At 41.3% G+C, this 72,089-nt stretch overlaps 2 protein-coding genes and 1 pseudogene across 3 annotated transcripts; all 3 read left to right on the forward strand.

Moving 5' to 3' along the window:
• The first annotated feature begins 18,634 nt into the window (after positions 1-18,634).
• Positions 18,635-57,643, forward strand: LOC132875918 (UDP-glucuronosyltransferase 2C1-like). 2 transcript variants are annotated; one of them, XM_060913071.1, is made up of 6 exons: positions 18,635-19,387; positions 53,371-53,519; positions 54,897-55,028; positions 55,967-56,054; positions 56,129-56,348; positions 56,577-57,643. In XM_060913071.1, exons 1-6 carry the CDS (start codon positions 18,643-18,645, stop codon positions 56,857-56,859), a joined length of 1,617 nt encoding a protein of 538 aa, XP_060769054.1. In that variant the 5' UTR covers positions 18,635-18,642; the 3' UTR covers positions 56,860-57,643. The 2 variants fall into 2 exon arrangements, with proteins under 2 accessions (XP_060769054.1, XP_060769055.1); XM_060913072.1 differs by lacking the exon at positions 18,635-19,387 and adding an exon at positions 51,329-53,204.
• On the forward strand, positions 28,745-34,849 carry LOC132875390 (UDP-glucuronosyltransferase 2A2-like; annotated as a pseudogene).
• On the forward strand, positions 42,908-47,749 carry LOC132875919 (uncharacterized). Its single transcript, XM_060913073.1, has 2 exons — positions 42,908-45,580; positions 46,236-47,749. Exon 2 carries the CDS (start codon positions 46,250-46,252, stop codon positions 47,255-47,257), a length of 1,008 nt encoding a protein of 335 aa, XP_060769056.1. The 5' UTR covers positions 42,908-45,580; positions 46,236-46,249; the 3' UTR covers positions 47,258-47,749.
• Positions 57,644-72,089: the final 14,446 nt, after the last annotated feature.

The following is a 72,089-nucleotide window of genomic DNA, read 5'->3' on the forward strand; positions in this document are numbered from 1 at the left end:
GGCAAGGCAAGTTTATTTATATAGCGCTTTTCATACACAGTAGCAGTTCAATGTGCTTTACAGAGGTAAAAGCAAAACAGTAAATAATAGAAAATAAAATTACATAAAATAAAGGGGGAAGAAGAGAGGGAAAAAATAAGAATTAAACAATAGTAGAAATACAATAATAGAATGAAGTAAAAGTTCAGTAAAAAACAGCAAAATAAAATAGAATAAAAGTTAAGTAAAGTTTAAAACATGCAGAGACTGTAAAAGTTAAATAAAGTTTAAAACATGTAAAGATGATGATATTTATCAGTTAGCAGAAAGCATCTGAGAACAGCTTGGTCTTTAGTCTAGATTTGAAGCTGCCAACAGCAGGAGCATTTTTGATGTCCTCTGGGAGTTGGTTAAAAGCTGCTTCACCACACTTTGTTTTAACAACAGGTTTTACCAGTAAATTTTGCTGCTGCGATTTGGTAGATCTGATTGGGTTAGGCCGCTGCAACATATCAGATTGGGCCCTGTACCATTTAGAGATTTGTACACCAGCAGCAATGCTTTAAAGTCAATTCTGTAGCTTACTGGAAGCCAGTGAAGGGACCTTAGAATTGGAGTAATGTGCTCTGTTCTTTTTGTTCGTGTGAGAACCCTCGCCGCTGCATTTTGAACCAGCTGAAGTCGTTTGATGGTCTTTTTTGGCAGGCCTGTGAAAAGGCCATTGCAGTAATCAACCCTACTAGAGATGAAGGCATGTATAAGTTTTTCCAGATCATTTTTTGACATAATCTCTTGGTGTTCTGGTCACAGCATAGCAAGACTTTCAACACAATCGATTTAGAGAATATTACACTCAAATGCTAATAACTGCAATATTATACAAGGTACTTAGAGTAGGTTCTAATAGACAGTTGTTTATCTTGATCTAGACTAGCTTATACGGTAAGTAGAAATGAGCATAAACTATAGCTAATGTGTGTTGGGAAAATAATGTGCCAAGTTCACTGAATGCTGTGGGACTATCGAGGATAAAGTCCAAAGTACCGCTGTCCTTATTTATCCTTTATGGGAGATTGCGTAAAGGTGCATTTATGGATTTGTGATCTCTCACAAGCTATTTCGTCCCTGTCTCTACATCTGAAGAAGAGGGTGTGAGCTGAGAAGCCTGATCGTCCTTCCATCATGGGTGCATGTGAGAGAACTGCTCTTTGCTTTCTCCTCCTGCTCGGTCTGAACCAGACTCTGCTGCACGTAACAGCAGGGAAGATCCTCGTCTGGCCAGCAGAATTCAGCCACTGGCTTAATGTCAAAGTCATCATAGACGAGCTTATAGCAAGAGGACACAATGTGACAGTCGTTACCCACAGTGCTACACCATCTGTAAAGACAGATCAGTCTCCGGGCTACAACGTGGAGATCCTACAGGTGCCGTTCACAAAACAGGAGTTCAGTAATCACTTTGATAATTTTTTGAAGTTCTGGATCCATAATGTGGAACATGACATGATCCAGGCTTATCTGACGCTCAAGGAGGTCATTGAAGTGACCATAGAGAAGAATCATGCACTATGCAGGGCGCTTTTTGCACGTGAAGATTTGCTGGAGAAATGGAGAAAGGAACAGTTTGACGTTCTTCTGATGGATCCCGTATTTATGTGTGGTGACCTCCTGGCTCTGAAACTGAACCTGCCGTTTATCCTCAGTCTGAGGTTCAACTTTGGGAGTTCTATGGAGCGACTCTGTGGGCAGCTCCCAACGCCACCTTCTTATGTTCCATCAGTCGGCTTAGGCTACACAGATCAGATGGATTTCCCACAGAGGGTGAAAAATATGTTGTTTAATCTTTTTCAGGATTTTGTGGTGACACTTCTGGGTACACTAAAGTGGGATCATTTATATACAGAGATCATGGGTAAGTGTGGATCCCAGTATCTCTTATCAAGTTTAACATTTCATGATTTTGAAAAAATTGACTGACTGCGACAAAGCACTGACACTGGAGACTCCTTCCATTAATGTTAAAGAAACGTCTCCTTACAGATAACTTCTGCATATCAATGATTACATACATTATATAAATCAGTTTATGCAGCAGTGACTTAATAGAATGGACGTTGAGTGTAGCATTATTTATTAGCTCATCTGGCCAACAGGTGATGAATTTATGCCATCATGTGTTGTCTGTTGTCCGTCCGGCGTTGTCCACATTTCATGAAAATCGGTTCTTCTCTCTCAATTCTTCACTGATTTTTATTCTTTTCGGCAGGTTAGTAGGTCTCCCTGGGGTGCATATCGCTTCTACCCAAATTTGCATAATTCAGGGATGAGAATTTTCCGCCGATCGACGGATTTCCGACTTTTTCAGACCAAAATGATCGTTTTTGAGATCGATGTAAATCCGTTGAGAAATTTTTGGGGGGTATGATTAACGATCTGTGGTCACCTTATAACGCAGACATCCCAAGTCTCCCAGAACTTCCGGGAGTCTCCTGCATATTGATAGAAGCGAGCAAGAGCGTGCGCGCGCAACATTAAGGTCTGCATCACGCATCTTAAGGCCTCTGCATGCTTGTGCGACAAGGCTTTCGCAGATAGCTTTTCGCAGACAGTTGTAATTTATTGTTGAGCGGGGATAATAGGCGTGCGCAATGTTATTCACCGGCACAACGCAAGGGGGCGCGAAGTCGCTAGGAGTAGTTGGTGGGTGTGGTTAGTGGAGTGTTTATCCTCCGGTTACTTATAATGACTAGAACTTTTTTTTTATAAATGACTAGAACTGGAGTCGTATAGATGTACGTACTTCCTCACTTCCTCGATCAACCGCTCTTCATGCTGCTCCATCTTCGCTCGTGTTTTTAAAAATGCCGGTCGTGAAAACAAACCAAACCGGGAAAGTAGGGAAGCGGAAGTGCGTGTACAGCGGATGTAGAGTAGACCAATCAGAGCCCTCTTGTCTGCGGCGCTGTCTGCGAGGCTTCTGCGGTGGTCACAATTTTTGGGAGGTGCGCGCAGAGCGTCTGCGAAGGTGGGGGGGCTACGCAGACACTGTCTGCGACGCTATCTGCGAGGACTGGGTTGTCAGCATAAATTGGCCTTAGAATGTGCGCGCGTGAGGGACACTGTGTGCAGTGTTGCCAGATATTGCTGACGTTTTCCAGCCCAAAATATGTTCAAAACCCGCCAAAATGCACTTAAAACCACCCAATGTGGCAACACTGCCTGTGTGCCTGTTCATGTAGCGCATGCCAGACAAAGTGCATCCTGATTGGGTTACTCAGCAAAATAAGCCAATCAGCTTTCAGTGTGGGCGGGCTTTTATCCCTTTTCTCGAGGACCGACCGGCATAGCAGAGAGAGAGCGCGCGCCCCAAAAAACGAAAGTACAAAACCCACTTCAGCTCAGATTACACAAAAGAATCTCCCTGTCTAATAAGGGTAGAAAATAATGACAGTTTCGCGCGATGTACTGTTTGCAGCAGTGGTTTCAGCATTGCCCATGGTGGCTTAAATGATTGTAAAGGACATGTTGAGGTGAGGAGTGTCATTTCATGTGCATTATAGGTCTACAACAGGCTGTCATGAAAAGACCAAACTTACTGAAGATTTCCGTAAAGTAACAATGTATGAATATACATCATATATATCAAATACACGTCATATATAAGTGTGTATCTTTTTATAAATGAGGTTAGCTTGTCTAATGTAGCATGTTGGGGAGAATCATAGTATCATATCTATATTTCTGATAAAATTTTAGGTATGATACCGTGTATAACTCTCCTACTTATTGCTCATTTCATGGGGGGGAATTGCTAGGATGTGCCGCGCGGGAGCGTCTGCCCACATTTTTTTAGGCCGAGATGAACTTATAGTTTTTGATTTAAAAAAAATTTTCCAATTTGTAATGCCCATTGTACATGCCTGTTCTTTAACTCAAAATCACCATCTCAATCTTCAAATTGACCGTATGGTGTATGCATTACATTACACAGCATCCTGACCAGATAAAACCTAGTTAGTACACACAACAGTTGAAAGGGAAGTGATGAGTGATGTTGAATGTTGCCTGCTTAGGGGCCATTTGGCCTTTTTACCTAGAAAACCCACAAGAGGGCCAATTGGCCCCAAGTCCCCCCTGTGGACACTCATTTTGTTATGGAAATATTGTGGACACTCATTTTGTTATGGAAATGTGGCTGTTAGTGGCACACGGCCGGAGCCATTTGAACTTGTGTGGGGGAGGGGACACATCTTACAGCTTAGGAGGTTCTTTTGAGAGCAAGCTTTAGTTCTGAGATGGATAAATACCTCAGTGAACATAGCCATAAAGACTTAAACTGGACTGAGCTGTATGCAGTGGAAAGGATCAACAGGAAGGAAGGGAGGGATCAACACACTGACATTTATTGTTAAAAAAAACAAAACAAAACATATTTACAAAGAATGAAAAAGCAACTTTTTTCCCAGTTTTGGTGTGGAGGGTTGTTGCAGAAGTAATTGTTATTTTTGTGTGCTAAAAATAGTCAAAAAAAAAAAAAAAAGAAACCCAAGCATATTTACAAAGAATGAAAAACCATGCATTATGAGTGAAATACATTTGAGCAGTCACTCACAATCCTGGCACTGCCATTGCTGCCATTGCACTAACAGCCTCATTACCATAACAAAATGAGTGATTAGTGTATTAGAGAAAAGCGGTCGGGCCAAATGGCCCCTATGTGGGTCTTCTAGGTAGACAGAAAAATGGTGGAACTTCTAGTGTTAATATGCAAGACCTCCTGCTACCATGATAGCATCAGAAGAAAGCTTCAGAGAATTATATGACAGAACTTTTTTCTGGTTTGCACTTCACTGTAAAGGATTAGAGTATTCAAAGACATGAATAGCAAAAATGCAGAAATATAATACTGTAGAGCTCGTTTATATTAAAAGGTGCATTGATTTTTTGAAATCATCAAATGTGAATTGATTAAAAACAAGTCTCTTGTACCATATTAATCATTTTCACCTGGTAGTCCACCAAGAAGGGGAATTTATTTCCAAATACATTGCAACTTTTTGCTGATAAAATTAATGGTTTTGGGGTAAAATAAATAAATAAATAAATAATAGCCAAAAATCATTAGCCCCTGGAACCCCTTGGCCCCTCCCCCTTGGACTATGGGCCCCGCCCCCTTGGGCTACGGGTCCCGCCCCCTGGGCCATGGGCCCCGCCCCCCTGGGCCCCGCCCTGGTTTTTTCAGACTTGTTAAATATTTTTCATTCTCATCCCTGATAATTGCAATTAATAATGAAGATATGGAGTAATTAAGCCCTATCAAGCAGTTTCCACACAAATAGCTTCTTCACCGATTTTGATTCTTTCTGGCATGAAGGTAGGGGTACCTAGGGTGTATATGACTTCTACCCAGAGTTGCTTAATTACAATTATTAATGAAGTTATGGACTAAGTAATTCTTAATGAGCAGTTCAACAAAAATTACTTCTCGTTCAATTCCTCAACATTTTAGATTCTTTCTGGCAAAAAGGTCAGTATTCCTAGGGTAGATATTATATACACTATATTATATAGTATATATATATGAGTGATTCCACGCTTATGGGTACTGAAATGGGGACATGAACTTATTTTTAAAAATTCACCTAAAACCATTTCTTTTTTTACCATCAGGTCACAAAACATGTAATCTTTAATGAATGATATGTTAAAAGATAACTTTAATTTTCTGAGATGTAATAAAAACATATTTATATGCCAAAGTCAGAACGTAACAGAAGTGTTGTGGACATATATATTCTCAATTTTAACAATGTAGAATTACTTTTTGAAACATAGGAAGGTGATGTTTTAGCAAATATAATTAATAAACATGTGTAGTAGAATAAACATACACATTCTTTCAATAAGATTAACATGGTATATAGCTAGATTGTAATTAATTTGTAACAGACGCGAGATGGACAATCGTAACAGAAGTAATGTAACAAACATCATTTTGGAACTCATAGGCTTGACTTTGGCATATAAATATGTTTTTATTACATCTCAGAAAATTAACGTTATCTTTTAACATATCATTCATTAAAGATTACATGTTTTGTGACCTGATGGTAAAAAAAGAAATGGTTTTAGGTGAATTTTTAAAAATAAGTTCATGTCCCCATTTCAGTACCCATAAGCGTGGAATCACTCATATATATATATAAAAATTGTGTATATATAGTTTTATATACAGTGTATTTAGCTTGCAACATTTATTGCACAAGGTGGCCCACTTTAGATAATTTCTTGTGAGATACGCCATTTCTGGTGAGATACGCCATCAGTCTCGTTACTCTAAGAAGAAACCTTTATTTGTCACATGCACACTTCAAGCACAGTGAAATTCATCCTCTGCATTTAACCCATCTGAAGCAGTGAACACACGCGCACACACACCCAGAGCAGTGGGCAGCCACACCAGAGCACCCGGGGAGCAGTCAGGGGTTCGGTACCTTGCTCAAGGGCACCTCAGCCCAAGGCCGCCCCACATCAACCTAACTGCATGTCTTTGGATTGTCGGGGAAACCGGAACACCCGGAGGAAACCCACGCAGACACAGGGAGAGCATGCAAACTCCACACAGAAAGGCCCTCGCCGGCTGCTGGGTTCGAACGCAGAACCTTCTTGCTGTGAGGCGACCGTGCTAACCACTACACCACCGTGCCGCCCATACCATTCGGATTTTGCAAGTGCAAATACCAACGATGCCACAGCCATCTGTGGCTGGGGTCAGTGGAGTGAAATTGGCCATGCTGTCTGGGTGGGACTGATGGACAGTGTTGTAATCGAGTCGATAAACCTTGAGTCTGAGTCCAGTCTCAAGTCCGAGTCAAGTCCAAGTCATTTAAAAAAAATTGAGTTGAGTCCGAGAACAAGACTCCAACCGCACCATTTGACGGTGGTTGTTTCAGCGCCATTAACATTAGTTTGTTCCTGAACATGGCGTATGAACAGGTGAATGTGCGTCTCTTTGTCAGGGAGTGTGAAGTATTCTGTCAGAGATGGTTGGGAGATGGATGTAAGTGTAGAAGGTGTGTTTGTTAATACAAGTGAAGACAGGTAAACAATCCAGAACGGCAGGCAAAATCGTAAAACAGTGAAACAGGCAATAGGTCGAGTGAGGCACAAACAGGCTATCGTAGACTCGGCAGAATCGAAGACAAGAAACAGGAAATCAGGGATCAGGAAACCAAACAAGGAAATAAGGCTCGGTAATGTGTCAGCAACACAATTCAATATTTCGCAAAGTAAGTGCATTTTCACAGTTTTTATATCGATTGCGCCTTAATCCTGTGCAGGTGCGAGTCATTTACTGTGCATGCAAGAGTCCGCTCGGCGCGTGCGCTGTCCGGAGCGTGCCTGAGAGTCTATCTGATGTACACACCAAGGCGCGCAGGTGTGACAAACTTGCATGAAACTAGTACAAAAATGAATGTAGATATAAATATCTTATGCCAAATTATTATGGCATGTTACAAAATGTAAGGAAAAAAATCAGAGTCCTCATCTCCAATTTACAAGTGTGAATGCAGTTAATGCATGAGTCCGAGTCCAAGTCATCAGTGCTCAAGTCCAAGTTGAGTCACGAGTCCTTAAAATTAGGGCATGAGTCGGACTCGAGTACTACAAGCCTGCCGATGGCATACCCTGTGGAACGTCCACAAGACGAGTTAGTTCCTGTTATCACTTACATTATAGCAGCTATAAACACTAGTTCAATCACCACTGTCTCATTTTCAGTCTCTAATAAGATAAAAGACAAAAAATGCCAGAAGGTGGAAACCTGTATCCTGAAAACTTTGCTGTTGTCAAAAATTTATTGATGGTCACAAAGTATTGACACTGGAGACTCCTTCATAAATGTTACCTAAATAAGACATAAATGTTACATCCTGACAGAATACGTCACCATATTTTTGATTATATATTTTTCTTTGTTAAACAACACATTTTTAATCAGTTTATTATGAGGTATAGATTATGTGGAGCATCCATAAGTCCCTGTGAAGGAGTTGCTACTTTATCATACTGTAGAGACTAACATATTAGAATCTCATCTCATCTCATTATCTGTAGCCGCTTTATCCTGTTCTACAGGGTCGCAGGCAAGCTGGAGCCTATCCCAGCTGACTACGGGTGAAAGGCGGGGTACACCCTGGACAAGTCGCCAGGTCATCACAGGGCTGACACATAGACACAGACAACCATTCACACTCACATTCACACCTACGGTCAATTTAGAGTCACCAGTTAACCTAACCTGCATGTCTTTGGACTGTGGGGGAAACTGGAGCACCCGGAGGAAACCCACGTGGACACAGGGAGAACGTGCAAACTCCGCACAGAAAGGCCCTCGCCGGCCACGGGGCTCGAACCTGGACCTTCTTGCTGTGAGGTGACAGCACTAACCACTACACCACCATGCTGCCCTGCGTTATATAATATCATATAGTATTTTTTTCGTGGTCCAAATCCTGCGCTTTGATTGGCTGGCGAGCGGGTCCGTATCCTACGGTACGGACCCTGGTTACGGACCTCTGGCGACTCGCTCATTCGCAATAACAAACATAGTAGCATTTTTTTGTCAACATCTATCTTTTTTTTTTAAATAAGATTTATTTATAAGATTATCAAAAATCTTAATTTTTGCCAGCATTTCTCAGGAGAATAGCAGCATGGATAGCGATAATGACAGTCTTCACAGCGAAAGCAAGTTTTACTACCCTGAGGAAGAAGAAATAAAGAAAACATTTCAGGAGAAAGCTTAAAACCTCTAATTTGCTAACACTGAGCAAAAACATGGCTGAATCCTCAGTGACTCCTATTTGTATAAATAGGGGACTACATAGGATGCAAAATGTAGTTTTTCTCCTGCCATGGAAGTGCACTTGTATACCAAGGAGGAAGCCATTTGCATTACAGCCGTGAATGAGGATTCAAAATAGCATTAATTTTACAGCATGGATAGCGACAGTGTTCACAGCGAAAGCGAGTTTTACTACCCTGAGGAAGACAAAATAAAATAAAACATTTCAGGAGAAAGCTAAAAACCTCTAACTTGCTAACAGTTTGATCTCATTAGTTAATGCGGCCCATTTTGGACCATGTTATCCTAATACGTAATATTATGTTAGGTAAAAACTTTAAACCAGTACAATCTCTTCTTCAAAGTTTCACCAAATGACTTTATTTATGCAATATAAAGGTCATAATACTGTATAACTTTGGTAGAGCAAAAACATTGCTGAATTCTGAATGACTTGTATAAATAGGGGACTACATAGGCGGCAAAATGTAGTTTTTTTTCCTGCCATGGAAGTGCACTTGTATACCGAGGAGGAAGCCATTTACATTACAGCCGTGAATGAGGATTCAAAATGGTGGCTCGGCTCGGTTTTCCCTTTCGGGCGCTCTCGTTTTCTGTTAGAATTTGGTAAAGAAAAAATAAATATATTATTTACCAGCTTAAGGTCGGTCCGTATGGTGAAATACCGTGACCTCGGCCTTGAATAGTACTTTCAAGACCTCGGTCAGGGGCGTAGCCATCATTTTAGAAGTGAGGGGGACAAATTGTTCAGAGGTCTACTGAGTGATTTATCATCCTCTCGCATTCAATTGCACCTCTCCTTAGCAGCTAAAGAACCACATAACCACAAACAGCACAGCACCAGGGAACCTGATACCATTGTCTCTGAAATTTTAGAGTTTTGTCTGCCAACTTCTGAGACACAATGGTCTTAGGATCTGGCTGATGTGGTTTTAAAGTGGCCACAGAAGATCCATCCTCTGCTGTATTTCTGTCTGAAGCCTCTCCCTGCCTGTCAATGCTGCAGCCTGGTCTCTCCCCTGACACATGACCTCCTCCCTGTGCTGCCTATTGCAACACAGACAAAAAAACATTTAGTATAAATAAGACGAGTTCTGAAATAGCAGTGGAAATGCTAATCTTAGTGTCACTCTTATCCTATATACATTTCTTTAGCCAGTTACAATTTCTCCTGCAATAATATAGATAGTAAATGTGCAAAGTAAAATTTACAAATAGAATTAAGAATAGTAGTTGTGACATAGCTAGTTATATTCTCTTCTCACCTGTGACCCTGCATAATCATCCCTGTTGGCCTCTGGTCCACTGTCTCCTCTCTCACCCTGCTCTTTCTATTGTGGCAATAAAGATTAAAAAATATGTGGAAAGCAACATTTTGAAATAGAATTAGGAATACAGTAATAATAACAATAATAATAATAATCAGCAAATTCATGTACTTTAAACTTTAACTACCACAACAATAAATTAAATCTTTACAAAAATAAGTCAAAGGAACACACATACATTTATATTCTTATTTTCTACCCAGAAGTGAGTAATCTTAGAGTAGCCAAAATAGTAACGTTACTCAAGTAAGAGTATTGTTGCTTTAGAATAATATTACTCAAGTAAGAGTAAAACGTACACTAGCGTTCAAAAGTTTGGGGTCACTTTGAAATGTCCTTATTTTTGAAAGAAAAGCACTGTTCTTTTCAATGAAGATCACTTTAAACTAATCAGAAATCCACTCTATACATTGCTAATGTGCTAAATGACTATTCTAGCTGCAAATGTCTGGTTTTTGGTGCAATATCTCCATAGGTGTATAGAGGCCCATTTCCAGCAACTCTCACTCCAGTGTTCTAATGGTACAATGTGTTTGCTCATTGCCTCAGAAGGCTAATGGATGATTAGAAAACCCTTGTGCAATCATGTTAGCACAGCTGAAAACAGTTTAGCTCTTTAGAGAAGCTATAAAACTGACCTTCCTTTCAGCAGATTGAGTTTCTGGAGCATCACATTTGTGGGGTCGATTAAATGCTCAAAATGGCCAGAAAAATGTCTTGACTATATTTTCTATTCATTTTACAACTTATGGTGGTAAATAAAAGTGTGACTTTTCATGGAAAACACAAAATTGTCTGGGTGACCCCAAACTTTTGAACGGTAGTGTATTTTGCAACAAAACAACTCTTAAGAGTACAATTTATCTAAAAAGTTACTCAAGTAAATGTCTGATGTTGCGGGGGGTTTTCCAAAAAATTGCGATGAAAGTTGCGGTGTTTTTTAGGTTTTTGTTGCGATTACATTGCGGGAGGAAGTGAAAGTTGCGAGAAATTGTTGCGATTTTTCTCTTTTTGTGATTAAAATTGAGTGATATGTTAAATATTAAGTTATTACTGAAAAATTATTGATTAAAAAAAACAAAGACACTGAGAAATTGTCCTATAAACAACTTTACCAATATAAAAGATTACCAGGACTACAAAAATGCAGAAAAATAGGCTTTACTTATCCAAATGCACCTGTTGGTTCAAAAGTTAAAGTGCAGAGAACCTCACAGCACAACATGAAGTTACCTTAAAATATAATATAAATGCTTCAGCTTTCATGTAAGGAAAAAAAAAACTATTAATACTAGTACTGTGTGCAGGCAGTCTCTCCTGAAGACTAAATTAAACAACAATTATAAACTAATAAAATAAATGGCTCAGGCTTCATAGAAGAAAAAAAACAATTTGAACAGAATCTCAGTATGATGCTGAAGCTGCCTAAACAATGGAAAATAAAATACTGTAGCAAGTGTTCTAGGTGGGTGGAGCACAGAAGCACGGCAGGCCAGAACTGAGTTCTCAAAAACCCGTTTATTATAGCTTTTCAGCCTTGACTACACACATGCACAAGTCTCTAGGTTAGGGAGTAGCTCCCTTCCTCCTCCTCCTTCTTTTTAATGGCAGATTGTCACAATCTGTGTATACCGCCACCTACTGTACAGGAGTGTGTGAAGGGACTGGACAGATTCTATGTCAGATTACTAGGCTACAAAAAAAAATTATATTCTTTTCATTAGACCTGTATCATTAAGATAAATGATTAGTGCTTTAATTCTATTTCGCTGTATTGTGAATGTCTGAACCTGCTTCAAGCTCCAACCATTTCTGTCTTTGAGAACTGTATTTACTACAATGGAATAAAACATGCTCAACATCTTCCTTAACTCTACATCCTTGACAAAGACCATCACTTTTACCTAATATCTGTAATGTTGCGTTAAGACCTGTGTGTCCCAGTCTTAATCTTGTATATACTACCTCCTCATTTCTGTTAAATCCCATTGATGTTATTCTTTTCCCCCATACCTGACTCTGCATATTAAAGTATTGTCTACCTTTGGGTTCTGTTTCCCATTCTTTTTGCCATCTTTTCATAATCTCTGTTTTAATTAAGGCTTTAGCTTCTCCTTTTCCCAATGGAATATGAATGTCTATCTGTTCTTTATCAATGGATTCTTTGGCTATGTGGTCTGCTATTTCATTGCCTTTAATTCCTATATGGGCTGGTACCCAACAAAACTCAATAGTAAGTCCCATATTCCTTATGTGAGCTAAGAGATGTTTAACTTCAATTACTAAGTCTTCCCTTGTTGAGTTACCTGATAAAAAACTTTGTAAAACTGACATTGAATCTGTACATATAACTGACTTGAGTGGTTTGATTTCTTCAATCCATCTTAATGCAGAAAGAATTCCAGCCATTTCAATTGAGTAAACTGATAGGAAATTATTCAGTCTATAGCCATATGTTTTTTTGAATTCTGGAATATAAATTCCAATGCTACATTTACCACTTAATACATCTTTTGATCCATCAGTATAAATTTGGAGATATCCATAGAATGAAGAAGTCAAGTATTGTTTGCAAAATAATGCAAAACTCTTTTGATTTGGATAATCTTTCTTTACCTCTAGCAGTTCTATATTAACCTCAGGGGTAGGCAGAATCCATGGAGAGACACCACTTAAAGCTAATGCAGGGCTGTATGTTAATTCCTTCAAACCATACTGGTTTGCAGTATTGTCAAGGTTCTACCCAAACCCATTACGCTTCTTGTAATATTCCCAGCAATCTTTAAGTACTGATATGGCTGGATTGTTAATACTGCCCTGCAGTCTGACCCAATACATTAAAGAAAGCTTGTTAAACCTTAAATTAAGTGGGGTTTCCTCTGACTCCACCAGAAGAGCACATGCAGGAGTTGTTTTAATAGCACCCAAAGCTATTTTAATGGCCTTTAATTGTATTCTTTCCAGCTTCAGAAGGGATGTTTTACAAGCTGAGCTATATGTAATACAACCATAATCAATAGCTGATCTTATCAATGCTTTATTTTGTATTTCATACAAAATGTCCTGCCTTGATTTTGACTGGGACGTTCTAATGCTAATCAAAGCTGAGCTGAGCTGGAGTCTGAAGCAATTACTGCCTTCCTTGAGCTCCCTTCCTCTCTCTCCCTCTCTCTCTCCTTCTGATTTATATGGCGGTTGACAGCTGTTTCGGTGTATTACTGCCACCGCTGGACTAGAGTGTGGAACAGGAGTTGCTTCTTATCTAGAAATTAAATATGTTTTAATAATCCTGTGTTTTTCAAAAAAGTAAACAAATAACTTAAAATTTTCCCATTACTTCTTTGTAAGATATTTCTGACATTAAAGGGTGCATTATTGGCCTCGACTTGGGCAATAAAATTCTGTCTCTCTTGATAGTATTTTTGACAATGAATAAGAACATGCTCTACAGTCTCTGGGCTTTGTGATGCAGAATACTCGCAGTTACCATCAGCATGCCTACTCATAATAAAGAGAGAGTACTATTAAGATGGGAGTGCCCAATTCTCAGCCTGGCCAATACCACTTCCTCCTGTCTTGCATTAAGTGAACCAATCAGGCTGAATGTTAAAAAGATGTCTCCCAGAAAACCCATTCTCCCAAAGGTGCTGCCATCTCCCATGTACTCTGGCCTTAATGATGCTTTTGACTTCAACCTTACTATACTGTATATTAATATCCATATTGTCCCTACTTGCTGCTCTTTTGGCATATTTGTCAGCCAACTCGTTCCCCTCCACCCCTACATGGAGCGCCCTTCCTCCGCTCTCCCTCTCCTCTTATAGGGCGCGGTCACTGGGGAAGACATAGATTTACATAGAAGACTAGATGCCTCGTCCCCGTTGCCTGTCAACGAAGCCCAACGTCCGCACATGGCGGCCATCTTACCTCAGACAGCTGGCTTACCCATTACATTGTGTTGGTAGCGATATGTACTTTTCAGATGACCGTAACTTCCTCAAATTTCAATCGATATTCAAACGGTTTGGTTTGTTATATAAAAAAAACAAACGGAAGTATGTATTTATGATACTAATGATGAATAATCATTTTATGTTTTAAAAAAATACGCATAGCTTGGCGAAAATATTTCAGTATACTACAGACTGTAAGACAGGATGCATGCTGAAATTCCTATGCTGTGAGAAGCCTAACACTGCATACTTATGGATAACTGCGGCCTTAGGACAAATAACCATACAATTTATTTCCAATTTTTAGTGAAAATATTTTTACATGTGATAGGGCCGTAGGGGGGCGGCACGGTGGTGTAGTGGTTAGCGCTGTCGCCTCACAGCAAGAAGGTCCTGGGTTCGAGCCCCGGGGCCGGCGAGGGCCTTTCTGTGTGGAGTTTGCATGTTCTCCCCGTGTCCGCGTGGGTTTCCTCCGGGTGCTCCGGTTTCCCCCACAGTCCAAAGACATGCAGGTTAGGTTAACTGGTGACTCTAAATTGACCGTAGGTGTGAATGTGAGTGTGAATGGGTGTCTGTGTCTATGTGTCAGCCCTGTGATGACCTGGCGACTTGTCCAGGGTGTACCCCGCCTTTCGCCCGTAGTCAGCTGGGATAGGCTCCAGCTTGCCTGCGACCCTGTAGAAGGATAAAGCGGCTAGAGATAATGAGATGAATGAGATGAGGGCCGTAGGGGAAGCAAAAGTTAAATAAACAGCTTACTTACTTCTGAAACTTCAGAAATACTTCATCCACCTCAAAAACCTAATGCACTCACATCATAGCATAATAACAAATGTAAACTCACATCATAGCATAATAACAAATGTAAACTCACATCATAGCATAATAACAAATGCACTGCCCGAGTAAGTAATAGTATAAAACAGTGACAGCGACTCACGGTAGTTTGTGACAAAAAAAGCATTTAATTAATCACATGTGGTTATACTTCCAAGGATAAAAAGATATCTTTACATTTACAAAAAGAACATTCAAAGCTGATTATCATGTCAAAGTCAATATATGTGAGCACAGAAGATTGAAATTTCATTTGACTAGGCTCCAATGTGCAGTTAAAATAAAACTAAACATACTGATATAAACATCTACAATTAAAACAGACACACACATCATCTAGTCATCAAAGTCAGTACTTTGATTTCCTGTAAATCATAATGTGAGTGCTGTGCTTGCGTAAGTCTTCATACCCCTTGTCTGTGGTAAGATGGCCGCCCTGTGCCCAGTGAGGAATCTAGTCTCTATGTAAATCTATGGGGGAAGACACACAAACACAGGTTAATTCCTGTCAGGTGCAGTGATTCCGCCACTTACCTTCCCTGACTCCTGAGACAACTTTGGATTGAAGGTGTCGAATTTTGTAATAAAAAGTGCGATAACAAATTAAGACGTTCCTTACAAAATATTTGCTTTCCTAATTCTGTCAAAAGAGATTACATATTAGAAGATTTTGAAACAGTAGAAATTAAAAAGATTAGAACTAAATATCTCTCCTTTCTAATTCCCTTCAAAGCGAAAGAAATACAGTTCAAAATTTTGAATAGAATTTACCCAACCAAAGAATTTCTTAAGAAGAAATTTTAGTTTGAAACTAGTAAATGTGTGTTTTGTGAAACAGAGGAGGAGGATTTGGAACATCTTTTCTTTCTATGTGATTTAATACAAAGATTTTGGATTGATTTTCAGGCTTGGCTACAGTCTAGGGGGATTCAGTTTGCCCCTTTATCCATTAAAGAAATTCAATTTGGAGTGTTTTTAAATAATAACAAAATTGAATATGGTATTAATAATTTACTACTTTTAGGTAAACACTTTATTCACAAATGTCGTTTTTTTAAAAAACTAAACCTTATGTTACACACTGGAAGAATGACCTCAAGCTTTTTGACAAATCTTTAAAGTTAGTTGAAAATAAGGATGTTGGTTATTTTATATCCTTTTTGGATGACTTTGATTTACTCGATTAACATATGTAAAGATAGTTAACCCTTTGATGCAAAACATGGGTCAAAAGTGACCCGGCTGAGTTTTTATCTTCTATATCTTTGCAATAAATTAATTCCATCATTCAGTATTCAAGGTATTCCTCAATTAACTTGTTTTTGATCATCATACATCCTTATTTTATTTTTTCCTTTCTTACTTTTTGAATGAAAACCCTTTTTGTATCACTACCCTTCTAATGCACAACATGGGTCAAAAACGACCTGCATTCATTTTCCAGGTTATTTCATGTATGGCTGAGTGTTTCTATGATATACTTTTGAAATAAATTCATTTTGTCATTTACTTTTCCAAATATGCAGTAAATATCTTGTTTTTGTTTAGCACAAATCATCATTTTTATTTTCCCTTTCTTAAGTTATGAACAAGCACAGCTTTTGTAATTCTACATCAAGTTTACACACATGGGTCAGAACCGACCCGCATGCATTTACTCCAGCGTTTGGTGGGAACTGTGAATTGTGCTTGTGTCAGACATTTCACAGCTCAGCACAGCGCTCTTTGCCCATCTCATACATGGAAGTAATGTTTTTCAATTGTTCTAACATTACCTTAGAAAAAAATGGATTATGTTTCGGTTCCCTTGAGAGTGAGTAGATTACTTGTCAGAAAGTTACAAGTAATTACTATTAGCTACCGAGCTGTTGACATATTCTACTTTAGTTAGCTAATTTTATTGTAGTTGGCTTAGCTAACTACATAGTTAATAAATAAATAACTGGCCCCATTCACTGCTAAAGTAATTACTTTAAACAAATTATTATTATAGTATTAAGACATTTAATTTTAAATCACACTTGGATGACCCATGTGTAGGAATATAAAAAGTATTTTTGTTCATAAAGTAGGAAAGAAAAAAAATAAATTAATGATTTGTGGTAATTAAAAACAAGATATTTAAAGAATACTTGGAATATTCAATCATAAAATAAATTGATTTCAAAAGATAGAGCAAAGAAAAACTCAGTCAGCATGAAATAACCTGGAAAATGAATGCGGGTCATTTTTGACCCATGTTGTGCATTAGAAGGGGTGTGCATATGTTTTGCATCAAAGGGTTAAGTAGCCCCTTTCTTGTTCATATTTTTTACTTTATTGCTATGTGTGTGTTTTACTTCTTTGATGTTTTTTGGTTCTGTATATATATATATATATATATATATATATATATATATATATATATATATGGTGCTCTATTTGTTTGTATTTTGAATGTTTTTGGAAATAAAAAATACAATAAAAAAACCTTCCCTGACTCCGCCCTCCATTCACAGACCGCCGCTTGACCACGCCCCTGCTGCCACAAATACCATTTTGGCAAAAATGTTGGCATCCATTAATTTCTTGTATTAAGTAAAAAATAATGTAAAGTGCACACAGTGCTTCACTGTAGTGTAAACATAACACACTTTCAGTAACAGAATTTAACCCTTGTAACGTGTTCGGGTCTGTGGGACCCGTTTTCAGTTTTCATCTTTAAAAAAAATACATAAAGAATTGTTTTTTCACACTGAGATTCACTGGCTTTGGCTCATTTTGTGCAAGGAACATGAATCAGACAAAAAAATCATTGACCCCCCCCCTTGCTTCCACCCCCTTCACATTTGTATTACATAGAGGGTGTTCGGGTCTACTGGACCCGGGCTATTGAAAGTATGGAAATCATAGCTCTTGTGCCCCTCTCATTTCCCTATTCTCGTCTTTGGCCCTCTCTCTCTCTCTCTCTCTCTCTCTCTCTGTGAGTGTGCATATGTGTGTGTTTGTGAGTGACTGACTGTGAGAGAGAGAGAGACAAAGAGAGATGGGCCCTTGGTGGGAACCACCAGTGCAGTGCTGTTCCCACACAGGTTTGCAAGATTGTGACTGTCAACAAAAGGAAGCGCTGTGCAGTGTGTGGACCCCAGATGGATAGAAAAACCCAATATACATGCACCAAGTGTCAGAAGTATATCTGCAATACACATACAGTGAAAATCTGCCCCTCATGTGTGTCCTAATCTGTTCTGGATCTGTTTGCATTCAAGTGCTGTTCAGAGAGATGTTGTGTAAACTGACATGCATAGGTTAAATTTCTGTTGAATCTCAAATAAATAACTGTTGGAAGAACTTGTTTGATTTATACATTTTGGATCAATACCCAGTTATGGTTGTTATATGATGCATTTCCTTACGAACTCGTAACATGCAATGTTGCCAGATACTGCTGACGTTTTCCAGCCCAAAATATGTTCAAAACCCGGCCAAAATGCGCTTAAAACCGCCCAATCTGGCAACACTGAGGCACACGCTGCTTCGCTTGAACGTAAACACGGAAGTAAGGCGGAAGATAGTTTGTCGACGTCACCTCAAGACAACGCCTACGAAGCGTCTTGAAAGAAGCGTTTATTTGCTGAAGTGAGTTACACGGAGCAAAACCCGGATCAGGCAAGTAGCTACAGGTTGGTTGCCAAACATGTTAGTCATGATTTCATTCATTACAGTGATGAGGAACAGATATTGGATCTTGCAAATTTTGCTGCTGAGCTTCTCTGAACTAGCTCTCAGTGGCAATGTACTGGTGCTTCCTGGTGAATACAGTCACTGGCACAACATGCGCGCAATGGTTGAGGAGCTCATGGACCGGAACCACAGCGTGACAGTTCTCTCACACTCTGCCTCAGGTGCAGTCAGACAGCCCGGAAAGGAGCGGTTCAACTTCATGCCTTTTCAAGTTGATATGGATTACGAGGAGATGGACAGCATTTCACAAAACCTTCTTAATCTCTGGTTGGATCAGAACGCCAGCAGGTTTCAGAAGCTGGGCATGTTTTGGAACGTGATATCCAGGATGTCACATTATACACAGGTTGTGTGTGACGGAATGTTTAAGAAAGAACTTGTGACTTTGCTGAAAGAGTCACACTTCGATGTGCTTCTGTATGACCCCATGATGCCATGTGCAGACTTGCTGGCAGATGTTCTTGAGTTGCCCTTTGTGGTGTCTCTCCGATTGACTTTTGCGAATACTTTCGAGCGACTCTGTGGGCAGATGCCCACTCTACCATCTTATGTACCTGCAGCTGGTGCTCAGGGGCATCTCACGGATCACATGGACTTTACAGAGCGATTAGAGAACGTGCTACTATACATAGGACACACTGCATTGATCAGGCTTCAAACAATGTTAAACCATGATAAACACTACACCAAAATTGCTGGTAAGCTGTAATATAGCTGCTTTTTATTTCATCCAAATACTCAACAGGTACCTGTTCTAAATTTCATAGAATATTTCTGTTCTGAAATAGGGCGGCACGGTGGTGTAGTGGTTAGCGCTGTCGCCTCACAGCAAGAAGGCCCGGGTTCGAGCCCCGTGGCCGGTGAGGGCCTTTCTGTGCGGAGTTTGCATGTTCTCCCCGTGTCCGCGTGGGTTTCCTCCGGGTGCTCCGGTTTCCCCCACAGTCCAAAGACATGCAGGTTAGGTTAACTGGTGACTCTAAATTGAGCGTAGGTGTGAATGTGAGTGTGAATGGTTGTCTGTGTCTATGTGTCAGCCCTGTGATGACCTGGCGACTTGTCCAGGGTGTACCCCGCCTTTCGCCCGTAGTCAGCTGGGATAGGCTCCAGCTTGCCTGCGACCCTGTAGAACAGGATAAAGCAGCTAGAGATAATGAGATGAATCTCTCAAAGAAATGCTTACAAAACCATGACAATTCTCAACGAAGAGTGAAAAAACGAAACAAACATGAGGCTCAAAGAAATCTTGTGAATTTCTTGGGAGTTATTTCAGTTGTACATTGTAGGTGTTGCACAGCTACTACTTGTTAGCAGTCTTCCGGTAAGTCAGAAACACAATGGGCAAGACATGGCCTAATGGTTAGAGAAGGTGCTTTGGGACCAAAAGGTTGCTAGTTTGATTCCCTGGAATAGCTGAAGTGCCCTTGAGCAAGGCACCTAACCCCTTATTCAGGGATGAAAGTCTCCCGGATTAATCCGGATATTTGACAAAACTCTTGAAAATCTCCGGTTTTCCGAATGGAGAAATTTATTTTTTGGATTTTTCACGTTCCTAGACGCGGCGTAATACTTCGCATCGTCCTTGCATGGGTGCGGTCTTTAAATAGCCCAAACATAGTTCACTGATTAAAGACAAGTGTTCTTTGTTAACGGCGTGCGTGCCGGAGCTTGTTAGGCGCGCGTGCCCAAGGCGTGCCTTCAGATGCACGTGCTAAGGCACGCAGGACTGACACCGTTCTGCACAAGCGCAACACAATCGCACTAGAAAGCATGTTCAAGCTGCCAGTGTAGCTGCAGTCTTTTTAGTTGCAAATTACAAGTATTTCCTCTTGTGTTAATAATTCGCCATGTCAAAACAAGCAAAACGTTCCTCCTTCTTTCAACGTGAAGAGAAGTGAGCAATTTATTATATATTTTTTTTCCATCAAAGTTGCATTTTGTGGTTTCGAAGCTAAGTTTTAGTGTCGTTTCTAGAACACAACATCAAGAAAACGTGGAAGAAACAGTAATAATGGAAGAGCCAGTTTCTAAGCTACCGAAAACTAGCAATGGTAATTATTTTTTGTTACATAATGCACTCAGGCTGCCGGTCAGTGTGTGACACCATCCTAGCTACACCCCTGATTTACATGAGAAATTTGGTATTAATTGGTGTGTTTAAATTTACAGACAATACGAACTAATGTAAACAATTGGCTTCAACTTGCATAAATATGATTTTTAGTTCACTTTAGCTTCTGCAAACGCACAACTCTACTAAAAGACTGATAAACGAGGCTCAATGTCCCCAACATTGAAACCTGAAAGCTTTAGAAACTCTAACAGACCTTTACTTTTTAACGGTACTGTTTTGGGATTTTGCTGAGTTTACCTTCAACTGTCTGATATTTTTCAAAGTAATGAACTGTGTAGCGGGAAAATCACCGCATTTTCTAAATGCACTCCTGAAAATTACTCATTAACTAGGGGAATTAAATTTGATATTTTTGAAATATTAATCATTAATGTACAACCTCGATTCCAAAAAAGTTGGGACAAAGTACAAATTGTAAATAAAAACGGAATGCAATGATGTGGAAGTTTCAAAATTCCGTATTTTATTCAGAATAGAACATAGATGACATATCAAATGTTTAAACTGAGAAAATGTATCATTTAAAGAGCAAAATTAGGTGATTTTAAATTTCATGACAACAACACATCTCAAAAAAGTTGGGACAAGGCCATGTTTCCCACTGTGAGACATCCCCTTTTCTCTTTACAACAGTCTGTAAACGTCTGGGGACTGAGGAGACAAGTTGCTCAAGTTTAGGGATAGGAATGTTAACCCATTCTTGTCTAATGTAGGATTCTAGTTGCTCAACTGTCTTAGGTCTTTTTTGTCGTATCTTCCGTTTTATGATGCGCCAAATGTTTTCTATGGGTGAAAGATCTGGACTGCAGGCTGGCCAGTTCAGTACCCGGACCCTTCTTCTACGCAGCCATGATGCTGTAATTGATGCAGTATGTGGTTTGGCATTGTCATGTTGGAAAATGCAAGGTCTTCCCTGAAAGAGACGTTGTCTGGATGGGAGCATATGTTGCTCTAGAACCTGGATATACCTTTCAGCATTGATGGTGTCTTTCCAGATGTGTAAGCTGCCCATGCCACACGCACTAATGCAACCCCATACCATCAGAGATGCAGGCTTCTGAACTGAGCGCTGATAACAACTTGGGTCGTCCTTCTCCTCTTTAGTCCGAATGACACGGCGTCCCTGATTTCTATAAAGAACTTCAAATTTTGATTCGTCTGACCACAGAACAGTTTTCCACTTTGCCACAGTCCATTTTAAATGAGCCTTGGCCCTGAGAAATCGTCTGCGCTTCTTCTTTGAACTATAGAGTTTTAGCTGGCAACGGCGGATGGCACGGTGAATTGTGTTCACAGATAATGTTCTCTGGAAATGTTCCTGAGCCCATTTTGTGATTTCCAATACAGAAGCATGCCTGTATGTGATGCAGTGCCGTCTAAGGGCCCAAAGATCACGGGCACCCAGTATGGTTTTCCGGCCTTGACCCTTACGCACAGAGATTCTTCCAGATTCTCTGACTCTTTTGATGATATTATGCACTGTAGATGATGATATGTTCAAACTCTTTGCAATTTTACACTGTCGAACTCCTTTCTGATATTGCTCCACTATTTGTCGGCGCAGAATTAGGGGGATTGGTGATCCTCTTCCCATCTTTACTTCTGAGAGCCGCTGCCACTCCAAGATGCTCTTTTTATACCCAGTCATGTTAATGACCTATTGGTAGTTGACCTAATGAGTTGCAATTTGGTCCTCCAGCTGATCCTTTTTTGTACCTTTAACTTTTCCAGCCTCTTATTGCCCCTGTCCCAACTTTTTTGAGATGTGTTGCTGTCATGAAATTTCAAATGAGCCAATATTTGGCATGAAATTTCAAAATGTCTCACTTTCGACATTTGATATGTTGTCTATGTTCTATTGTGAATACAATATCAGTTTTTGAGATTTGTAAATTATTGCATTCCGTTTTTATTTACAATTTGTACAGTTTTATGATGTGGTTGCCAACAGTGTTAAGAGATGGCCATTACTTGGCGACTTATTGAGCCCAGAGAGCAGGGACATAACCTTGAAACGCCTCTGCCCAACCCGCTGGTCCTCCCGCTACAATGCGCTTGTTGCGTTAAAGTACAGATACGGAGACGTCATTAAAGCTCTCACTTACAAGCGAGAAAACGAATGAACGAGATGAGGCAGATGCACTTAAAAAGGCCATTACTAAATTTCAGTTCATATTTTTAATCAGCCTTCAGACAAAGATTTTGGAGTGCACTAATGCCATCTCAAAGGTACTGCAGGAGAAGACCATTGATCTCCTCAAAGCGTCTGCATTATTGCAGAATGCTGTACGAATTCTACAGGAGTACAGGGAGCAGTTTGATGAGACTGAGGCCAAGTTTACATTAGACCGTATCTGTCTCGTTTTCTTCGCGGATGCACTGTCCGTTTACATTGAAACGCCGGGAAACGGGAATCCGCCAGGGTCCACGTATTCAATCTAGATCGTGTCTGGTCCGGTGCTGTGTAAACATTGAGAATACGCGGATACGCTGTGCTGAGTTCTAGCTGGCGTTGTCATTGGACAACGTCACTGTGACGTCCACCTTCCTGATTCGCTGGCGTTGGTCATGTGACGCGACTGCTGAAAAACGGCGCGGACTTCCGCCTTGTATCGCCTTTCATTAAAGAGTATAAAAGTATGAAAATACTGCAAATACTGATGCAAATACTGCCCATTGTGTAGTTATGATTGTCTTTAGGCTTGCCATCCTTCCACTTGCAAGTGGTAAGTGATATGCGCTGGGATCACACACACAGCGGCTCAGTCCCGAATCACTGCTTGTGCACTTCACTCGCGCGCTCTGTGAGCTGCGCAGGGCCGGAGTGCGCACCCTCCAGAGGGCACTCGCCGTTCAGGGCGGAGTGATTTGGAGCGCAGGATGCCTGCGGAGCCGAGCGTATCCGTGTATTGGTGTTGCTGTGTGCACGCGAATCGTGTATTGGTGTTGCTGTGTGCACACTAATCGTTTTAAAAATGTTAATCTGATGATCCGCTGATACGGTCTAATGTAAACCCCACCAAAGGCTTCCACTCTGGCATTGGCTGTGAAATGGGGCAATTTGTCAAACGCAATTTGTAGCCACCAGGTTGAAAAAAGTGAAGCGCCACTTTGATCACCTTAGCGAAGATAGTCGGCTTTCCGATGCAGAACATTATTTTCAGGTGAATGTGTTCTATGCATGCCTTGATGTAATCATTCAGCAGCTGTCACAAAGGTCTGTCAGTTGAAATCGGACTGCTCATTTGTTTGAGGCTATTCATCCAAATACGCTCCAGCATGCCAAGGAGGAGGAGCTATACGAAGTGGCCCGTCAACTGTGATCACTATAATTGGGATATTGACTCCAGCTTTCCTGGTCAACTAGTGTCATTTAGGGCTTGTTTCAAGGAGCAGATAGCGAGACACACATCTGTGCTTAGCCTGGCCAGGTTGCTGGTAGTTGATCATCCAGCAGTAACTTCTACATTTAGGCTACGTTTACATTACATCGAATCAACGGATCATCAGATTAACGTTCTTAAAACGATTCGCATTTACACTAAAACCGTTAGCCGTGCACACAGCAACACCAATACACGGATACGCTCGGCTCCGCAGGTATCCTGGGCTCCAAATCACTCCGTCCTGAACAGCGAGTGCCCTCTGGAGGGTGCGCACTCCGGCCCTGCGCAGCTCACACAGCGCGCGAGTGAAGTGCACAAGCCACGATTCGGGACTGAGCCGCTGTGTGTGTGATCTCAGCGCATATCACTTACTACTTGCAAGTGGAAGGATGGCAAGCCTAAAGACAATCATAACTACACTATGGGCAGTATTTGCATCAGTATTTGCAGTATTTTCATACTTTTATACTCTTTAATGAAAGGTGATACAAGGCGGAAGTCCGCGCCGTTTTTCAGCAGTCGCGTCACATGACCACCGCCAGCGAATCAGGAAGGTGGATGTCACAGTGACGTTGTCCAATGAGACGCCAGCTAGAGCTCAGCACAGCGTATCCGCGTATTCTCAATGTTTACACAGCACCGGACCAGATACGATCTAGATTGAATACGTGGACGCTGGCGGATTCCCGTTTCCCGGGTTTTCCAGGCGGTTTAATGTAAACGGACAGTGCATCCGCGAAGAAAACGAGACAGATACGGTCTAATGTAAACGTAGCCTTAGTGAGGTGTGCACGGACTTCTTGCTTTTTCTCACTCTCCCCGTCTCAGTTGCGACAGCAGAGCGCTCTTTCTCCAAATTAAAATTGATAAATTATCTCAGGAGCGCAATGGGTCATGAGAGACTTGTGGGTTGGCCATTTTATCAATTGAGAATGAGCGAGCAAGAGCGCTTAACATCCCTCAAATAGTCAACGACTTATTCGACGCGCCTTGCGCTCCGCAGCCTTTTTAATGACGAACTCCGGTTTCTGTGTCGGCTTTGTAGTTGAAGACGTGCTTACACAATGAGGGTGTATCATTCATGATTGCTGGATTTTTTTGTTGTTGTTTAGTGTCTATTTGGAACATAATAAAAAAGGAATGGAAAATACAGGCTATGTAGGCCTATAATAAAAATAATAATAATAAAAAAACTTTGAGCACGTTCTGTTCTAATATAGACTGATTATATGCCACAAGCCTTCTGTTTGTTTGCAATTTTGCCATGGCTAGGTCCAAAGGCTACGTTCTTAAAAACTGCTTTTTGTTAGATATAGCCTGAGTAGGCCTATATGCCACAAGCCTTCTAATTTGTTTGTTTGCAATTTCGCCATGTGGGGGCGCCCTGATTGGTGTTTTGCCCCAGGGCCTTGTGTGCAGTTGTTCTGCCACTGCAAGTAACTAATCGTGTCCTTTCATCACCCCAGCTAGATACCTCTTGGTAGCCTTTTTGTTCTTTGTACCTTCTTTTCCTTCATTGGCTTCTTTGTTCTTAACCCCAGTTGCTCCCTGTGATACCCAAGCCTTCCTTCACACATCCCAAACCTTCCCTCTTAATCCCAGTCCTCGTCTTCTTAATTCCAAACCCTCCTGTATTCATCCCGACACTCTTCCTCACAAATTGTCTTCTTTATACATTCCAGGCCAGGCACCCTTCCCTGTTCATCCCAAACCTTCTCTAATCTGCCTTTCTGAAAGCTCTATTGCTCCATTGTACAGAGAACCTGGAGGAAGCCTCCACAGATATACTGTAGTAAGACTATGCAGAGAAACTCTGTGAAGACACTAACCTGAGCTCAGGATTAAACTGTGGACCCTGGAGCTGTGAGGTGGCAATCTCGTATATCCACTGTACCACCATGTGGGCATTGATTCCAAACTATAAATAACTAAAATTCTGATTGCTGAGTAACACCTTATTAAAGTGACACAGGTGTGTCGATGTGCTGGTTTAGGAATCGTTTAATCCACCCCCCTTTCTGAATTGTTCGAGCTGATACCCATCCCCATAGCTGGTATGCATCATCCATCCATCCATTATCTGTAGCCGCTTATCCTGCTCTACAGGGTTGCAGGCAAGCTGGAGCCTATCCCAGCTGACTATGGGCGAGAGGTGGGGTACACCCTGGACAAGTCGCCAGGTCATCGCAGGGCTGAGGTATGCATCATCTTGTTTCAATACATTTTTTTTTTTTTTTTCCCTAATGCGGGGCGTCCTAACCACGTGTTAGTCTGTTTACAAACTGCCCGCTCAGCAGCCAGTTTGGAAAGGTTATATGAGGTCATACGCAGGTCAGAGGTCGCAACCACAGAGCCACAGCAAACACAGCGGCTCGGCCAGATCGAACGAAGACTCCTAAATCGAGACAAAAAAACGATGATTTTAAGGGAGTGTCTGACATTATCAGAGGCAAAACTCACCAGAAAAGAGCGGGGGGAAAAAACACGGCAGACAAGCCGAGTAAATATTGCTGGCTCTCGAGCGCTCGCTTCTGTGTCGGAGGCCGCCAGTTCCGCCATGTTTGTTGCAACCTCGTTCATTATAATGAGGATAAACTTCGGCCGTTTCCATACCCAAGTGTAAACATTAGTGCGCTGTGTTTTTCCAGCTCTTTCTCCTTCACAGGTATGAGGCAGTGGGCAATACAGCGTGTGAATCAAGTACTTAGGGGTTATTCGAGTTCCACAGGGCACTTATTCATCTTTTTAATACATCAACCTGCCTGTGTCACTTAAACCTTGGTGTTCCACAGTCTACTTTGATATTTTTACCAGGGTTACTTTATATCTCAATAGCCCTTATGCCACTTTTTTTTCCAACATATCAGCATTCACAAAGTCCAAACTGAGGCACTTCAATGGAGCCGCCATCTACTTCCACCAACCGCTTTTTCCCATTCTCTGTACATAGTGCACTTATCAGTAAAGTGTGGATTTTATGGTCATTTTTCATTTGAGTGTCTGCCTTGTTGTGGTACGGTCCTGAGTGTAAAATGCCAAAATGTTGGTATATCTAGTTACACATGACAATAGTCAAGTTTGTCATTGCTTAACTCTTGAATATTTTCTATTGCAGGGTTAGATCTTAAGGTTTTTCTGCACTAGCCAGCCGGGCTAGTGGCTTGCAAATTGCACTAGCCCGCAGAGTGTTGCACTAGCCCGCTATTTTAAGCCCAATTCCTGTGACAATTGAAAGAATTTTAAATACTAAACAATGAACAAGTTGAAACAACAGAAGCTCCCAATTCAGTGTAACAAAACCAGTACTTTATTCAATCCATTATGGTTCTCATATGTGACTTTGTGTTACAAACCATAATTGTCACTTTGAAGTATAAAAGAGGTAGTCATTGCTTACAGTTAAGTAGACTAGTACATGTAGTAATCTCGCAAAATGGACTAGAACTGAAATCATTCAGTTGCCTTAGACTGGAAAAAAACATAGCAAATTCTTATAGAAATGGACTAGAACTGAAATCATAAACTTATCTTGGACTAGAAAAGAACATGACTAATTCTTGTACAAGTAAACATTCCATACAAAAAATATTCATTAATTGTGCACATACATGTAGCAATACTGTCAGGGTAACAAACATAAATGAGATCTAATGGCCACACCCATGTCAAGTTATTGCACTAGCCAACACGGGCTAGTAGCAGAGATTTTGCACTAGCCCATGGCTATCTGCACTAGCCACGGGCTAGCGGGCTAGTGTTAAGATCTAACCCTGTATTGTGAATATGATCGTTAAAAAGTTTATAATTTCTGCTTTCCAAAGAAATTGATCTCGTTAAGATCTGTTCAGTACTTTGGGAGTAACGGCAGGTTGAAGTTGGTACAACAGAGTAAAAACTCTGCTCGCGGGATGTTGGGAAACTGCCGGTGCTTTTTGAGCCACAGGAAAGCAGTCAGGCTCTCTCTCTTCTGATCGGTTTCCGACTGGATTACTTGTGAATATCAATCGGATAACGTTTATAGGGATGTTCTCTCGCTCTCACTGTTTCTGATGAAGTATTCAGCAAAATTTTCCGTCAGCTGGTTTTGATGTTATGATTCACGGGAGACTTTGAAGTGAGTTTTCATAGCTTTACCTACTTTTTTTTTTTTTTCAAATCAAACTGACTTAGGCCATCCTTAAAAAAAATCCGTTTCCTGTCCACCGGGTGAGCAAAAAAAATTTTCAGTAGGGAGGGAGGGATTTTTATATGGATGGATAAGAAATCGCAATGCTGTTTGCTTTTTCTTTCAGTACTTATTTATTACAAAAGCAGACACATTTAATAAAATGACAGTTTAATCAACTGAAACTTGTACAAAAACTTTAAGTTAGCATTTTAAATGCTGACTGCAACATTTGCAAAACTTTTACAAAGGTACTTAATGTTTTGAACACTAAACTTTGTGCTGCACTGCACTCGTTTGACATTCAGAATTTTTATGTAACGCTACGTTCACACTGCAAGGCTTAATGCTCAATTCCGATTTTTTTGTGAAATCCGATTTTTTTGTGAGGTCGTTCACATTAACAAATATATGCGACTTGTATGTGATCCTCAGTATGAACGAAAAGCGACCTAAAAGTGTTCCGCATGCGCATTGCAGGATACGACGACGTCGCACGCAGTGAGCATGGCCAGTGTTTACGGAAGTAACCTAAAGTTTCCTGTGTATGACAGTAGCCAGCGTGGAGTACCTGGCGATGATGCAGTTGTTGTTGCGACGGAGCCAGAACATGCACAATAGCCTGATGTTAAGGAGGAGGTTGAGAAGGAAGAGGGCAAGGGTTTTGGCTCAGGCGTTCTGCGGGGTAGTGACTGCAACCTCCGTTCAAAGGAACGTGTCATGCGCCATGTTTTTGTAACTTTTTTTGAGAGACCCGCCGCCTACTTCAGCGCAGAATAGTGACGTTTGTGGCTTGTTGATGACGTGTAAGTCGGATGAATGCGACCTGGCGGTTCAGACTGAAGTCGCATATGAAAAGATCGGATAGGAATCGGAATTAGGACCACATATCCAAACGGCCTGGGTCGGATTTGTAAAAATCGGATCTGTGTCGTTCATATTGTCAATAAAAGATCGGATACAGGTCACATATGGGCGAAAAAAATCGGATTTGAGTCACTTCAGCCTGCAGTGTGAACGTAGTGTAAGAGTTCCGTTCTCATTTTGAATAGATCTATTACGCTACGTTCACACTGCAAGGCTTAATGCTCAATTCAGATTTTTTTGTGAAATCCGATTTTTTTGTGAGGTCGTTCACATTAACAAATATATGCGACTTGTATGTGATCCTCAGTATGAACGAAAAGCGACCTAAAAGTGTTCCGCATGCGCATTGCAGGATACGACGACGTCACACGCAGTGAGCATGGCCAGTGTTTACGGAAGTAAAACCGCCCGGTTGCGGTATGACCCATCCAATCTAGCTTGAATAGCTGCATCCCCCCAAATGGAAATCAGCTCCCTAACCTCTGCGTCCTTCCATTGAGAAGATTCAGAACCTTCACAGCCCGAAGCGTCCCTCGCATTGATGTCATGCGCAGGGGCGCAGATACGTTTTTTGAACTGGGAGGGACAAAAAACTGGGGGGGACAAAGCTGCCAGCAAACCAACCCCGATACGCCTGTCAAACTTGTTGTTAGTAACCACAGCAACCAAGCTCGAGCTCGCAACCTGTGCAGTCTGCGCAGCTCAACCAACCGAATATCAGTCTTTGTTTTGTTTTATGTGAGTTGTTGCAACTATGTATACACTGCTGTGCACCTCAATAAACCGAATGGTAATTAGTCTTTTGATTTTTCCGTGAGGTTTGCCTTATGCAAAGAAAGACAGCATAGACGTTTTTTCCTCCCTATAAGTGGGGGGGACCGAACGAGGTTAATTTAAATCTGGGTGGGACGAGTCCCACCCTCTATCTGCGCCCGTGATTATGCACCATGTTGTTGTAACTTTTTTTGAGAGACCCGCTGCCTACTTCAGCGCAGAATAGTGACGTTTGTGGCTTGTTGATGACGTGTAAGTCGGATGAATGCGACCTGGCAGTTCAGACTGAAGTCGCATATGAAAAGAGTGGATAGGGATAGGAATTAGGACCACATATCCAAACGGCCTGGGTCGGATTTGAAAAAATCGGATCTGTGTCGTTCATATTGCCAATAAAAGATCGGATACAGGTCACATATGGGCGAAAAGATCGGATTTGAGTCACTTCAGCCTGCAGTGTGAACGTAGCCTTAAGGCCCGGTCCCACTGCACTTACGGATGCAAAGAGGATGTAAAACGTAAAAAAATCTTTGCCATCCGTTGGAAAACGCTATGCATCCGTTGTGTACTCATTGCATACGTGCTTCATACGCTCTATCCATCGGGCATCCGTCCACTGTGATTTCATCCGCGCAAAAAGTTTTGAGCTGCACAAAACTTTTAGAACGGATGAACTTTCCGCCGTGTACGATGTAAATCCGCGACATATACGAGCAACAAACGTTCTATGTCCGTTATCATCCGTTAAACGTCTGCTGTATCCTCTCTGCATCCTCTGGGCATCCTCGCAACTCACATCCGCTGCAGCTGAAAACGGAAAGAGGGAGGAAAGATAAGGTACATGAAACGTCTATTCATCGTTAGTAGCACGGAAATAGAAAGGATATAAGCGTATGCATCTCGTATATAAAGTATTCAAAACGGACAAAGCGTTTATATCTGGGATGTATCTCGTATATTGAGGATGTCTGGAGTATGTCTAGAGTATGTAGAAGGACAACTAGCGGACAATCGGTCTGCATCCGATATACATCCGTGCAACATGCCCTTTGTTTCCGTTAGGTGTACGTGATGCATCCCCTTAATCCGCTATGCATCCGCTCTTTCTGCTATGCGTCCGCTTCTCAGTTATCACCGGTAACCCCTTCGGAGCTGTCATCCACTTCCATCCGCTTTCATCCGCTAGGCTTCCTATGAACATGCGTTTAACATCCCCGCTATATACTACCCACGTCCGTTCTTTTCCGTTCTGTTTTCGCAAATTTTCGCCAATTTTGTCCATTTCTGGAGCGGATGAAAATGGATAGAGCCACCCCCGAAATTTTGCTCGTCCGCTGTGTCCTTTTTGCATACGTTTTGTGTCCATCGGCCAGTGGGACTGGGCCTTTAGGTTCTCCTATAGATCTGTCAGGGTCATTAACAAAGTAGGTAATGAATTTCACATAACAAAACTCAAAAGCTGTTTGTAAAGTCTTGGATGGATCAAGATCCAACGAATTTTCCAGTAATGGTTTGTGATGGTCCGACACACGGATTTTTTGTAGTTCTAAATCGACCGTTAGGCCTAGTTCGGATGAAATTACACTATTAAAATGATCACTGAATGATTTGTTTTTCTGAATCTTTACTATTTTGTTGTTCGCTAGAATACCATTTTGCAATTTCACACTTAAGCAAATGTTTGAAAACTCCGGATCTCCTTCCTTCATGGTGGCTGCCATTTTTTTTGTGCCGCACGGCGCATGCACAGAGCTAATTCAGTTCTATATTCTGTGCGGAATGCGTAAATGTCAAGTTCGATTTTAGATTTACGAACCCGAAAAAAATGTCGAAAAACCGGCGTTAAAAAAAAAAATTTCAACCGCACAAATGGCACTCACCCGGCTGGTGGACCGGAAACAGAACATTTTTTAATAATGGCCTCATGTAAATAAATAACTATTTCAGAATATAACTGTAGTTGTTTTGATGAAAAATATTGAGATCTTAGTGGTCGGAATGAGATTTAAAAAAAAAAACAGAAGTCAGAAACGTGAGTGTCAATTTCAGTTCAATTTACTGGAATTGTTTATTGGATGTGGATCAGATCAGGGTTTTTTTGAGGTTTGTTTTGAAAGCTGTGAATATTTATCATTTATATTCTTTAATATAAACACTAGTAAGCTATACTTTAGAGAAATACAAAGGCCTACAGAGCACAAAGAGTATTATAAATCTTTTATTACTTTTTTTATTGAGTGTACTGATTTAACATTTTACCTAATAAGCATAATTAATGCTAATTAAATACTAATTTGCAGAATTGGTTTTTATTCATTTTTCAAACTTTATATTCAGTAGGGCGGTAACAATATGCGTATCGAAATCGCGATACGCAGAGCCACGATCCGTGTCGCGATACAAGAAGACAGAATCGCGGTACACCCTTTCAAACTTCTCCTCAGCCCAAAAACAGAGGTGCTTCCAAACTTCAATTTATGAATACTTTACTTTTTATTTAAATTACATTTTAAACTTACTTAAATTACTTTTATTTTTTATATCTATTAGTAAGTCGTTTTTTCGCCGACCTACGACAATCTTCTGCGAGTCACGCAACGTCCACACTCGCCACTGGCAGAGCATTCATTTCTTTTAAGCGGTCGCCATTCTGGTTGCGACACGGGGAGCAAATCTGTAAACAAGCAGCTCGTTGGCTGGCTAGGTGTGCCACAAGCCAATCACAATCACTTGACTGGAAAGGCATGCAGTGTTGCCGGATTGGGCGGGTTTAGGTGCTTTTTGGCTGGTTTTGAACATATTTTGGGGTGGAAAACGTTAGTAATATCTGGCAACACTGAAGGCATGTCTGCTTGGGCAGAAACCTTCTGCGGCAGTTACACTTTGACAGGCGAGCAATGTTTCACTATAAAAATTCCGTAATTTCCATCTGTTTTCTGCGATCACAGAAAATCATTGGCCCTATGAGAGTGAGACAGTGAGAGAGCCACCCCCCCAAAAAAAAATCTTAACGGATTTACGCGATTTGGAAAAATGACTTTTTCAGAACCGAAAAAAACAGAGCTTCCGGCTCAACAGTATTATTTTGAGAAATAAAACAGTCTTTGGATATACATTTGTTCAGTTTTGCATACATATTACTCATTCTCTGCAGTGGTCTGAATTATTTGTTATTAAATAGTTAATGTAAGTAAGTAAATGTTAAGTCAAATTTACTACTTTAAAAATACGTTTAAAAAAAATCGTGGGTGTATCGAATCGTGGGTCAAAAATCGCGATACGAATCGAATCGCGAGTTGGGTGTATCATTACAGCCCTAATATTCCGTATACAACCATCTATTTGTCTGCCAATTTCCATGTAAATATCTTGGAAAAAATAGAAAACTTGTGATGAAAAACATTTGATCTCATTGGTTAATGAGGCCCATTTTGGACCATGTGATCCTCATACAGAATATTACGGCAGTTTTCTAAAAATTAAGCCAGTTTTTCAATCTTTGATTTGTAATATCTCAAGAACGGATAAACCTATTTTAATTCTGTAAAAAGAATGTTGTTCTGCATTCGATTCTGAATTCAATAAGACCAGTATCAAGCAATTTGGATTGAATTTGAATTTTCACCTGATATGCCAAATATATGTCCACTTTTTCATTGATAGTGTTTATGATTTTTATAATAGCCACACATGGTGATAGGCATAGCATAGGTTTTGTGTCTGCCTGCCCTGCGGTAATGTTGGCTGAGCTGTGTAGTATCTGATTTGTAGAACATCTACTTTCATGTAATTACAGTGGCTGATCCTGTATTAGTCAATCATTACTTAGGCAGTGTCACTAAATCTGCAAGACCGCTCCTCTCTTGTTGGGAATAAAGGTCAAAGTTTTGTTTTATGATGAATGTGGAGCATTGCAGGTTTTCTGCTCTGGCTTATTCCATGTGTGAGCTAGAAGGCTGATCATCTTGCCATCATGAGTGCATGTGGAGGAGTTGCTCTCAGCCTTCTTTTCCTGCTCAGTCTGAGCCATGCTCCACTGTGTGTGACAGCAGGGAAAATCCTCATCTGGCCTGCGGAATTCAGTCACTGGCTCAACATGAAAATCATCATAGAGGAGCTTACAGCTAGAGGACACAGTGCGACCATCATTACGCACAGCGCTACACCTTCGATAATGATAGATCCAGCTCTGGGCTGCAATGTGGAGATCATACAGGTGCCTTACAGCAAGAAGGATGTTACTGACACCTTGGACAGTATTTTAAAATACTGGATATATGACCTGCCAAATACCAACATGATCCAGGCTGCTTGGAAGTTTGCTGAACTATTTGACAATATGTTAAAGCAGAATCAAGTATTATGCAGGGAGCTTTTTGCACGTGAAGATCTGCTGGAGAAGTGGAGAAAGGAACAGTTTGATGTTCTTCTGATTGACCCTGTGGCTGTATGTGGGGAACTGCTAGCACAGAAGCTCAACCTGCCATTTATACACAGTTTCAGGTTAAGTTTTGGGAATGTTATGGAACGACTTTGTGGGCAAATGCCGGCACCAGTATCCTATGTTCCAGCACCTGGCTTGGGCTATACAGATGACATGGATTTCCCACAGAGAGTGAAAAATATATTGTTTATTGTCCTTCAAGATGTACTGTATCATTGCATGAGCAAGGTGAAATGGGATCACCTCTTTACAGAAGTCATGGGTAAATGATCTTTCATGTGTGTCAGCACTAATTATCCAAATAAGCTAATTATCAAAAACACAAGTGGTACAGTGGGTAGCATTGTCACCTCACAGCTCAAGGTCCTCTGGTTCGATCCTAATCTGGTTTAGAGTTTCGCAGGTTTTTTGCATGGGTTTCCTCCAGGATCTGTGGTTTCCTTCCACTCAGGGGTGGAGACAATGGGTGGCCAATGGTAGCCAAGGCCACCCTAAATTAATTTCTGGCAAACCCCAACACCGCTTTGTCAGCAACTTTTTTGCGGAACTATGTCTGTATGCAGTTGTTCCCATATGGACGCAATTCAACAGCGCACTCTCACACCAGTAGTTCTCCACCCAAACAGTAAGTGGCGGTAATACACTCAACTTGAATATCAACCACCACCAACACAATTACAGAAGAAGAACAAGTAGCTGTCTATAAATTACTTGCAACCACGTGATCAAAATGTGCTACCTCATGAACGTCCGCCATGATGGTGGATATACAAAGCAACTAGGATGGCTGAAAGCGTGTCTGTAAACAATGCTGAATTTTCACAGTATTCTCACGATTGGAACATTCGAGCGAAGATAGATGTGTGTGGTTTTGACCCATATTATTTAAAAAAATCAGGCTTTTCTGAAGATAAGACACTTCTGTCGACCATCGAGTACGAATACAGGTCATTTCGTCCAAAGCCTTTTTCATACGCACTATCAATTATTTTATATTTCAGGTATTTGTTTGTTCGAAAAAAGGAGGAATTCTCAATGGAATTTGCCCGAAGCAAAACACATTTTTGTAAAGCAAACGAGTGCCATAGTATGGATCATGTTAAATCTTTAGGCACAGAGCAGTGCTCTCGCGGGGGCTTCGTTTGGGAATCCCGGGCTGAGACACGGTCCTACTGCCCTGAGACTATGCTCTTTCCAAGGGGGAGGCTTAGAGGGAGGTGCCTGTCAAATTTCGCTTTGCTGTGAGCGCCGTTGGCCAAGTTATTAATTTTTAAAGCCGGCTGGATCATGTTAAATCTTTAGGCACAGAGCAGTGCTCTCGTGGGGGTTTTGTTCGTGAACACCGGAATACCTGAAATATAAAATAATTGATAGTGCATCTGAAAAAGGCTTTAGACGAAATGTATTAACTATTGGACGAAATGGTCATTGGACGAAGTGTCCTGATCCCCTCATTTCTCTGTACTAAGCCTCAGAGTTTCCTCTTTCCGAATCACAGATGGAATTCTAAAAAATCGGAACGTACCACGGTACTATAAGCAGGGCCGCTGACAGCTTTGGCTGGGCCCGGGACAAAATGCTCTGAATGGGCCCCCCCGGGCCAACCCACACACACACACACACACACACACACACACACACACACACCTCTCTTATCCCAGTCTCTACTCACTCCAACCCTTAAAGTTCCATTCCACCATTGGATGTATTCTTTGGCATAAAATACAATATATTTTATGACATGACTAGACAGAGAAATCTTTTAGCTTCAAAATGATATATCAAACATAATTTTTTGACAACGACAAGTATATTAATTTTGCGACCAAAGTCACCTACCCTTTTAATTTCCGCGTGGTAGTGAAACGTGATGTCATCGGCAGGTTCCTCTTCTTGTGTACCACGTGTCGGTCTATTTTTAGACCAGGAAACCCCCAAAGTGAGAGAGTCATTTCTCCTCGTATATGGGGGCCAAAAAAATAGCAAAAAATTGAGTTAATCTTTCAGTTAGCTAGATTTATTGCTATTAGCTAGATGTATTGGTATTATTTTTATCGCGTTCTATCCGCCATTGCTGATATGTGCCACGTTACACGGTACACAAGAAGGGGAACCTGCCGATGACATCTCATTATCTCTAGCCGCTTTATCCTTCTACAGGGTCGCAGGCAAGCTGGAGCCTATCCCAGCTGACTACGGGCGAAAGGCGGGGTACACCCTGGACAAGTCGCCAGGTCATCACAGGGCTGACACATAGACACAGACAACCATTCACACTCACATTCACACCTACGGTCAATTTAGAGTCACCAGTTAACCTAACCTGCATGTCTTTGGACTGTGGGGGAAACCGGAGCACCCGGAGGAAACCCACGCGGACACGGGGAGAACATGCAAACTCCACACAGAAAGGCCCTCGCCGGCCACGGGGCTCGAACCCAGGACCTTCTTGCTGTGAGGTGACAGCGCTAACCACTACACCACCGTGCCGCCCCCTGCCGATGACATCACGCGCGGAAATTAAAAGGGTAGGTGACTTTGGTCGCAAAATTAATATACTTGTCGTTGTCAAAAAATTATGTTTGATATATCATTTTGAAGCTAAAAGATTCCTCTATCTAGTGATACCATTTATATATGTTGTCAAAATATATTGTATTTTATGCCAAAGAATACATCCAATGGTGGAATGGCACTTTAAATGACAGGTATTCAAAAACCATTCAACCGGTCAACAACCATTTCATTTTAGCATTTCAACATTTTTACAGTTTTAACATTTCCTTAGTCTGCAACTATTCAGGTGCGAAATGCAATGCGCCGGACTTTTGTTGTGCGTGCGTACTGTCCAGTGTGAAAAGCAGAGAAGAACACACCGCTCGAGAAACGGCGGGATATGATTGCGGACTAATGCGCTAATGCGGGCTATGATTGAAGCTAATTCTTAGCTTCAATCAGATATATGAAACACAATGTTATTAAGCCGTTGTGGTTATGCAATGATTCAATGCCCTGTGCGTTTGATATGGTGTTCAGTGTGACTTGCTCTCCCCTCGTTTGTAACATGAATTGCGTGCCGCGCGTGCCTTGGTTGGGGTTACTTTACAGGGCTGGAAAAAGTTGGCTGTGTGGCTCAGCTGCCCCACTGCCTTTGCTAGTACCTGCTGCATCATCCGAATCTTTTTTAAAATATTTATGCAGTGAGCCCCTGAGTCTCTTGGTTTCTTCCTCTCTTTTTCTCTTTTCTTTTCTTTTCTGTGCTCCTGACTTGTGCATGTTGGCAAATGGCACACACGCGGATTGTCGAAGCACTATGATCGAACGATGTCGTTTTTTTTCCCCTTAATCAAAGAGTCAGACCAAACCATTTTTGCATTAGGGGTGGTAGGGGGTTACTGATGCCTTTTTCAAAGACAATAAAGGCAAAAGATCTAGAAATCATTTATTGAATGCAAATATAGCACATTTCTCCCCCAAATCAACACATTTTGAAATGAAATAAAATAATCGCAACTTCATGAGAGCCCAGTTCTGGGGGCCCCCCCCATTCCCGGGCCCGGGACAACATACCCGTTTGTCCCCCCCGTCGGCGGGCCTGACTATAAGTACCTTCTCTTATATAGTGTGGGTGTATGTTTTTTAATTATTGTGAGCTTTATCACCAATTAAAAAGGCACAATTTTCACAACTGTTTAAGGTTGTTGTTTTTTTTAAATCAGCTTAGTAATACATTAAAAACTTATTATGCAGGTCTTCATGATGTAATTCTACATGGCAGTCACTGGCTGCCCAAATTGAGTGAGTGACCAAGAAACACCACTAGACCTACAGCGACTCGCCACACAGAAAAATAACAAGAAGATATACATTACCGTTCAAAAGTTTGGGGTCACTTTGAAATGTCCTTATTTTTGAAAGAAAAGCACTGTTCTTTTCAATGAAGATCACTTTAAACTAATCAGAAATCCACTCTATACATTGCTAATGTGGTAAATGACTATTCTAGCTGCAAATGTCTGGTTTTTGGTGCAATATCTCCATAGGTGTATAGAGGCCCATTTCCAGCAACTCTCACTCCAGTGTTCTAATGGTACAATGTGTTTGCTCATTGCCTCAGAAGGCTAATGGATGATTAGAAAACCCTTGTACAATCATGTTAGCACAGCTGAAAACAGTTGAGCTCTTTAGAGAAGCTATAAAACTGACCTTCCTTTGAGCAGATTGAGTTTCTGGAGCATCACATTTGTGGGGTCGATTAAATGCTCAAAATGGCCAGAAAAATGTCTTGACTATATTTTCTATTCATTTTACAACTTATGGTGGTAAATAAAAGTGTGACTTTTCATGGAAAACACAAAATTGTCTGAGTGACCCCAAACTTTTGAACGGTAGTGTATATATGTGTTATTTACCAGCTGGGAGGTCCGTATCGTGAAATTCCGTGACCAAGGTCTTGAAAGTACTGATCGAGGCTCACTGGGCTGAGGTCCGTATTCAAGGCCGAGGTCACAGTATTTCACCATACAGACTGACCTTAAGCTGGTAAATAATATATTTATTTTTTTCTTTACCAAATTCTAACAGAAAACGAGAGCGCCCGAAAGGGAAAACCGAGCTGAGGCGAGCCGCCATTTTGAATCCTCGTTCACAGCTGTAATGAAAATTGTTTCCTCCTCGGTATACAAGTGCCCTTCCATGGCAGGAAAAAAACTACATTTTGTCGCCTATGTAGTCCCCTATTTATACAAAATTGAGTCATTGAGGATTCAGCCATGTTTTTGCTTGGCGCTATCAAGTTACAGGTTTTTAGCTTTCTCCTGGAATGTTTTATTTTGTCTTCCTCAGGGTAGTAAAACTCACTTTCGCTGTGAACACTGTCGTTATCGCTGTCCATGCTGTAAAATTAATGCTATTCTCCTGAGAAATGCTGGCAAAAATTTGAGATTTTTGATAATCTTATAAATAAATCTTATAAATTTTGACAAAAAATGCTACTATGTTTGTTGTTGTTGTGAACGAGCGAGTCGCCAGAGGTCCATAACCTGGGTCTGTAACTTGGGTCTGTGCCATAGGATACGGACCCGCTCGCCAGCCAGTCAGAGCGCAGGATTTGATGGAAACCGCACCGCGAAAAAATAAATCAGTTTATGTGCCATCCCTGTGTGAACAATGGTCTCAGTCTGGCTACCCCTAGAAAAATTGTCTGGCTCCGTCACTGCTTCCACTGTCCATAAAAACAAATGTAGGCAGACTTGCTATGCTAAATTGCCCCTAGGTATGAATGAGTGTGTGAACATTTGTGTGCATGTGATGAACTGGCATCCCATCTAGGTAAAAAAAAAAAAACTCCTGCCTTGTTCCCAGGATAGGTTTCTGACCCATCATGCCGCTGACCAGGAAAAAGTAGTTACTGAATATTTGAAAATGCTGACACATTGTGACAGAAATATCCAGCTGATTTTATTACTTCTTTACACCTTTCTCACAGTGACCTCGAACAGGCTCTGTGTTAATGATCTACCACAAGACCATCATGACATTTATACAAGGCCCTGTGATTCGTGTAAGGTCATTAACCGCATTCGAAGCAAACACTATGTCACGAATGTGGAGTTGAGACAGACGTAAGTGCAGGGAAGATATTTATTTCCAGGTGTGCTATATTCAAACATACAGAAGCAATATTGCTGCCAAAGCAGAATTTAAAAAAATAAATAAATCAGTGTCACGTAATCACGTGAAAAGTTTATAACAATATATTTTTCACTGTCACCAAAAAAGGGGGGGGAGGGGGGGGCGATCAGGGGAGGGGCGATCAGGGGATCGGCGATCAGGGGAGTGGGAGGGGGGCGATCAGGGGAGTGGGAGGGGGGCGATCAGGGGAGGGGGCAAATCTCGGTGGTAGAAAGCAGTAGTAACACCAAATTAAGGCTAAACTACGATTTTTCGTAGTATGCCTTCGTCTTATTCGGGGGACGGTATGGGGTTCTCCGATAGTATGGATAGTGGGGGAGAGGAATATCACCTTGTGGGTAAAAGCCAAGGGAACAAACGTACAAGAGAGAGAGACATAGTAAATTTAGTACAGGGAGTGATGGGGAGTCACAGTGCTTAAAAGTAAGGAAAGCTGGCGAGTGTTTTGTAATTGTGAAACTGAAAGGCAATGGGGCTAAGACTTTGAACAAAATGCAACTGGCTGAATGTTTGGCGAGAGAAATGGGGAGTTTCCAATACGCGAAATCACTTGCTAATGGAAGGATTTTAGTGGTCTGTCATTCCAAAACTCAACAAGAACGGGCCCTTGCCGTAACATCCTTAAATTGTGATGTGGAGGTTTATGAACCGGGGACAGGCCCCAGGGCTAAAGGTGTAATTTATGGAGTGCCTACTGAAATCACTGATGATGAAATTTTGCGCAGAGTGAAAGGGGCAAAGATTTTTGAGGTTAAGCGTTTTCAAATCACTAAAAACAATGAGAAAATGGCCAGTCAAACAGTACTGTTGACATTTGACTCGGATTCTATTCCGAGACGGCTTGGACTTGGGTATTTGAGTTTTCAAGTGAAGCCTTATATTAGACCCCCTCTGCGGTGCTTTAATTGTCAGAGGTATGGACATGTCGCGGCTGTATGCAGAGGGAAAAGAAAGTGTGGCAAGTGCGGGGGGGACCATAGTTACGAGGACTGTGCGTCGGCCTTATGCTGCCCAAATTGTAGGGAAGAACATAGTGCAGCTTATAAGGGGTGCCGGTTTTATGCGAATGCCTTGGAAGTGCAGAAAATTAGGACAAATGAACGCGTGTCATATGCTGAGGCCTTGAAAAGGGTGAATAAGGATGTTGGTAACCATTTATCACAGCAGCCGCTGCCTCCTAGAGTTCAAGTTATTTCCCCTCCAAGTGATAGCTTTATCATCAAGAAGGTTGATTTTCTGGCGTTTATCTCTGATGTAGTCTCTGGGTCGAAGTTTTCTAAGGTTTCCAATAGGTCTGATGTGATCAAACTTGTCTCAATGGCCGCAGGGAAATATTTACAAGTGAACATATCCCCTGAATCTTTGTTTCAATTTCTTAAAGATGGTGAGGGCCGTGTTATGGTGTCTCAGAGTAGCGAGGGGAAGGGTAGATGTCCTTTAATCTCCTGCAATGGAACGCCCGTAGTCTAATTGGGAATGGTCAGGAATTTAAAAGGTTTGTTACCACCAGTGAAATCGTTTGTCATGTTATTTGTGTCCAGGAGACATGGCTTAAGCCCACTTTAGATTTTGTTTTGCCTGGGTTTGTGTCTGTTCGCAAAGATAGAAGTGACAGGCAAAGGGGGAGGATGCGCAACATTTAGTAAGGCCGGCATAGAATATAGAGTTATGCCAATAGAGTCCACTTTAGAACTAATTGTGACAGAAATTTGGAGCATTACTAGAAGAATTTCACTGCTCAATTTTTATAATCCATGTCTATGTCTGAGCGCAGCTGAGCTTGAAGATGTAATGAGACAAGTACGCCCTCCAGTTATATGGACAGGGGATTTCAACGCACATAATGTACTATGGGGAAGCAGTAAGACTGATGGTAATGGAGTGGTAGTTGAGAATATTATGCAGGATTTTAATTTGGTGTGTCTTAATGATGGGCATCCTACGAGAGTGCAGCTAGGTTCTTTAACCCCTTCATGTTTGGACTTGATGTTAGTTTCTGGCGAGTTGGCAGGTAAGAGTGAATGGGAAGTGCTTGACCCTTATAATTTGGGCAGCGATCATTTTCCAACTATAGGAACTTTTGGACTGAGGTTACCTGCTGAGTTGGACAGGATAGGAGGGAGGTTTAACTTTTTAAAAGCAGACTGGGAAAAGTTTGAAACTTTGTGTGATGACCTCTTACCAGGCCTTCAGGATAACTCAATAGATGAGTGGAACAATGGTCTTTCAGGCATCTCAACAGCAGCATCTTCAGCGATTCCTAAAAAAGGTATAGGCCTACAGAAGAAAATGGTTCCCTGGTGGAATAAAGAATGTGATGAGGCAATCAGGAAAAGAAATAAAGCCTTTAGAGTTTTGAGGAGATTCCCCACTCCTGATAACCTTATACAGTATAAATACTGTCGGGCTCTGGTTAGGAAAGTAATTAAGTCTGCCAAGAAAAGTAGTTGGAGGGAATATTGTTCTTCTCTCTTCTGGTGAAACTCCCACAGGGTGTCCGCGGAGTCTAAAAAAGTCTAAAATTACACATTTTCAATTTTAGGCCTAAAAAAGTCTAAAATACAGAGATATTTTGCACTGTTGGTCTAAAATCTCATTTGGGTAATTTAAGACCTAGGTTACATGCAGAATTATTCTGCACGTAGAAAATCTTCCCGGAAGTTCCTTTCAGCACCTAGATGTCACCCAGGATTGGTTAGCATCTAGGTGCTGAAAGGAACTTCCGGGAAGATTTTCTAGTTTCGGTTGTGTTGCTAGATTGGGTGGTTTTAAGTGCGTTTTAGCGGGTTTTGAACATATTTTGGGCTGGAAAACGTCAGCAGTATCTGGCAACACTGCCGGCAGGAAGATTTCCTGGTTCCGGTTTACAGCGCTGACTCAGTTCGTGCAATCGCTGGTGTTGCATAGGCTACCGTGTAAGCTCTGTCAATTTCAGCAACAAATTAAAAATGGAAGCGGACGAATTGGTTCCTAAAAGAACTAGTAAGGGGTCAGTCATCTGGCATTTTTTTGGATATCGCGAGGAGGACGTGGAACAGCAAATGCCAGTTTGTAAAGTGTGCAAAAAAACCTGTCATCACGAAAGACAGCAGCACTACAAATATGTTCCATCACCTGAAAACTCACCCGGTACAGCATGAAGAGTCTCTTAAACTCCCAACTACTTGCCCACGAGCTAACCACCCCCCCACCCCCCCACCCCCCCAAGCTAAACAAATGACCATAGCGGTCTCATTCTCCAAAGCCCCCCCATATGAGAAAACGAGTCAGAGATGGAGAGCTATAACGGATGCAATCACTAACGTCATTGCCGAAGACATGATCCCAGTTAGTATAGTGGAAAAAACAGGCTTCCAAAAATTACTAAACACACTCGATCCCAAATATGAGTTGCCTGGTTGCAGACATTTTACAGAGAAGGGAATACCGGAATTCTACACATCTGAGAGGCAGAGCCAGAAAACATTCAGTTCAAAAGTGTGCAAAGAGGAAAATTGTTTTGCAGATATCTCTCTTCTCTCCCTCAATCTCTCTCTCTCTCTCTCTCTATTGTGAATGTTCCAGTAGTTCTCAGTAGTCAGGTTAATAGCTTGGAGATCTATTTTTTTAAATAATTTAATGAATGAGCACTTTTCTTATTTAGGCTAAATGTCTTTCTCAGTGTTGATCTTGCACTTTATTGGTTTGAGCTCTGAGCAGCTCTGTATTGTGTTGCCCCTTTGTTGCAATTTTCAAGATTGTTTTTGCAGTTTGTGCCACATCTTTGTTGAATAAAAATAGTCTTATTTCAATTCAATTGTGATTAATCACCAACATGAAAATTTAAAATGTGTTGTTGAAAACCACCTGTAAAGTTAACCAAGAATGTTATTTAATCTGCAGGGATTGTAGTGAAAACAGTAAAGAGTAAAAGTTAGATTTCATGGGGTCCTTTAGAGGAGATTTAAATATATCGAGATATATATCGTATATCGTGAAATGGAGAAAATGTATCGGGATATTCATTTTTTCCCATATCGCACAGCCCTATTGTCACGGTTTGTAGCAAAATGGGCAAATGCAAGTTTAACGACTGCTGGCTTGAACGCAATGATTTTGTAGACTGGTTAAAACGTGTACCAAACAATCCGTTTGAGGCGTACTGCACATTGTGCAAAAGAACACTCAAACTCAGCTCCCTGGGTGTAAAGGCACCAGAATCGCACACGAAAGCGGAGAAGCACCAGGCTGCCCATAAAAGTCTGCAACAACCGCATGCCATCACTCAATTTTGTTCACCATTGTCAGGTCCAAGCACATCTCGAGACGGTGTATCAGCTAACTCCGTGCGAACTGTAACGCTACAACACACAAACCGTACGGAATCGAATGCCTCATCCTCAAGTGATTTGCGGGATGTCTTTGGCTCCACTGCAACTTAATTCCTCATTAATGCAAGAGCGCACCCTAGGGATGTAATGAGTTCATTGGTGAATGATAATAAATTTTATTTCGAAAGTAATTCAGGCTCTCCCAATTTTCTTTATTTTTTTTTTGTGCGACATAAGTCTTAAATTTAACCTGCTATGGTCTTAAAAAGTCTTAAATTGAACTTGTTCAAGTCTGCAGACACCCTGTCCCATCTCCCAACTGTGGTCCACTGTAAGAAAGATGAATGGTGTAGGAAGGATGGCAAATCTCCCTGTCTTGGTACATGAGGATAAGATTGCTGCAACATCTGTAGAGAAGGCCAATCTTCTAGTGGAAACGTTTAGAAAGGTGTACAGCTCTGATAATTTAGATGAAGAAAGCAGGGAGACCAGGGATCAGTCTGTGAGGGGGTTTATGTTTCCCCAAGAATCAGTGTGTAATGAGGTCAATGTCGTCTTTTCCTTAGAGGAATTAAAGCGAGCCATAGCTGCAGGGAGAAATACAGCTCCTGGAATGGATGACCTGCATTATGAAATGTTTAATCATGTCTCTGATGTCCTTTTGGAAGAGCTCCTCAGCCTAATGAATGAAAGCTGGTAGCAAGGTAGGCTACCAAAGGCATGGGAGCGTGCTGTTATTGTTCCTGTTTTGAAGCCCGGGAAAGATCCTAGTTCTCCATCCTCATATAGGCCTATAGCCCTTACCTCTGTTGTGTGTAAGCTGATGGAGCGAATGGTGACTGACAGATTGGTCCACTTCTTAGAAGTAAAGGGAGCATTGGTAGATCACCAAAGTGGGTTTAGGAAAGGAAGGAGCACTATGGATAATGTGGTTGCACTGGACTATGAGGTTAGAAGAGCTTTTGCTAATAAGGAGTCTCTTATCGCTGTTTTCCTAGATATAGAGAAGGCATATGATATGTTGTGGAGGGAAGGCCTTCTTGTGAAACTGTCTAGACATGGTGTCAATGGAAGGATGTTTAGCTGGATCAAGAATTTCTTGGAAGACCGCACCATTCAGGTAAGAGTAGGGGATGCCATTTCAGATGTAGTTTTGGTAGATAATGGAACTCCGCAGGGAAGTGTAATCAGCCCCGTACTTTTTAACGTTATGATTAATGACATATTTTTAGATCTAAGCCAAGGGACTGGGAAGTCACTGTATGCTGATGATGGGGCCCTCTGGGTTAAAGGAAGAAATATCCCTTTCATTTTAAATAGGTTGCAAGGAGAGCTGAATATCGTAGGAAATGGGGCTTTAAGATTTTGGTCTCTAAATCTAAATACGTGTTTTTTAGCCGTAGTAGGAAAAAATGGGACATGTCCTTAATTCTTTGACTCTCCCATAGAGAAAGTAGAAAGTTTTAAATACCTAGGAGTGTGGTTTGACAGCAAACTAAATTGGAACAATCACGTCTCTAAAGTAATAGCTAAAACTAACAAAGTGTTAAATGTCATGAGGTGTTTGACTGGCTTTTTTTGGGGTGCGGAAAAGAGCACCCTTCTGACCGTCTATCAAGCTATGATTAGGTCCATCTTTGATTATGATTGTCAAGGTTATGGAGCTGCTGCAAGCTCTGTCTTAAAAAGACTTGATGTTATTCAGTCAAAGGCCCTTAGAGTCTGTTGTGGTGCATTTGCCTCCACATCAACCTCCGCTCTTCTTGTTGAAACAGGAGAGAAGCCTTTAATGTTAAGACGGATCCAGCTCTCTCTTCACTACTGGAACAGACTTGGGGAAAGAATCAGCATCTGCCCCGTAAGTTCCATGTTAACTGACTGTTATGAATTTGCCTCTGATCAGGTGAGGAATCAGCCTTTTCTAAAACAATGTATGACATGGGCCAAAGATTTTAACTTACTTGACATGGTCCCAGTTAAAAGTACTTATTGGGGACCAGTCCCAACCTGGCTCCTCCCCCCTGTCCAGGTGGACTTTAGGTTACACGAGGACAAACATAATGAAGAGGTTGAATTTTCTAGTGATTCTGCCACAGAGTATATTCAGCTTAACTGGAACTCTTGTTTGCAAATTTATACTGATGGATCCAAAGACCCAGATTCAGGAAGAGGGAGTTGTGCTTTCTATATCCCTCAGCTTAATATCAAAAATGGGTATAGACTTAGTGACAATATGGCTGTTTTTACAGCTGAGTCTATGGGTATCCTAAAAGCTTTACAATGGGTAGTGGAGGCACAGCCCAAAAATGTGGTTTTATGCTCTGACTCCTTTTCACTCCTACATTGTCTTAAAGTGTACACTTCCAATGCTCGTCCCGATTTAATTACTGATATTCTTATGCTGCTGAACAACCTACATAGGAGAGGTTGTGACGTATCATTTTTGTGGGTTCCTGCCCATATAGGTATAAAGGGGAACGAGGTAGTTGACCAACTGGCAAAAGAATATTTAAGTAATGATGTGGTTACGTTGCCAGTTAGTCCAGGAAGGACTGAGTTGAGGAGCCAGCTTATGGAAAAAGTGTTCCAGACATGGCAAGCTCAATGGGACAAGGATTTAAAGGGGAGACACTTGTATTCAATCCAGCCTTCAGTAAATGCACAGCGCACTCTATCAGGAGTTAGGTCTCAACAAGTGGTGCTGACCCGTCTCAGATTGGGGCATTGCGCCCTAAACTCTACGTTACATCTGATTCATAAACACAGACGGATTATGCGAAGTGTGCAGAGTTCCTGAGACAGTTTCTCATGTTTTATTAGAGTGTGTGCAATATTGTGAGTCTAGACGTACGTTTTTTTTTTTTAACGACTTGTCCGGTTTGGGTGTTACTACTGTTTCCCTCCCTGTTCTGCTTCAACTGAAGGATTCTAAAGTTGCATCCAGTCTAGTTAGATTTTTAAAATCCTCTGGCCTTTACGCCAGAATCTAAGAGACTGATGGACTAGTAGTGGACTTAATTATCCTGTAGGTGGCGGTAATACACCGGATGGTGTCCAATCCGCCATTATATCCTGAAGAAGATGATGATGATGATGATCAGGGGAGGTAACCCAGCGCAAGCAAGCAGCCGTCCGTTCTAGTGATGGGAATTTCGGCTCTTTTGGCTCTTCTTACTATAAGGAGCCGGCTCTTTCGGCTCCCAAGATTTTATTTTTGATTTAATTGCTGCAATTAACTAGTTAATTAATTACATTATTTATATTTTAGGGCGGCACGGTGGTGTAGTGGTTAGCGCTGTCGCCTCACAGCAAGAAGGTCCTGGGTTCGAGCCCCGGGGCCGGCGAGGGCCTTTCTGTGTGGAGTTTGCATGTTCTCCCCGTGTCCGCGTGGGTTTCCTCCGGGTGCTCCGGTTTCCCCCAAAGACATGCAGGTTAGGTGAACTGGTGACTTTAAATTGAGCGTAGGTGTGAATGTGAGTGTGAATGGTTGTCTGTGTCTATGTGTCAGCCCTGTGATGACCTGGCGACTTGTCCAGGGTGTACCCCGCCTTTCGCCCGTAGTCAGCTGGGATAGGCTCCAGCTTGCCTGCGACCCTGTAGAAGGATAAAGCAGCTAGAGATAATGAGATGAGATGAGATTTATATTTTATCAATAGGATGTTTTCTATTGTATTTTTTTAGTTTTTGTAGCCATTGTAAAGCTTTGTAAAGTATAGCAGTGTAACAATGTTCTAGCTATAGAAATAAAACTTACCAATTAATAAATTATTTTCTCACAAACATAATGCAAAACTGTGTTATATTACCAATATAAAATACACAGAAGACATCAACTGTTTATCCTTTATGGCTTTATTTCACACTGGGGGGGTGGACAGGCTTCACTGCGTCGTAGTCCAATGCCTCCCCTGTGTGTGTGTGTGTGTGTGTGTGTGTGTGTGTGTGTGTGTGTGTGGGGAGACAGGCTTCACTCAACGTAGTCCAATGCCTCCCCTGTGTGTGTCTGTGTGTGTGCGTGTGTGTGTTTTAGCAGTGAACAGGCTATGCTCATCCTGTGCCCACTGACGGCTTCTGCAGTTGTTTGCACATCATAAATGTGTCCACTCTGAAGCAATTCTTCGGTGTACTGTAAATTAATTATGAATGTAATTATGGGATTGATTTTGGTACAGGGCGGCACGGTGGTGTAGTGGTTAGCGCTGTCGCCTCACAGCAAGAAGGTCCTGGGTTCGAGCCTCGGGGCTGGCGAGGGCCTTTCTGTGTGGAGTTTGCATGTTCTCCCCGTGTCCGCGTGGGTTTCCTCCGGGTGCTCCGGTTTCCCCCACAGTCCAAAGACATGCAGGTTAGGTTAACTGGTGACTCTAAATTGACCGTAGGTGTGAATGTGAGTGTGAATGCTTGTCTGTGTCTATGTGTCAGCCCTGTGATGACCTGGCGACTTGTCCAGGGTGTACCCCGCCTTTCGCCCGTAGTCAGCTGGGATAGGCTCCAGCTTGCCTGCGACCCTGTAGAAGGATAAAGCGGCTAGAGATAATGAGATGAGATTTTGGTACATTATCTACATAATACCACATAGGCTTCTAGATACATAATCTCATCTCATCTCATCTCATCTCATCTCATTATCTCTAGCCGCTTTATCCTTCTACAGGGTCGCAAGCAAGCTGGAGCCTATCCCAGCTGACTACGGGCGAAAGGCGGGGTACACCCTGGACAAGTCGCCAGGTCATCACAGGGCTGACACATAGACACAGACAACCATTCACACTCACATTCACACCTACGGTCAATTTAGAGTCACCAGTTAACCTAACCTGCATGTCTTTGGACTGTGGGGGAAACCGGAGCACCCGGAGGAAACCCACACGGACACGGGGAGAACATGCAAACTCCACACAGAAGGGCCCTCGCCGGCCCCGGGGCTCGAACCCAGGACCTTCTTGCTGTGAGGCGACAGCGCTAACCACTACACCACCGTGCCGCCAGATACATAATCTATGCAATGAAATACTATTAGCTAAATCTTCAAAGGACATAAACATAAACGTAGGAAAATAGTACCTTCAACACTAGAACCCCACAACTGCCGCCATCCATCTGGTTGTTGTGGTTCATGGTTTTCACCGTCCACGTATATTTGGACTCCTCGCTTGTCCTATTCCTCAAAGTTTCTATTAGAGCATTAAAATTATTGTTTTAAAACTTCATTTTTAGAAAAAATTATCTCGAAAAAAGAAAAAATATTCAAATTAAGCAAATTATTCTATATATTACCGCCAGTTCCTCAGAATCTTCCTGTTGTAGGCTACTGTATGTAGCCACATACAGTATTCTAAATAACATGCATCATAGACTTGTGATACTAACCCCTTACTCTGAATTTGGAGGCATATCTCCTCAGGTTTTGCCTCTGACTTTTTCCATACCCCGAGGGGTATGTGCCTTCTGTCAGGAGGGCATGCACCTGATCCCGTTTACTTTCCATGTCTGTACAGTAATGTTAAAATGACTGTAGGTCAATATCATAGAGACTTGCAAACGAGCCTATGTAATACCAGAGACATGCAAACCCTGCGCTAATGTAAAGGTAGGCTACTGAGTCGAAACAGCTGGTAAACAGAGCTATTACACATCGAACTGCATGCTCTCAGAAACAATCATATCATGTATCATAAAAACGTACATCGTCTTGTAAACTAGCTTAGGCTACACCGTGAGATAATGTATTGTAAAGATGTATTTCGTCTCGCAAACTGCAAAGTCTGGGCTAATTTCGTAGGCGCATGAGCAAGTTTTATGACTACATGAAAATGACAATGCTTCGCAGTATTAGCTATTCAAACTGCATTCAAACACGTATCATGCACGTGGCAAGTTGAACTATTTGACTGTCAAACATATGCATTGAATACCGGTCATAGAAGGTATTAAAAATACAAGAAACTAACCTTGTGTAATACAGTAGCACGCATGCGCAGTAATACAGTAGCAGAAAATTATGGCCCTGTGAATTCGCCGTTGTACGCATGCGCAGTTAACTCGGGTAGGACGTTTTCATGGGTAGGATGACATTTCAGAACACCCGGCTCTTTGAACCGGATCGTTCGCGACCGACACATCACTAGTCCGTTCCTGCAGCCATGACGGCGCTGGTCGTGCACCCGCTTGTCACACTGGGGGTAAAAAGCGGCGACCGTCTCTCAAAAGTATAGACAGCAGACAGTAGTGTTGCCACACGTCCAGGTTTTTCCGGGATTGTCCCGGTTTTTTTTGTGGAAAATGTCCAGGAAAATGGAATAACCTTCCCGGGACACGTTTTGTCCCGGTTTTTTACTTCCTCACATTATCCCCATTGAAATAAACACAAATCATTAATGTTTCTCGCAGCCACTTAACATATTAATAGTTTTCACGTAAGCGGGCATATTGTAGGCAGCTACTTGCGTGGCCTCACCGAATGTTTGCGCACGCAGCCAGTCGCCGTTGCTAGGTGATCGTGGTCAATACAACGGCGGCCGCGCGAAATCAAAGATACTGGAATACCGTAATACCAAACAATAGGTGAGAGTTCCCTTGGTCGGTGCGCGAGTAGGCTGGCTGTCTACTTCCTATGTTCTGATTCTGATAAAGGCTGGTTCTAAAGCCTGGGCCAATTTCATCAATAAATGAATCATTAAATAAATCATTAAATATATCAAAAAAGAATGCCTGAACACTGGCGTGAGAAATGAATAAATCAGTTGTCCCAATAACATAGCACCTCTCTCTTGTGATTAAAACAAAGGATTAGGGCTATTTGGTATGATACGGTAGTCTAACTTTTAAAGTTCAGTTCTCCAGAGAAAAGGCTAAAACAACAACGAAGCAGACTGAGAGAAATTATATTGATTATATTTGTATTATTTTGATTTGGAAACGGAATGGGAGGAGAGACTCTTCAGGGGGCTGTTAGCCTACTATTAAATATTTGTTAAAAAAAAAAATTGGCGTCCAAATAAGATCATTCCTATATGAACTTATTTTTTGTAATAATATTTGTGGTAGTGCCCATTTAAGGGTTAAGAAGACAAAATTAATTTTAACTAAACACCTAACTGCACCAGTTGAACTGTTTTATTTTTAAACGTGAACATTCACATAAGGCATCGTAGATGTGCGTGTCCGCAGCCCTCAACCCCCGCGCTCGTACGTGCGCGCAGGCGCGGCTGCCGACCGACGTGTCCCGGTTTTTTACAACTCAGATGTGGCAACCCTAGCAGACAGACGAGACGAGAGGAGCAAAGCAGGGAAGATAAAGGAGAGGAGAGGGAGAGAAATGCGACCGCCTTCCGTGAGAGCACGGAAAAAAAATTAATTATTACTTATTAACAATACTTCTTGGGACCAGAAGAAAATTGCAGAGGGTTTTTTAACATATAAAGTTTCAAATGTGCATAAAATTAAAACTGTTGCCTATGAGCTTTAATACCAAACCTACGCCCTTGGAAAAAAAAAACTGATATAATCTCCATTAAAAAATAATTATAGCAGTAAAAGAGCCGTTCATAAAAATGATCAGAGACAACTGGAAAAGGGAAAAACAATAACAATGGAGGGGGGGCGCTATAAAGATGTGTAAGGTGAAGTTGAGAAAATAAGAGGAGGTAATGAAGTGGCCATTCGAGGAACTGCAGCTTTTAGCACTTCCGCATTGGCTTCACTTTTCAGGACCGAAAGTTGCCGAGTTAAAAACTGAAACAAACGAAACTGAAGCATACAACAAAGTCATCTAAACAGAGCATGGAACGAACGTGAAGAAGGATCATCCTGGTGACCAGAGACACAAAACAGTGTGAATACTTCTCGCCGTGTGTGTAGGCAGCGTCTGTTCCAAATCACCAAGAAGTGTTTACCATGATGATGCAAGAGCGTGCAGAACACGCAAAGCCATGACGCACTATTTGCGCAACATGAGACGCTCCTCCTGTTTTCTACTTTGTCCAACATCACAAGTGCTTTGATCACCATTTCAATAGGCACAATGTTGAGGAACAGATCTTACACCTGCTTAGCAGTTTTGCTGCTGAGCTTCTCTGAAATGGCCCTCAGTGGCAATGTACTGGTTCTTCCTGGTGAATACAGTCACTGGCACAACATGCGCGCAGTTGTTGAGGAGCTCATGGACCGGAACCACAGCGTGACAGTTCTCTCACACTCTGCCTCACCTACCTTGAAACCTGGACAAAAAGAGCGGTTCAAGTTCATACCTTTTGAAATCAACATGGAGCGACAGGAGGCAGCCAACATGTGGCAGAACTTTATCACTCCATGGATGCAACAAAGTACTACCAGCTTTCAAAAGCTGACCTTGGTCTGGAACATGGTGTCTGGGCTGTCTCATTATATAAAGATTGTGTGCAATGGAATGTTTGCTAACCGAGAGCTTGTGACCTCACTGAAGGACTTGAAGTTCGATGTGCTTCTGTATGACCCCATGATGCCATGTGCTGACATAATGGCGGACGTTCTTGAGCTGCCCAGTGTGATTTCTCTCCGGGTCACTTTTGCAAATAATCTTGAGCGGTTCTGTGGGCAGATGCCCGCACCACCATCTTATGTACCTGCGGCTTCTGTTCAGGGGCATCTCACCGATCATATGGACTTTACAGAGCATTTAGCAAACATGCTACTATACATAGGACACACTGCAGTTGATGTACTTCAGAAAAAGTTAATCTTTGATAAATATTTCACTGAAATAACTGGTATGGCATAGGACTGCAACTTTTTATTTTTAACCACTTAAGTTTGTTCTAAATTATTATATAAAATCTTGATGCTTTAAACCGTATAGAAAAATTGAACTCCAAAAATGCTTAAACAGGAGTGAAATTCAACAAAATTTGCCATTTTTACTTATGTACTTCACAGGCAAACCCACAACACTGTGTGATACTATTGGCAAAGCTGACATCTGGTTAATCCGCACTTATTGGGACTTTGAATATCCACGGCCATTCCTTCCAAACTTCAAATATGTGGGTGGCTTACATTGCAAGCCTGCAGAACCTCTACCAAAAGTAAGTACATTCTCATATCTGACAGCTTCTAATTTTTTATCCATCCAGTTCCTTTGTAATATGAGATGAACAAAGATAGACAGTGACCAAAAGGAAGACAATAAAAAGGAAGCGCCATGAGAAGAAAGCTTTGAAAGGAAAGGACGCTAATTGAATCAATGAACTGTCTGCCACTGATAATAATAATAATAATAATAATAATAATAATGTTAAATTTATATAGCGCCTTTCAAGAAACCCAAGGTCACTTTACAATTATAGACAAGGAAAAAAAAAATAAATATAAATATAATAATAAAAAAATAAATAAATAAAGTCCACCAAGTAGGGGTCAGGATGTAATTCCCGTGGTGTAGCGGCCACAGTCCCACCAAAAGGCGCACGAAAACGAGTCCCACATCTCCAGCACCGCCGCCGTGATGCCATCAGCAACATCGCTCGAACACCATGCCATGGATCCACAAAGCAAGCAGAGATGCTCCGCCACGCAGAGCACTGGTATGTCCAAACTGCCTGCACAGCCGCCGCGACACCACCGAGCAACACCGCTCGGAACACCACGCCAAGCGTTAAAGTGCAGAGCGCTGGACAACCACGATGTAAAATGAGCAACGAGCTCACTGCAGTCCACAGCTGGGAGCACAGGCATCGCCCACGGCGAACCAAGGCCTGGAGGGAACCGACGCCCAAATTAGGTCCAGAGCTACACCACAACCGGCGGACAAAACACTCAAACATCAAACTACACAAACACACACAAAAAAATAAATAAATAAAATGAAAATAGAAAAAAAAAGAAAATTAAAAAAAGCTCTGGTGAGAAGCGGCAGCCAGAACGCGCACGACGTACTCTCAACCGGTTTGATTGACTTTCATCAGGAGCTTTCACATCCATATTCATAGCTGTCCATACATGACTATTTACTACGTCTCTTTTAATCCCTCTTGTAATTTCTATTTATCCATATCGGGTTTTGGGCATTGCATTCTTGAGCCATACCCAGTATGGAAAAATGGCACCGAATTCAAAAGTGTTGTTCACTGACCTTTACTTCAGATCTTTGAGTGTTTAAAAAACCACTGACTACACGACTGTATTATGGGTGAAAAGCCAAGAAGTGTTTGTCTTTGTGCTACCTTTTTATTTTATTTCATTTTTTTTACTACACACATATATCTAGCACACAAATGATTTACTGCAGTTTTATTAAGCCCATATCACCTCAGTCGAAGAAAATCACACTTGATTATATATTCAAAATAAGTAATGAATTGGGGGGGAAATGGCAAAATAAAATTAATTAGTGCAAGTCTTCCAGTGTAGTTACTGTCATCTGTCTCATGCATGACTTTGCACTTTTTTTTTTTTTTTAATAGGACATAGAGGACTTTGTCCAGAGCTCGGGAGATGATGGTATTGTAGTGTTTTCACTGGGATCCATGATAAAAAACATTACCAAAGACAGAGCAAACACCATCGCCTCAGCGCTCGGCCAGATTCCCCAAAAGGTCAGAGTTTACTCAATCAATAATGCACATCTTGATAATCCACAATATCATTTATCAGGATTTTAATTGGAAGCACTTACAGCACTGTTTCATTGATTTTGTTAATTGAAAATGATTTGTACAAAATAAATATAATTAGTGTTTCGCCAGTTCTGAATGTTTTGAGGACGGCCCTTTGGTGCATCAGGTAGTATTGGTACCTCGCAGCTCCTGGGTTTCCTCGGGGTTCTTCAGTTTCCATCAACCTCAATAGGCAGATTGTGTACTCCAAATTTACAGTAGGTGTTGACCTAGTCTGGCTAACGCGACTTCAAAGCTCTGCGAGCATTTGGTCTGGCAAAGATAATTAAGCCCAACCATTTCCCAAAGGTGTGGTTGACCCGCCTCCCTGAAATGCCTCAGTTTGCTACTGGTCGAAGCCAGAAAAGGCTGTGACGAAGCTTAAACCAATCACATCACTCTTTCCTCTGACGTATGTGACGCGACGGAAACTGCTTGAGTAACAGGAAGAACATAAATACCTCCAGGGCTGCTCTTTGCTCCGTTTTCAATGAGAACTTCCCGTTGAATGCTTTCAATACAGCATCTACCGCTGTGTCAAAGGCTTGCCGCTGCTCCATGTTCGTAATGTTTCTAGTGAATGAAGCGCTTCCGGCATAGATTCTGTAAACAATCTATGGCTTCCGGTCACAGTTCTACTACGTCACTGCCTTGAACACGCCTCTACCCAGGGCCGTTGGAGATGCTCAAAGTTGATTGGCTCCCGGTTTTTCGGGAGCTTGGAAGAGCTGGAGATAGCTTGCCTTGCCAGACTAAGCTCGCAACAGGCCCTCGTGTTGCGTCACACTTAGGATGGGCGGGCCCAGGCTAGTGTTGACCTAGACCGGGATAAGATCACGCTTAAGTTCCTCAAATCTGAATCTTGGGTGTAATTTTAGGTCTTGTGGCGATATGTAGGCGAGAAACCAGAAACTCTTGCTCCTAATACAAGACTCTATGACTGGATTCCTCAAAATGATTTACTAGGTAAGGAACAGTTACATTATAGCTATAAAATCACATCCTGTTGAAATAAATACACAAACAATCTGTATCTCCAGGACATCCTAAAACCAAGGCCTTCATCACCCATGGTGGGACTAATGGAATATATGAAGCTATTTATCATGGCATTCCCATAGTGGGCCTGCCACTGTTTGCTGATCAGCCTGATAATATAAATCACATGAAAACCAAAGGAGCTGCAGTTATGCTTGACTTCAACAAAATGGAGACCAAGGACTTGAAGCAGGCTCTCAATGATGTCATTAACAATCCATCGTGAGTTGATATTGTCATTTACATAAGCGTTGGCTCACAACTTGCACCTTTCTGATTCAAATAAAACCACTTACACTAATGTCACACTAAGAAATATAGTATATTTATAATTTTTTACGCTGCCAACTTTGATGATGCTCTAAGTGTCGCAAGTGTCTCAATCACTCAACGTTCTCTCAGCCTTACACATCTTAGAAAGATTACTTGTTCTTCTATTTCTTTCCACAGCTACAAAGAGAGCATGATGAGGCTATCCCGAATCCACCACGATCAACCGATGAAGCCGTTAGACCAGGCCGTGTACTGGATTGAGTTTGTGATGCGTAATAAGGGGGCCAAACACCTGAGGGTCGAAGCCCATAACCTCACGTGGTATCAGTACCACTGCTTGGACGTGGCAGCCTTTTTGCTTTCTGTAATTGCACTAGTCATGTTCATCTTTGTGAAAACGTGTAGTTGGCTCTTCCGTAAATGTTTTAGAAAGACCCCAGCAAAGAGCAAGAAAGAGTGAAGCATGTGTATGTGAATGTATTAATAGTTACACTCCCCTGCCACTTTACTAGGAACACCCATCCACCTGCTGTTTTATGCAGTTATTTAATCAGCCAATCCCTTGATAGCAGGACAATGCATAAAATAATTCAGATATAAATCAAGAGCTTCAGTTAATGTTCACTGCAAACATCAGAATGGGCAAAATGGTGATCTCAAAGTGTGACTTTCGCTGTGCCATCTGGCAAGCCAGATGGACTGGCTTGAGTATTTCAGAAACTGTTGATCTCCTGGGGTTTACACATTCAATAGTGTATAAATAGCGTGGGGGGAAAAAAAAACATTGAGTGAGTGACAGTTCCGTGGGTGGAAACAAACGTCTTGTTGATAAGAGAGGTCAGAGGAAAATGGCCAGATTTGAGGTAGTTTGAGCTACCAGGAAGGATATAGTAACTCATATAATCACTCTTTACAACCGTGGTGAGCAGAAAAGCATCTCAGCATGCAACAGCAGAAGAACACATTGGGTTCCTCTCCTGCCAGCCAAGAACAAGAATCTTAGAATCAAGAACAAGTTCCTATTAAAGTGGCCGATGAGTGAACTGTGATATTTTTACAAAAATTTTTCAGACTAAAATGCTCTGTGTTAAATGGACATGTCTGTCCAAGATTAATTTTAAAGGATTCCAACACTATTGAGAACAAAGCAATTAAACAGAAATATTTCTCTATATCATGTAAAGGGTAGGGTTTTTTCTTTTAATTAAAATAAAGATTTCTTAGTTTTGTTTCTGACACAATAACTTTATCTGCTCTTTTTTTATCATTTAAAAAGACTTGCTCAAATCGCTCATCATGTCCTTTCCCAGCTCTCTTTTCATCATGCCAACTACCCACTCTTGGCATCTTTTTCTCCATCCTTGGTCTCTGCCCTTTATTTCAACTTCCCTTCATTCCATTTATACCCAACCCTTCTTTTCTACAACTGGTGAGTGGGCTAGTGGTTAGCGTGTCTGCCTCTCGATCGGGAGATCGTGAGTTCGACTCACGGTCGGGTCGTACCAAAGACCATCATAAAAATGGTACCTACTGACATCTGGTAAGGCATGCTGCAATACAGATGTGAGTGGGGAGTCAAACTTTCACGGTTACCAGAGGACTAGCCCCCCACTGCAACTCTAGCTATGTAATGGGTGAGAGGCCGAGGGAAACGGAGATTAGTGCTGCCCTATGTGCCACTTGGCGTGGGAAGGGCTTTGGCTTCCTTTATACATGTGAAACGTACCCTCTTCATCCCAACTCTCATCTTCTTAAATCCAATCTCTCCTCTATTCATCCCAATAGTCTTTCTCACACATTACACACTGTATGTAAAAAGTCGACACACCTCTGTTAAACCAAGATCAATCATGCCAGACCATTTATAATGGGATATTTGACTGTGCTCGGAATTAATGAATCACATTCAACCTTGTGTTTTTAAAAAAAAAATTATCATACACCTGTCATCAGCAAAGTGATTCTGATTAACCCCACAATTTCACAAGGTCAGTAATTTATTGACACTTTGTTGGTTTCATCTGACTGCTGAAGCCATGGTTCTCAAAGATCTTACAAAGCATGGGCTCTCCTTGCTGCACGGTACCAATCAGAAGAGGAATATAGAATGGAATAGAATTTCCAAAACATTAAATGTACCTTTAAACACTGTGAAGGCCATCTTCATCATGTGGAGGAAATCAGAATCAGAAAACTTTATTGATCCCAAAGGTAATTGCTTATTTTACAGCTGCACAGATGGGCAGAAAAGACACCAAAAGACAAGAAATAATATAAAAATATAGAGCGAATGTAAAAGCTGAGTATAATAAATAAATTGTATAAATAAATGAGTATACGGTGGATATAAAAAGTGTACACACCCCGTTAAAGCTCATAGGCAACGGTTTTAATTTTATGCGCATTTGAAACTTTATATGTTTAAAAAACCCTCTATAATTTTCTTCTGGTCCCAAGAAGTATTGTTAATAAGTAATAATTAAAATAAGTTAGTGTGGATCGCAGTGAATTTCTGTTCGGCTATTTTCGAGACCACTCGGCGCGTGACGTCATTTAAGCCAAACAAACCGCTTGAGTTGAGTCCACTTCCGTTTACTTACATTGCCATTTGGCTTGAGTGCAGACGTGCGTTCGGGAATTTCCAAAGAAAATCCATGCCTTATTGGTGTGCAGTGAACTGTAACAACGGGACCGGTTCAGGAAGAAGTTTTTACCTTTTTCTGAGAGAGGCGGAGAGAATGGATTGGCTTTTTCCGAAAAAGGAGAAGAGGTGGAGCGAGAGGGTTGGCTTTTTCCGAAAAAGGAGAAGAGGCGGCATGAGTGGGTTGGCTTTTTCCGAAAAAGGAGACGAGGCAGAGTGAGTGGATTGTGCGTGTGAAGCCAGAGGATTGTTTTTTTCCGGAAGAGGAGACAAGGCGGAGAGAGTGGATTGTGCGCGTGAAACAAAATCAAGCGGTCAAAGAAGAAACGGAGCAGCAACGCTCAAGCAAAAAGGAGAAGATTGGAGGTAAACATTTTTACTTTTGCTTGCAATTGACAAGTCAAGAATCCTGAGGGATCCTGTACAATCATTGTGGAAATGAGACAAAGGGATATTTCCTCGCTTAGAGTAGGCTAGAAATAGTGTAATGCTGCAGATGGCAGGCGAATGTGGCCTACCGGCGCACTGTCCGGTAATCGTTCCCTATATCCACTAGGTAGGGCAGTTTAATTATTCTTCAAAAGGGCTCTTATTTAGTATTGTGACAAAAGTAGGAATTTATCATAACTACCAGGATAAATCGTTTGGGCGCGAGTCTTGTTGAGGTCCGGGGTCACCGCGATCAGAGTCGGCCGAGTTGCTGTCCGATTCCGAGGCCGCACGGTCAAACCAGTGAGCCACATTCATCGATTGCTTCGCAACGGCCATAGGTTCATACATATATGGTTTCACCTCTCGATATTCAATTTGGAGAGTTCCTGCTTCAAAATCGCTATCGCTTTCAGACATTTTACACAACCTCTCACGACCAAAGTCCGTACACGTGTGCTCAGTTCGCAAGTAAACACAGAACTGCTCCCAGTCTGTTTGGCTTGAATGGCGTCACGACGACGGTCCCCTGGCGGTGAAAGTGCGCAGAAGTGAGATGTAAACAAACCTTCGGAAATTGGGCAAAACAGTATATTTTAACTGTTATTTTTTATTCAATTTTAGGGTTCAAATTAGACACTAGGAAGATTGACTTCGCTTTTTGGGTCATTCTTCTAGACAATAAAGTTGATATTCTACATTTCACCTCCGACCACTGCCTATGACCTTTAAAATGATAGGTTTTTCTGATGTAAAAAAAATCAGACCAAGATAAATTATTTCAAAACTTTTCCCACCTTTAATGTGAACTATAACCTATACAACTCATTGGAAAAACAAACATCTGTTAGGAGGAAAAACATAAACAAGTGTTGCCAGGCAAAACAAACCTCACCTGCTGGCACTTATGATGAATATGAAGGAAGATATAGTGAAAAAAAATAGGTACCCTATGGGTCCATCTAGCTACTGCTTATAAATAAAATAGTTTTCTGATCCCATGTTCATACAGTAAATATAGCATATATATATTTACTCTATGAGGCAGTAGCCACAAAAATGAAGCGTAATCCAAAATTGAACAATTTAAAAATCACAGAAGTAAAATATACCAAGTGTCTGTACTTTTATATTATTCTGCTCTTACCTCTTACAGTTTTCGAAACTGAAACCTCCGAACCAAGGCTGACATACACACGCTGTCGCCATGACCCAAACTCTTATTTCCCGGAAATGGCCCAGAGCTAGAGCTCAATGGAATGCACTTTCCGTCTGTAATAAGCATAAACATCTCTGAAAGTGATTTCTTTAGTCTAGTCCATTTATTTCGAATGGTGAACCAAATTGTATGGACTCGCTGGTTATTTTAATCGAAACACGTGTATGCGCATGCGCACTGCGCAATCGTATACAGCACAATGATGTAGTGGCTAGCGCCGGTATATGAGGCAATAGACATAAAAACAATTTTGACCTTTTTGGTGAACTTGACCTGATGAGCCTCAAAATGTTGGAGGTTCTATTTGAGACCAATGCCCATCTATCCTGAAAGTTTCATGAAGATTGATCCAGCCGTTTTCCCATAATATTGTTTACAAAAAAACAAAGAAACCCGACCGAAAACAATACCTCGCCCCGCTTACTCCGTAGCAGGCGAGGTAATAAAAAATGTACAATAATCTGGTTGCATAAGTGTGCACACCCTTAAACTCATACTTTGTTGAAGCACCTTTTGATTTAATCACAGCATTCAGTCTTTTTGGGTTCACACCTGCCATCAATTAAAATTACTTTGATTAACCCCAAATAAAGTTCAGACATTTACTCAGTTGCATCCTCCAGCAAAAGCCAGGGTTCACAGAGAGCTTACAAAGCATCAAAGGGATCTCCTTGTTGAAGGGTATCAGTCAGGAGAAGGGTGCAAAAACATTTCCACGGCATTAGATATACCATGGAGCACAGTGAAGACAGTCATCAAGAAGTGGAGAAAATATGGAACAACAGTGACATTACCGAGAACTGGACATCCCTCCAAAATTGATGAAAAGACAAGACGAAAACTGGTCAGGGAGGCTGCCAAGAGGCCTACAGCAACACTGAAGGAGCTGCAGGAATTTCTGGCAAGTGCTGGTTGTGTACTACATGTGACAACAATCTCACGTATTCTCCATATGTCTGGACTATGCGGTAGGGTCAAAGAAAAACATCCAGGCCTGGCTTAATTTTGCAAAAAAAACCACAAAACATCAACTCTCCCAAAAGTATGTGGGGGAAAATGTGTTATGGTCTGATGAAACCAAGGTTGAACTTTTTGGCCACAATTCCAAAAGGTATACTTGGTGCAAAAACACCACCATACCCGCGGTGAAGCATGGTGGTGGCAGCATCGTGTTTTGGGGTTGTTTTTCTTCAGCTGGAACAGGGGCTTTAGTTAAGGTGGAGGGAATTATGAACAGTTCTAAATACTAGTCAATTTTGGCCCAAAACCTTCAGCTGTCTGCTAGAAAGCTGAAGATGAAGAGGAATTTCACCTTTCAGTGCGACAATGACCTCAAGCATACATCGAAATCAACAAAAGAATGACTCAACCAGAGCCCAGACCTAAATCCAATTGAAAATCTGTGGGGTGACCTGAACAGGGCTGTGCACAAGAGATGCCCTCGCAATCTAACAGATATGGAGCACTTTTGCAAGGAAGAGTGGGCAAATATTGCCAAGTCTAGATGTGGCAGGCCGATAGACTCCGACCCAAAAAGACTGAATGCTGTAATTAAATCAAAAGGTGCTTCAACAAAGTATTAGTTTAAGGGTGTGCACACTTATGCAACCAGCTTATTGTACGTTTTTTCATTTTTATGTTTTCCCCTTAACATATGTGTTTGTTTTTCAATTGAATTGTACAGGTTATAGGTCGTATTAAAGGTGGGAAAAGTTTTTAAAGTATTTATCATGGTCTCATGGGGGAGGTCACGTGACCCGACAAAGATGGCAACTTAAAAGAGGGGCTCCAGTCAACTGTGCACAAAAATACTTTTATTCCCCGGATAGTGGCTTGGAATTCAGATTTCCCACTTAATGTCAACATCTCATGCGACAAAGGAATGCAACATTTTTACTCAAGATCGCAAATCGACCGCTTACAACAAGAAAAAGACCTCAACACCTGAACGTGCGGAAACCAGTAAGATGGCCGACATAGCAGATGTGCTAACAGAGCTAAAGTCGTTCCGCTCTGAGTTTGTACTAAAACTGGACGGCATTAATAACCATCTTGGAGATGTGAACAATGCTATAATAGCACTAGAGGGTAAAGTGGCTGAAGTTAAACAGGACGTGTCAGAACATACTAAACGCATCGAAGAAACGGAGGGCCGAGTGAACATGGCAGAGGAAGGACTTGAGAAAGTACAGGTGGAATTGGCTTCACCTTTAAAACGGCTGGCATACCTGGAGATGAAGACTGACGACTTAGAAAGCCAAAGCAGGAGAAAGAACCTACGTGCGTTTGGTCTCCGAGAAGGTGCCGAAGGTACACAACCACTGCTGGATTTTATCCGGGAAATGTTACCGAAGTGGCTGGGGCTCAGCGCGGACCAGACCCCGGTATTGGAAAGGGTACATCGCACCTTGGCACCGGCGAAGCCTAACCAACACGGAGCCGTTCTTATATGCTTCTGGAAATTCCAGGATAGGGAGACTGTTTATCATCTTTCATCACAGAAGAATATCCTAAATGATGGAAATAAAATCACTTTTGTACAGCAGAAACGATGCAGAAACGCCGGGAGTTTAATACGGCCAGAAAGTTGTTCACCAAGATGGGAGCATTCTGGGGATTCCAACTGAATCCTTGCAAGATGAGAGTGGTCCATGATGGGAAGATGTTTCTCTTTTCTTTACCGCGTGAAGCAGAGGAATTTCACCGTGAAATTCAACCTAAAGGACAAACTCTGTTTTTCGCACATACAGTCAGCCTCTGATGACAGGTGACACTGGTAAGATGGACGACTGGGACTGGCAATGCGAATGTTATAAATGACCCGACACACATCCTTTTTTTTTTTTGATGAAGATATGTATACGTGTGTGTGTGTGTATATATATATATATATATATATATATATATATATATATATATATATACACAAACGCACACACTATATATATATATATATATATATATATATATATATATATATATATATATATATATGTGTGTGTGTATGTATGTGTGTGTATATATATATATATATATATATATATATATATATACATACACACACACACACACACACACACATATATATATATATATATATATATGTATGTGTGTGTGTGTATTGTTAATAATGAACAATCTGTACGGAGTGTGAATGGGGACCAGTCTTATTTTGTCCCCCCAGCATTTTGAGTTTGACGTTTGATAAAGACATCATTATTATAAAGATAAAGTCTAAAACCTTCAGCTAAATTTTTATTTTATTTTAATTGAAATTCATTTAGTTTATACAAAATGAAAAAGATGTTTGCAAAGGGAGGGGGGATAAATTTAAATTTAATTTTCTTTCTTTAAATGGGCCAATCTGTTCTTTTGAATATCCGGGGGAAATAATTACTAATAATTACTGTTAAGAGATGTGTTGTGCACGGTTGGTGATGGGTTAAGTTTTCAGTTTAAAGGCTCACGTAGACTAACTGCTCCTCATGTAAATGTGGATCAGTGCTCCTCAGTTATTTAGTGAAATTTTTGGGAGCAGCGGGTATAATGTTCAGACTTAAAGCACTTCAGTTTGGGAAGTGCTTGGGGCAAAGGGGAGGGAAGATGTCCAGCAAAATGTTATATGTTCATAGTTGGGTTTTTTTTCAACAGCAGTATCTTTGTTTATTTGTTTGGTTTCTGCGACTGGACAGAATTACATCTTATTCACGAAATTAAAACACCAATATGTCTAAAATAAAAATTACCAGTTGGAATGTTAGGGGGCTGAGAGAAATGGCCAAAATTTAAGCAGGTTTTAAACAGAATCAGACAACTTAAGTCCCAAATAGTTTTCTTGCAGGAGATACATTTAAGAGCAGCAGAAATTGATAGATTACAAAAAAGATGGCCAGGTCAGGTTTTTTGTGCTCCATACAGTAATCATGCTAGAGGGGTGCTCATACTTGTACATAAATCTTTACCGTTCCAAACTGCTAATGTTATTTGTGATGACAACCCAACATTTTTTCAGAATCTCTTCCTTACTCTGTCTACCCTGCAAGGTATGTACAGAATTGGTGGTGATTTTTAATTGCACTTTAGTGCCCATAAAAGATCGCTCTACTAACCTTGACTCTACTCATACCGTATGCAGACAAGGAGAATATTGCTGCAGTCTTGTAAAGATTTGTATTTGGTTGAAATATGGAGGGAATTGCACCCAGATAGAGTTGAATACTCCTGTTATTCAAGTACGCATGGCACCCACTCGCGAATTGACTATTTTTTGGTCTCCTTTGGACTTCTTTCAAAAATTAAAGTGTGTTGGTATGATAGCATTGTCATAAGTGATCATGCAGCTGTATCATTAAATTTGCATATAGATACACTTATTTACAATTTTAAGAGATGGAGATTTCCCATTGAGTTGCTGCAGGATGCAGAGTTTATAAAATTTGCCGAAGAACGTATTAATAATTATTTTGAAATCAATCTTGATCAGACTGACGCCTGTGTTAGATAGGAGGCGTTTAAAGCATATATTAGAGGGGAAATTATTAGTTATATGAAATCCAAAGCCAAGCAACAGTGTATGGAAATGGAAACAATTGAAAATCAAATTAGACTGTTGGAACAAGACTTGTATAGCAATTACAACCAGCAGAAAGCAAAGGAATTGCAAATTCTCATCTCATTATCTGTAGCCGCTTTATCCTGTTCTACAGGGTCACAGGCAAGCTGGAGCCTATCCCAGCTGACTACGGGCGAAAGGCGGGGTACACCCTGGACAAGTCGCCAGGTCATCACAGGGCTGACACATAGACACAGACAACCATTCACACTCACATTCACACCTATGGTCAATTTAGAGTCACCAGTTAATCTCACCTGCATATCTTTGGATCATGGGGAAACCGGAGCACCCGGAGGAAACCCACGCGGACACAGGGAGAACATGCAAACTCTGCACAGAAAGGCCCTCGCCGGCCAGATGGGGGGATAATGTATTCATTATTTGCCAGATGGGGGGGATAATGTATTCATTTTATTTGTTAAAATGTTCATGTTTAAAGTTAATATGAAAATCTCAATATAAATATGTCTTTAAAAAATGTATCATGGTCTCATTTTTTTACATCAGAAAAACCTATCACTTTAACGGGGTGTGTACACTTTTTATATCCACTGTATGAGTATAAATAAATAAATTGGGGGATTGCTAACCCCACCTAAGTTATCCAGACTTTCCCCTACAGAAACTACACTACTCTCGTTCTCACTAACCCTATCTAGAGTCTGGATGCGCACCTCTAAATCTGCAATCTTCTCCATCAGAGAGCTAACTAACAAAGACTTATCACAAATAAAATTATTACTAGTGATGGGCCATATGAAGCCAAGGCTCCGAAGCACATATCGAGTATAAGGGGGCGTGCTGGACAAAGCTCCACTTCGAGGCGTGTATTGTTTAGCAGAAAACCACGTGGCCGATGATAGACGTGGCCTCGGTTTGTTTGATTCACATCAGTGTGTCATCCTGAGTGTGTGAGAAAAGGAACCGCATCAATCTGAACACAGTGAAAAAAAATTCTGTTCCTAAACAAACATCAATAAATGTTCCTTTAGTCGCTAGTGAACTCTGTTCAATGAGACTTAGAGTAATGAACCTTTTAGTGAATTACAACCTAGGCCTCATTTGTCATCAGTCACATGGTTTTCTGTGAAACAATACACGCCTCAAAGTGGTGCTTCATCTGCCACGCCCCCTTAGGTCCTGATCACACTACAGCTTGTGATGGGTTTGCGAATACTTGGCGATGAAAAATTGGTAGCATCGCCACCAATCATGCAATACACAGCAATTGTTCTCCGAGCTTCACAAGTTGTTTTTTGTTGCGTCTCCACCTTGTGAGTGGCCAAAAACATTGCGAAAAATTTCAGTGCAAACATTTAAATTGGGTGGTGATGTTTTCATCGGCAAACTAAGTGGCGAATACTCACAGATGGGTTTGGGAATATTTCTCAAAGCTCGGAGAACCTCCCTCAAGCCTTTTGACATATATTTGTCTCAAGTCCATGTCCCCGATACTAGTGGGAGCCTCACCAACACAGCAGCTCGGCATAGCCTAACCTTCACCAAGACTTAAAAAGTGCATTTACAGTCAGCGATCCTTTGGAGTGCGTTGTGCGCGCTTGGGACCCAGTTGTTATAGGAAACACCTGATGCTGATTTGAGTGCAATCAGCACATGCATACAAGGACACTGTTTTCACAGAGACTTTGTAAAGTATTCTGTCAGGTATGCAGCAGTAGATGGATCTAAGTGCAGGAAAAGTGTTTAATAGCAGGCGTGATATTTAAAAAAACAAAACACAAATGAAACGAGTCATAAACATGGCTAGAAGCAAACATGACAGTGATCATGATAATACTTCGCAAAGCCTCTGTGTCCTTATATGCATGTGCTGTTTGTGCTCAAATCAGCATCAGGCATTTCCCATAACGGCTGGGTCCTGTGAGCGAGCGTGACCACTCAAGTGCGTAAAGGCATGACAGTCAAGTGTTCGCCTGCTGTGTGACTACAACGTTTAGCTCGCCTGTATATCACCATGCATTGTCACAAAAACACCTAATTTTCATCAATAATCCATTGCAAAGCATCACCAGCTGTAGTGTGACCGTAACTTTATACTCCATACGTGCTTCGGAGCCTCATTTGGCCATCACTAGCTATAACTAATGTCAGAGGAATAATGACTACACATCCTAAACAAGCTGAATGTGTGCCATGATAAGTGGTTTACATACCTTAATCGAAGATCTGTTGATATTAAGGCTAGTGATGGCCAAATGAGGCTCCAAGGGGGCTTGGCCAAAGGAACCCCTCTTCGAGGTGTGTATGGTTCACGGAAAACCACGTGACTGATGACAAACAAGGGCTCGGTTGTGATTCACGAAAAGGTTAATTACTCAAAGTCTCATGCAACAGAGTTCACTTGCGACACCGACTGCTAAGAGACATATTCAGTATGTTCTAATTTCTACAGCAGTGTTCTACCAATTTAGATTATTATTATTTACATGGGGCAGCACGGGGGTGTAGTGGTTCGCGCTGTCGCCTCACAGCAAGAAGGTCCGGGTTCGAGCCCAGTGGCCGGCGAGGGCTTTTCTGTGCGGAGTTTGCATGTTCTCCCCGTGTCCATGTGGGTTTCCTCCAGGTGCTCTGGTTTCCCCCACAGTCCAGAGACATGCAGGTTAGGTTAACTGGTGACTCTAAATTGACCCTACACTACCATTCAAAAGTTTGGGGTCACTTTGAAATGTCCTTATTTTTGAAAGAAAAGCACTGTTCTTTTCAATGAAGATCACTTTAAACTAATCAGAAATCCACTCTATACATTGCTAATGTGCTAAATGACTATTCTAGCTGCAAATGTCTGGTTTTTGGTGCAATATCTCCATAGGTGTATAGAGGCCCATTTCCAGCAACTCTCACTCCAGTGTTCTAATGGTACAATGTGTTTGCTCATTGCCTCAGAAGGCTAATGGATGATTAGAAAACCCTTGTACAATCATGTTAGCACAGCTGAAAACAGTTGAGCTCTTTAGAGAAGCTATAAAACTGACCTTCCTTTGAGCAGATTGAGTTTCTGGAGCATCACATTTGTGGGGTCGATTAAATGCTCAAAATGGCCAGAAAAATGTCTTGACTATATTTTCTATTCATTTTACAACTTATGGTGATAAAGAAAAGTGTGACTTTTCATGGAAAACACAAAATTGTCTGGGTGACCCCAAACTTTTGAACGGTAGTGTATGTCTGAGCCATACTCCACTGTGTGTGACAGCAGGGAAAATCTTAATCTGGCCTGAAGAATTCAGTCACTGGCTCAACATGAAAATCATCATAGATGAACTTTTAACCAGAGGACAAAGTGTGACCATTGTTACCCACAGTGCTACACTTTCGATAACGATCGATCCAGCTCTGGGCTTCAGTATGGAGATCGTACAGGTGCCTCACAGCAAGAAGGATGTTATTGACACATATGACAGGCTTTTAAAAAATACTGGATGTATGACCTGCCAAATACCAACATAATCCAGGGTGTTTGGAAGCTCACTGAAATAAATAACATGTTAAATCAGAATCAAGCTTTATGCAGGGAGCTTTTTGCACGTGAAGATCTACTGGAGAAGTGGAGAGAGGAACAGTTTGCTGTTCTGACTTACCCTGTGGTTGTATGTGGGGAACTGCTAGCACAGAAGCTCAACCTGCCGTTCATCCACAGTCTGCAGTCCAGTTTTGGGAATGTTATGGGGCAACTCTGTGGCCAGCTACCAACACCATCATCCTATGTTCCAGCAACTGGGCTGAGCCATACAGATCACATGGATTTCCCACAGAGAGTGAAAAATATATTGCTTATTTTCTTTATGGATAGGGCATTTGAGCTCCTGTCCATGGTAAAATGGGATCATCTCTTTACAGAAGTCATGGGTAAATGGTGATCTTTCATTTGCGATAAAATTTTGGCTTCAGGTTTAGAAGGCAATATCACTGGAAAAAAAACTAAAATCTCTCAGTTTAGTTCTTATCCTCAGCACAAGACCATGTGTGGCCAGCATATTACTGAAAAATACTATTTACTTGCAAATGTTTTAGGGTGAAAAGAAATCTTACAGGCAGTAATGATCAAGTTTATTTCTTGTGTTTGATAATTAACAGTTATTCAAAGCGCAAGCTCTGAAGCAGCACAGTGGGTAGCATTGCTCCATACAGTTCCGGGGTCTCTGGTTTGATCCTGATCTTCATCTGAGTTTCATGTGGAGTTTTGCATGTTTGCGTGGGTCCCACTGCGTGTGAATAAGTGCAATGGTCCTGTTATTGACTGGCGTCCCATCCTCCGGGTGAATGCTCCTGCCTTGCACCTAGTTTTGCAGATATGTTCTGACCACTGCAACCTTGACCAAGACAAAGCGGTTACTGAAGATAAATGAATGAATAGGATCTCTGAAAATGTTGGCATATTGTAATATAAATATGGTCAAGTAATCATTTTTGCTTCCCTTTACAAAAAAGAAGTTTATTTAAGTGTGCTTCTAGTATACTTCCACCGGCTAGTGGCCTAGTGGTAGCGTGCCCGCCTCTCGATCGGGAGATCGTGAGTTCTATTCACGGTCGGGTCATACCAAAGACCATCATAAAAATGGTACCTACTACCATCTGGTAAGGCACGCTGCAATACAGATGTGAGTAGGGGAGTTAAACTCTCATGGTTACCAGAGGACTGGCCCCCCACTGTAACCCTAGCTATGTAATAGGCGAGAGGCCGAGGGCTGCAGAAACGGAGATTGGCGCAGCCCGATGCGCCATATGGCACGGGAAGGACTTTAGACTAGTATACTTCCTTTAAACTAAAAATAAGAGCGTTTTAACTTTTTATTTACTTTTCAGAGATGTACTTAATAAAGTTATACATAAGTAGACTTGGCTTATACTGAAAAGTATATAGAAAAGTCTAAGTATATTAAGCTTATACTTAAACTTTTGATCAAGATATACTTAACAAAAGTGTAATAAAGTATTAAAATATTTGTGGCTTATGTTTGTGTACTTGCCCTGTAGTAAATTTTGATTTTTAAAGAAAATGAATATGTTCTTAATCCTGAGTATCTGCTGTTATTTTGTGAATTATTTCCCGTATAACTTCATTGTACATTAAGGTACAAAACACTTAAGTTGTCTACTGGTAGTGTGCATGAGGTAAGGCTTAGGGCTAGAAAACTAATAGTATACCTAGAAGGGTAATTGCAGTAAACTTCAAAACTAAAAAGTGGACTAGAAGTATAAAACCAGTAAACTCATAGTATATTTCCAGTATACTATGAAGTAAGCTTTTGTAAACTAAAGAGTGGACTACAATTATAGAACTAGTAAACTATTAGTATAGAAGTTTACTTGTGGTATACTTGCAGTACAAAATAAAAAATACTAGTTGTATACTCAGAGTTTACTTCCCTTAGACTTAAAGTATACTTTTTATAAACTAAAAGTGGGCCGATTTAGTCCCAAGAAGTATTAGATTAGTTTACTTACTGTAAGTACATTGATATCAATATACTTGGTACACAAATGTATACTTAAGGAAATATACTTTGACTTAAGTATACTTTTTTTTGATAAGGGTCAGCATCTTTCTAAAAGTCATTCTGAACAGATTGTAGGAATAGCCTACCACAAGACGATATGATATTTGTCCAGCTCAGGGCGGCATGGTGGTGTAGTGGTTAGCACTGTTGCCTCACAGCAAGAAGATTCTGGGTTCAAGCCCAGTGGCTGACGGGGGCCTTTCTGTGTGGAGTTTGCATGTTCTCCCTGTGTCTGTGTGGGTTTGCTCCGGTTTCCCTCACAGTCCAAAGACATGCAGGTTAGGCTAACTGGTGACTCTAAATTGAATGTTTGTTTGTCTCTGTGTGTCAGCTTGCCCATGACCCTACACAGGATAAGTGGTGATGGATGGATGGATGTTTAAGCTCATTAACCAGGTGTACAACCAGGGGCGCAGATAGGATTTTTGAACTGGGGGGGACTGAGTTGTCAGCAAATGATTCCATTTTGTGTATATATGTGTGTATATATATATATATATATATATATATATATATATATATATATATATATATATATACACACACTACCGTTCAAAAGTTTGGGGTCACTTTGAAATTTCCTTATTTTTGAAAGAAAAGCACTGTTCTTTTCAATGAAGATCACTTTAAACTAATCAGAAATCCACTCTATACATTGCTAATGTGCTAAATGACTATTCTAGCTGCAAATGTCTGGTTTTTGGTGCAATATCTCCATAGGTGTATAGAGGCCCATTTCCAGCAACTATCACTCCAGTGTTCTAATGGTACAATGTGTTTGCTCATTGCCTCAGAAGGCTAATGGATGATTAGAAAACCCTTGTACAATCATGTTAGCACAGCTGAAAACAGTTTAGCTCTTTAGAGAAGCTATAAAACTGACCTTCCTTTGAGCAGATTGAGTTTCTGGAGCATCACATTTGTGGGGTCGATTAAATGCTCAAAATGGCCAGAAAAATGTCTTGACTATATTTTCTATTCATTTTACAACTTATGGTGGTAAATAAAAGTGTGACTTTTCATGGAAAACACAAAATTGTCTGGGTGACCCCAAACTTTTGAACGGTAGTGTATATACATGTTATTTCACCTCCCTCACTGCCATCACCAGGAACTACCTGCAGGCCAGGACAATGATAACATTTTAACATAGCCTATGGAAATCCAAAGTTTACACATTATCATCACGCACAGAAATTGCAAAACTAGTTTTAAAACCGCTAAGTTCCAACTGTTAAACATAGCGAGAGGCTGGGCTACGTGTGTG

Source organism: Neoarius graeffei, chromosome 28 (assembly GCF_027579695.1).
Source record: "Neoarius graeffei isolate fNeoGra1 chromosome 28, fNeoGra1.pri, whole genome shotgun sequence".
Classification (NCBI taxonomy): domain Eukaryota; kingdom Metazoa; phylum Chordata; class Actinopteri; order Siluriformes; family Ariidae; genus Neoarius; species Neoarius graeffei.

Bases quoted from the DNA above. Each gene is read 5' to 3' on its own strand.
- LOC132875918 (XM_060913071.1), top strand. From the start codon at position 18,643: ATGTTAGTCATGATTTCATTCATTACAGTGATGAGGAACAGATATTGG. The intron at 19,388-53,370 runs GTAAGCTGTAAT...TGTACTTCACAG, and splicing joins ACACTACACCAAAATTGCTG to GCAAACCCACAACACTGTGT. The intron at 53,520-54,896 runs GTAAGTACATTC...TTTTTTTAATAG, and splicing joins CTGCAGAACCTCTACCAAAA to GACATAGAGGACTTTGTCCA.
- LOC132875919 (XM_060913073.1), top strand. From the start codon at position 46,250: ATGTTAAGACGGATCCAGCTCTCTCTTCACTACTGGAACAGACTTGGG.